This window comes from Protopterus annectens, chromosome 7.part1, assembly GCF_019279795.1.
Source record: "Protopterus annectens isolate FY-2018-M chromosome 7.part1, PAN1.0, whole genome shotgun sequence".
Taxonomy (NCBI): Eukaryota; Metazoa; Chordata; order Ceratodontiformes; family Protopteridae; genus Protopterus; species Protopterus annectens.
The window spans coordinates 346,985,417-347,057,505 of record NC_056740.1 but is presented as its reverse complement, the minus strand read 5'-3'; positions in this window follow the sequence as shown (position 1 = coordinate 347,057,505).

The window sequence follows — 72,089 nt, the reverse complement described above, 5'->3', positions numbered from 1 at the left end:
CTCTGTGGAACACAACCTTGAGCTACAAGTGCACCTACAAGCTCAATTCCTGCCAGTCAAGCTAAATGCACTGGCAGAGGACTTAAACAGAAATCTCATGGACCCACACAAGTGGAAACTAGAGCCAAAAGATAGTCAACATTCTGGGAAACAAATGGAGAAGCCCAGAGATAGACCTGTTTGCCTCCCCTCAAAACTACCAATTGGACAAATTCTGCACAAGGACTCCACACAGATGAGCTTGGAAAGTGGATGGCCCTGTCCCTTTACCTGGGAAATCCTCAGTTTATTCCTTTCCCCCTCTGCCTCTCCTCTCAAATGTTTTACTAAAGATCAAACAGGGCAAACCAAGGGACAATACTCATTGCACCAGACTGGCCACGCCAGCACTGGGTACCCCCTCTTGCACAGTATGTCACTACTGGAACCATGGCACCTGCCTCGGACTCCTTCCCTACTGTCCCAGCAGGAGGGCCAGATTCTGTACCCCCAGCTTCAAACCCTGAACATGGCAGCCTGGCTAATTGCCTGAGTTCACCTATACCATCCCTCAGCAAACAAGTGCTGGATGTCATCCTGGAGGCAAGGAGGCCTAGTACTAGAAAATCCTATGCTGAAAAGTGGAAAAGATTCTGTTCCTGGAGCCAGACTCTGGATGGGCACAGCAGTGCCCTGTTTACCCGCATATTCTTCAGTACTTAACAGAGATGATTCACAAGGGCCTTTCCTTCTCTTCCCTTAAAATTCATGCCTCAGCCATTTCAGCAAATTATAATACTGAGCCCACCCCTCTTCTCTCACCCCCTACTGAAACAATTCCTCAGAGGGGCCAAAAATTTAAGATCACCCAGGAGAGCTTCCACTCCTGCCTCGGACCTTAACTTTGTATTGGAAAAGCTCACTCTACCTCCTTTTGAGCCAGCTGCAACTGCGGAATTGAAAATTCTTTCTTGGAAAACAGCCTTCCTTCTAGCCATCACTTCAGCAAGATGGTTGTCTGAATTACAGGCCCTCATGGCAGTGGAGCCTTTCATCTTTCATGCGGACAGGTTGTCCCTCAGGACCAATCCTTCCTTTATGCCCAAGGTGTGGTATCCAATGTGGCCCCTAATCAGTCCATTCATTTATAGGATCATACTAGGCTATCTGCCCTAGGGCATTTATAAGCCTAGCCAGAGTGTGTTTGGCTTTCGCCACCCATTTTAAATTAATTTTGCTATGCTCTTTTTTGAGGTTAGTATACTGTGCCTCTGTCTAACAGTGAAACAGAAGCGATACCCAGGGTAAACCTACGATCTCCCATCCACTCATCAAGATTCCTCTTGAAGAGAGTCAATGAGGGACTCTGCCTAACCTGGACTGGGATTTTATTCCAGAGTGAAGGGAGCCTCTGGGTTATGAATCTGTCCCTCCAGCATGTCCTATTTATTTCAGTGCTGAGGTTCAAGTCTCTCGAGCGCATAGCTCAATGGGATTTGGATTTTCTGAGGTGTAGCATGTCCATTAATTCCGGGTTGGACATGGCTTTATACGTCTGGCACAGATCGCTTCTGAGCAGGCGGTATGCCACTGAGTAGAGCTGGAGCTTCTTTAACCGGGCAGCATATGGCATCTGTTTGAACCCTTTGATCCTCTTGGTGAGGTACTTTTGGGGTCTTTCCAGTTGCTGCAGGTGTCTGGTAAGATACATCCCAAAAGGGGCATTGTACTCAATTATGGGCCTAATAAGGGATGAGTAAAGAGGCACGATGACCTCCCCTGATCTAGATGTGAATCCCTTCATGATTAGGTGGGCTATATAAAATGTTTTTCTAACCACTTTGGCCACGTGGTTGTCAAATGAGAGATTGCTATCAAATTGGGTCCCCAGGTCCCTAATTACTTCTTCTGTACTTAATGGATTACCACCTATGTGGAAATTTGTGGGCACTTTGTTTTTGCCAAAGGGGATGACTATACACTTTTTGGCATTTAGCTTTAGGCCGTGGCTCTGGCAGCAGTTGTCTGTTTCTATGAGGCCCTTTTGGAAGATGCTTGTGTTGGCTGGAGAGTCGATTATGGCGCCCAGTTTGCAGTCATCTGCGAACTTGGTCAGCCACAGTCCTTCCGTGTTGGCCTGTACCTCCGAGAAATATATACCGAACAAGAGAGGTCCCAGGACTGAGCCTTGTGGGACGCCACTTGCAACTGGTTTGGAGTCTGACATGGCTCCAGCAGTTCTGACCATGTGGGTTCTGTCCTTGAGCCAGTTTGCAACCCATCTAGTGACATAGGGGTTTGTATTTAAGCTGGTGAGCTTATCTATAATGCCCGTATGGGGTATTGTATCAAAGGCTTTTGCGAGGTCCAGGTAGGCTGTGTGGACCACCTTCCCCTCGTCAATGGCCTTGGTGACTGTTTCAAAGAAATCGACCAGGTTTAAGAGGCAGGATCTGCCCTTAAAGCCGAACTGGGTAGGATCCAGTGTCTGTAGGTCCCCAATATCTTTGAGGTCCATGATGATCCTTTCCATAGCTTTGCAGACCAAGCTAGTCAGGCTTATAGGGCGATAGTTTCCAGGATCCGTTGAGGCACCACCTTTGTGGAGAGGGACCACTGTTGCTGTACGCCACTCTTTGGGTACATATCCTGTAGTAAGGCTGAGATTGAACAGTAGTTTTATGTTTGGGTTTAGCTCTTCTTGGAGTTCATGTAGGACGCAGCCCGGGACACCGTCTGGTCCCATTGATGCTGTGTTTTTTGCTTTGGAGAGGGTGGCCCTTACCTGAGCATTTGAGATGTCGGGGGGGGGCAGCACTCTGCTGGGATAGATATTTGCCCTTTTGGTGGGGAGAAGTTTGTGCTGAACCTGTCAGCTAGGATGTTGGCAATGTCTGTGGGTTCGGTGTATTTTTTGTCAGTTTGGACTAATTCTGAGCATATCTGGGAATTCCCACCCAGGTTCCCAACATAACTAAAGAAAGCCTTGTGATTATTCTTAGTGTCCTGTGCAATTTTTCTCTTGAAGCTGGCCTTAGACGATTTTATGAGTGCCCGTAGTTTTTTGCTAATACTGATCACAGATGCCTTCCCTTTTTGGGATTTTGCTCTATCATGTAGTAGCTTCCTCCTTCTATTGTATAGTTTGTTTATGGCTGGGGTCCACCAGACAGGACGTCTGCTTTTGGAGGATTGGATCTTGGTTTTATTTGGGATTGCATGATCCATGCATTCCCGAAGGTGTTCATAGAATGCATTTATAAAGGATTCTGTGGTCTGGGCTGTATTTTCCACAGGCCCGGGGGCTTTGAAGGATTCCAGCTCGGTTTTGAGGAGTGTGAAATTTGCTTTAGAGAAGTTTTTCACTGTGGTTTTCTGGGCAGGGGGTGGGGTCGGGATGTGAATATCCAGTGAGATTAGTTTATGGTCTGATCTTACCAGTGAGGGATACACTTCTGGTCTGGAGCATAGAGTCCCCATGTTGGTGATGATCAGGTCCAGTATGTTTTCTCCTCTTGTGGGAGTTGGTAACAAGTTGTTCCATAGCATTTGAGTTTATAAATTCTAGGAACCTTTGGGCTAGGGTGTTTGAGCTAGAGTAATGCTCCCAGTCTGTTTGGGTAGTTGAAGTCGCCCAATATAATGGTGTTTGGAGAGACCTTCATATTTTCCAGTGTTCTCAGGAAGGCCGAGTGGGGTTCCTGGGTTTGGGAGGGTGGTCTGTAGCAGGCTATAAACTGGAAGGCAGTTTTACCCATTGTTAGTTGCACATGGATTTGCCAACCTCTTTCTAATCCACAGAACAAAGGGGAACGAATACTGCACTCCTTGGACGTGCGTAGACAACTTAGATTTTACTTGGACAGGACCAAGCCTCTCAGGAAATCTGAATAGCTGCTTAGTTGCCTTTGCTGCGGGGCAGAGGGGAAGGCCATTTCTAAGTGGATAGGCCATTGCATTCTTTCCTGCTATAAGCACCATGGAAAACCTACCCCACAGGGGATAAGACCCCTTTCCACCAGGGCTGCATCTACTTCTACAGCCTTTCTCAGAGGTGTTCCTAGCAGGGACATCCTAGAAGCTGCTACCTGGAGTTCTGTACATTTCAACAAGCATTACCACTTGCCAATTTTCTCTAAATCCAGAGCTGGCTTTGCCACTGCAGTCTTGCTGGGCCTAATAACTACTCCTAATGCCCAATAACTGCCTCCTCCCTTGCTTAGCTTTGGGAATCTACCCAAATGTAATGACTGCAACAGTGAAACATGAAGAATGTAGTACAGTTGTGTACACTTACCATAAATGTAGATGTTCGAGTGTATTCACTGTTGCAGTCCTGGTTACCCTCACTCCAGCCCCCTGACTTCTACTGGCTATATCTCTCTTCTTGTTTACTATACTTAAGCTTTCTGGTGTATTTGCTTTTTGTTGGAGGTGTAACCTTATATTTAATTGATTCCCATTATGGGGGCACCTGACGTCTGGGGCCAGAAAAACTGATGTAATGGTGTCGGCTGCATGCTTTATACCCCTGACCTACCTGATGTCATGGAAGATGAGACGGCAACCAACGCAGGACCCAAGACTTTAATAATCAGGCTGACTGAGGGCTACCTGCAAGTTGATAACCCAAATGTAATGACTGCAACTGTGAATACACTCTAACATCTACATTTATGGTAAGTGTACAGAACTGTACTTTCCCATGATAGTCAGGACTCCCAGGTTACCTAAATCTCTTATTTTATATAAATAATAGGTGGAATTGTATACATTGGTCATCTGATGAAGTCTATGTTATGAGAGACGAAAACGCTTGGTTTATGTGAAGGCTTTCATGTGTGTTTCTTTTCGTGTATTGCGAGTTATTTGGTCCGTTTTTGTGTACACCTGGATTGGAAATAAAACTGTTTTTTGTGGTTTACTCGACGCTCCATTTTCTTGCACTTTGATCAAGTTTAACAGTAATTTGGGTCATTAATAATCTGCTTGCTCCTGTAACTGAGGAGCACAGAAATCTGTTCTACTTTAATTTAAAAAACAGTAATTGTTTCTCGGGCTTGCTTTACAGTCAGCTATCCCAACACAGCAACATTTATGCGAAGTGATTAAGTGTGTGTGTGGGGGGTAGAGAATTCCGCCAGTACATTTGGTGCAATTCTTTTTTTTTTTTTTTTTTTTTTTCTTCAACTCACATGTATATAGATGTACATACTTTGGAGAAGTGGGAATACTCCAAAAACAAACATTTTAGACTTGGTATATGCATGTCCGCATATTCCAGCAGGCAGTCTCATTATTCCTCACATAAAACGGCATCCAGTGAATCAGTTTTATAAAACGGGCTGTACTGCATCGCAGAACATTGTAATTGCACCAGGGTTCAGTAAAAAAAAAAGTGGTAGTGATAACAACACTGCTGTCTTTATTGCAGTCACAACTTTAATGATGGTGATCACGTTACCATGCTTTAAAAAATGCAGTTAGTCACGTCAGGTAAGAAAAAAAGAACTTCCTGAACCAGTACTTAGTGTTGTACTGATAATACATATAGACAAGGGCAGCAGAGAACTGCACTGTGCATTAACCTGTATGTTTCTAGTAAAAACATTACTAGGATTTCTAGAAGAACAGCAGCTCCATGATCTGCAGATGCTGCTAAAACAATCCATCAGAAAAATAAATGCCACCAGCAACTGAACCAAGAAAAACTGTTTCCCTAGTTAAACAACAAACAGCATCCTAATGTTTATTACAGGTTTAAAGGTCCTTTATACTTAATTGAAGGTGTATTACTGGGTTGAAAGAAATGGAGGAGGTCGATCCTTGGGCAGTCCTTCAACCAAAAAAAAAAAAAGGGTGTAATTACTGAGCCCTTCCACTGCCCATATACACTAAGCAGCACCACAAGCGAATTATACAGCTGCAAATGGCTTACGTTACTGGAGCTATTGGGGTGGGGGTGAAAAAAAGTCAAAATTACCATTTCTTATAGCAGTGGCAATATTTTACAGTGATGCATTGAAATGATAGGTAAGAAACTCGCACAGGAACAGAGAAAACATGCAGAAGCATGTAGTGGTCCTTTAATATGATGAGATTGGGTGTGGCCAAAATGGTTGAAGAGTAGCTGTTCCAAATAGATGCTCAACAGAAAAGTGAATTCTGACTGGATTTGTTTTTCTTGGTTAAATTACTAGGATCATTTCCGGGCTTCATTACTCACAATTGTTCAAAATATTTCTGTTTAGATTTTTAGCAGTTGGTGTAATCTCAAGACCTCTCCTTATAAATTGATCAGAGTACATTTCATAAGAGAAATGCATGAAACTGAAGCTGTAAAAGGTAGCTTTCCAGCAAAAAACAAACTCGACATGGGATTATCTAAATGATTCAGAAGCAAGGTTAAAAGAGGAAGAAAATCAAACTGAGCTTTTACTAAAGCAGAATTTGTGGCTACTGAGTAGACCTTGACAATGGGGTGATAAAAGTGAATGAGTCTTCAGGGTTCTTGAAAGTGGGGTGGGAAATTTCTAACAGTGTGGAAGCACAAACTGGAACTCAAAAGAAGCCCTTTCATATAGTGCAGAAAGTCCACATAAGTAACCTGTATCAAATATAACTTGCCACCAAAACTTGTCAGTGTTACGCCCAGATTAACAAACTAATATTTAAAACACCTCAGTCAAATACTAGTAAACTGGACATTATCCCATCCTGTTGGTTTAAGGAATAAAGCCCTGGTTACAACCCAAGTACCTCAGGGGTTTGATTGGCATCTTATGTCCTTGACTGTGTAGGCAGGAAGAATTTGCTTGCCCATGCTCTGAAGCAGCACTTCATTCAATTGTTGGTCAGGCAGGTGTTTGGGTATTCTCCACAGGGTGGGCAGGGCATTGGTTGAGTCTCGAGGTGGTGTAGATGGTATGCTCTTAACAGCACTGCATGCCAGTCCAATGGATGAGTTCATGCAGAGAGTGTGATTAGACCTTAAGAGAACACTTGGAGTATGACACTACTGTGGAAATGCTTCATCGCCTCCCCAGCCATGAGCATGGGTTGAGGTAATCTGGGTGTGGCTGTCTGATTCAGTAAACTTGGATGAGTGGAGGCCACAGGAGCAGCTGGTAGTCAGCTGTGGCAATCAAAAACTAGACACAAATGTGATCAGATTCTGTAATTATTGCACAGCAAAACACTGGAAAACATGTTGGTCCTTGGTGATAGCATTACAAAAAAATGTAAATTTTAAAAACTGTGGCAAGAGTAATAACACTATCATTTCCTGTGAATCTTTAACCCCCTAGACGAAAATGTGGTGCGTCAAAAACAATAGCTTAATTTATGATCATGGCAACACGGACTGGAGCTTTTCCTCTGAAAGACAATCTGATAAAATTGGGAGATACTGGCACTCACTGGTGTCTTCGTGCATTCTTGGACCTTTTAAGGGAGAGTGAGTCTGAAAATTGATTTACCATGAACATTGTACTATGTATTGGCTGAGGTTATGGGTGGTAGTGTACAACATATTTTGTTTGAATAACCTGTCAAAGTGAAATGTCTGAAGGGAAAGTATAATTTTTGCCTCAGTATAAAGATGATCCACTCTTATATGTATTAAAATTGATTTGCAGTGCTTTTATAATCTTGAACATTTTTTTTTCATTTAATGTGTTTATCCAGTTAATTTGACTGAAAATTTGTATTTGTGTCCAAATCTGAAGTATGATGGGGAGTGGACACTGCCATTACTTTCTTACTGGGAGTGTAAGAAAAATGAGAACTCTGTTTTAGCCTTGTCAAGTGAACACCCACTTTTTATGCAGAGTATTTAGTAAGTGAAGTGCTGCACAAGCTTTGGTCATTGAGCATTTACCTGTCTGATGAAAGATAACCAGAGGTCAGAAACAGTGCACTGAATGGGGCTGAAGCTATGGGGGACTTGGATGCCTAGATGGTAATCGAATGAGATGATAGAAGTTAAATTTAGTAGATTACTGCTGGATGAAAGTGTAGTAAAAATGTAAAATAGAGAAGCTTCAGTGCAGAGGAAGGAGGGGGAAGCTTTTGGTAATGATGCAGCTGATCATGATGCACAACTGGGATGAATACATTTTGGATAGTTTATGAAATAAAGGGAAGTTGCACAAAAACTGAAATTGAAATATCCTTCACATAAGTTAGAGCAGCATACCCTTAACTTGTTCCTCCGATGGAGCTCTTTTGAGTTTGTACTCTGCCTCACGGTGGGTGTGGCCTGAACATTAAAAAAAAAAAAAAAAACAGTTATTGCCTTACATTTCAAGCAAACAGTCATATCTCTGGATAAAAGTGTTACTCAAACTGTAAATAGCAAACTATCCAGCTCAAAGTAACCTCTACGGTGATTGCATTCATTCAAATCTAGGTCTTAAAATTTGGATGTTATAAGCCATAATAATCACAGTCCATATGAATTATGTAATGTATAAACAGCTTATGATATCTCCGTAACCAAGCAACACATACTGCCTGCAGCAATTTCTTCATACAGCTATGAGCTTTCATACAATGCTAAGCAGTATTATCTGTGCTTACTTGATTGTAGAGATATTTATAGAGAAATATGAACATTATTACCATACAAATAAATGGTGTACCAGTAATATTCAATATCTTTTTATATGCAGTAAGCCAGAGGTTAAATGTCAACACACTTGTGTTTGTCATTGTATAAGCTTTAAGATGAAATCTAGGGGTGGAACTCTGCTGTAATAAATTAGCAGATGTTATGTAGTCCAATCTCACCTACATTCTTACCCGTGGGTTCAGAACCGAATGTCTGCTCTGACTCGGCCATACTTTTTTAGCTTGAAGTCTTTCTATTGACTGAGCTAAGATGATATCCCATGCTGCACTGCTCTCTATCCCCAGATCTCATTTGCCGCTCGTGTAGCTCGGATGTGGTCTCGCTCTTGGCTGTGGCTACCTTTTTTCTTCTTTATCAGAGAAGTTTTTTGCTAAAAAGCTATTTTAATAGCTGTTGTGTGTGTTCTTGTCTGTCTTGTGGAAAAGTTGTGTTTTTGATCATTTTTTCTGTGCTATCCCACTAGATGTTTCCAACGGGCTAGGCCCGTTTCAGTTAGAGGACCCAGTCTGTCCCCATGCTTTGCTTGTGTCATAAAAGTTTACCAGGACTAAAACCGTTTAAATTAGAGGTATTAGTCCTTCCCCTCTTGTGTTTGTGTCTAAGGATCGTTTAACTTGGAGATCTTGTGGTATTCTGTTTGTTGTAGGCTTTTTCCCGCTTTGTGACTGTTTGACTGTTGGTCCATTTATTCAGTGGTTAATTGTTGGTTAACTATGTCCAAAGATACTAAGGAGCACAAGCCCTCGGGCTTCAAGAATTGCTCTAGGTGCAGTTATAAAATGTCCATTACCGATGGACACTCTCTGTGTATTGTCTGGGAGTGATTCATCTCCAGGAGTCGTGCAGTTTCTGTCATGCCTTTAGTCCGCGAGTTCTTCAGGAAAGGAAGAATAAATTGATTTTGAAGGAACTTCTGAAACCCTCCTTCGAGGAGGGTCTGGAGAGTGCTTCCAGCTCTAAGGCAAAATCCTCTAAACCAAAAAAGAGATCTCTGGCTCGCATCTCCTCAGAGCCACCGGAGAAAATAGCAAGGTTTGCTTTGACATGCTTGGCTCCATTGTCCTCGGGGCCGCAGGAAGTGTCAGTTGTTAAGGAACCTGTTTCAGCTCCAATCTTCTTGGAACCTGTTCAGAGCCGATCACCAGCATTAGACCAATATCCCCTACCTCACAGGTCCCCTTCAGAGAGGAGATCTCGATCGCCTTCTCTATCCTCCAAATCTTCCAGGACCTTATCAGATGTGGACGTCGATAGAGTGGTGCAGAGACTCCTTCAGTCACCAGTTATGGCAAAATTGTTCTTGGCTCCGACCCATTCCCTCAACCTGCTTCGATACTTCCTCCTTCGAGCACATCTCAGCTTTCAGAGCCCGGAGTGCTTGGCTCCGTGTGATGTCCCTAGGTCAGTTCCGACAGCCCCTCCTGGTTTCTCAGTGCCGACGTCAGCTCTGACCCCGTCTGCGCCATCCACGGGGTTCAGGACTCAGGATTCTTCGGTCAGACCCGAGGGAGAGGCTTCGGGACACCTCTTGGCTCCTAGTGTCCCTCTCGGTGCTTCGGCATGGGGAAGTCTGACTCCTGTCTTGGCTTCGGAGGTTGGTCGTTCTTCGGACTCAGGAGGACCAGCCTTCGAGGCCATGCGGAGCATGCTGGCCAGGTCATCAGTGGCATAATGTGGGTCAGTCATTCTGTCCCCTACTACACCGGTGCAGATCTCTGATCACCATCCATCTCTAGACAGCGGAGCCCCAAGGCCTCAGGGTACCCCCATGAGTGGTCCCCACATTTCTGAGGGCCCCTCAGAGTTTTTGCCTGAGGAGCCACCCAGAAAGAAGACGTGCAAGAGGAAGCACATAGATTTCCAGGATGTCTCTCACATCAGACACCGACCTTGAGGAATCGAAGGGGTCCCCGAAGTCATCTTCTGAGGATGTTTCTTTCTCTGACATCCTAGAGATTTTGAAATAGAGGTGACTCGCCATCCAAAGCCCCCTCCGAGAAGGAGTCGGTCTTCCTGAAGGCCTATGGTGCTCAGCCCTCCGCCTCCTGGGTATATCCACCCTTCGACGAGCTTCTGGATTTGTTTTGTCGAAGGGTGTGGAAAACCCCTGACTCTGTGGAACCAGTCCCCAGGAGACCCAATAAATTTTTGTCTGCTCCTCCTAATAAGGAATGTCTGTCCAAGGGAGTCCCTGTGGGGGTGCCATGGTGGTGGCAACTGCCACCCAGAAGGAATTAGCCGAGACTTCTTCCACCATCCATCCCCCTAATAAGGAGTCTAGGACCATGGACCGGTACGTGGAGCATACGTTTTCTTCAGCGACCTTTACCTTACGGTCACTGAATTACTTATCACACTTTACACGGCTCCAGAGAGATCTGCTCAAGGAGCTTAGAGATACTGTCACAGGTAATGTTTCTGAGGCGGTGGCCCAGGCGGACAGTGCTCAGATGTCTACCCTCAATTCCGTTGCAAACTCCTCCATGAGGCTAATCTCCTATGCAGCCGAGGGAGCGAGTAGGGCAGCAAGTTCAGGAGTTGCACTTAGGAGGCAGGCCTGGATGCGCCTTTGTCATTTTGTGGAGGCATTCAAGTCTTCATTCACTGACGCCCCTTTTGATGGTTCCTCTTTGTTCGGAACCAAGGTGAAAAGACACTGTCACTAGGTGCGAATAGGAGGGAAAAACTCTGCCATAGGAGTCCTTTTTTCCCTTCCCTCTAGGCCTTATCCCAAGGCCTAGAGGGGTGGCAAAATGTGGTTCAAGAAATCACAGAGGTTTTTTCTTGGTGCACAAGGTGAGCCCCCCTCCAGAGGCAGGGGAGGGGGTGGTTATTCAGGGAGATGCCGCCCTCTAGGGGCAGAGGAGGCCCCCGCTACTCGGGAGACTGCGATTTCTTTCATGGTTCTCCCTACCGCTGCTCCTGATGGGATGCCTAACTGTGCGTTTCCGGAGCCAGTCGGAGGTCGAATCTCATTATACCCGGAGGTCTGGCAAGACATTACCCAGGACCAATGGGTTCTACGAATAATTTCCGGAGGATATGTCATCCCTTCTCGTCAAATCCCCCTCCAATCAAGAAAATCCCGGATGTTCCACCCAGTCAAAGGGATTACGCAGCTTCAGAAGTTTCAAAGCTGCTAGAAAAAGGAGCCATCCAACATGTCCCCTCAGACCAGATCGGATTAGGGACTTACTCCAGATCCTTTTTGGTGCCGAAAAGGAAAGGAGACCTGAGACCCATATTGGATCTCAGTCAATTGAACACCTATGTGCAAAAGTCCAAGTTCCGAATGGTCACATTGCAGTCTATCCTCCCATTGTTGGGAAAAGAAGTGTGGATGTGCTCCATCGACCTCAAGGATGCTTACTACCACATAAAGATGGACAGGGCATCCAGAAGTCACCTACGCTTCTGGCTGGGAGCCAGTCATTTTCAGTTTCGAGCCCTGCCCTTTGGTCTCACCACAGCCCCCAGGGTGTTTACCAAATGCATGGCAGTGGTGACTGCTCACTTGAGACGTCAGGGATTCCAAGTGTTTCTGTATCTGGACGACTGGCTCTTTACTGCCACCAGCAAGCATCTACTACTTCAGACCAGGGACGCTATCAACCTATGTCAACAGTTGGGCATCACATTGAACTGGGAAAAATCTGCCTTGTTGCCCTCGCAGCATGTCACTTTTATAGGTGCTGAACTAGACACTGTCCTCATGCAGGCGTTTCTGCCACAGGAAAGAATCAAGAGTCCTACAACAACAGGTTTACACCTTGCTCCCTCTGAGAAGAGCGAAGGCAAGATGGGTCCTCCAACTGTTGGGGACAATGGCTGCTATGATTATGTTAGTCCCTCTGGCAAGGTTACATATGAGGCTCCTTCAGTGGCTACTCTTTGCCCAGTGGTCTCTTCAACATCTTCCACTTTCCCACCCTATTCTACTCACAGACAGTTGCAAACAGGATCTCAGTTGGTGGCTTCGCACCGACAACCTGAATGCAGGAAAGCCCTTCGTTCCTGTGCCCCCGGTTGCCACGGTGACCACGGATGCCTCCCAGATGGGGTGGGGGGGGCATTATCTTGGCAGGACAGTCCAAGGCACATGGCAAAAGCACGAGATGCATCTGCATATCAATGTCCTGGAGATGAGAGCTGTGCTACTAATGTTGCAAGCACTTCAGAGTTTTCTTCCTCTCGGGACTATTGCAATCCACTCAGACAATATGTCCGTGGTGTGGTATCTGAACAAGCAGGGAGGTACCAAGTCTTATCCCCTTTGCAGAGAGGCCATGCGAGTGTGGCAGTGGGCAGTGTCTTCCCAATGTTTTCTGGTGGCAACGTACATTCCGGGGAAGTCCAATGTGATCACAGACAGGCTAAGCAGAGCTATTCTGATGCCTTATGAGTGGTCCCTGAACTGTCAAGTTGCGGAACAGATCTTCCGCAGGTGGGGTCAGCCTTGCTGCGACCTTTTTGCCAGCCCCCTCAATGCCAAATACAGCAGCTACTTCACATTGATCCCCCCTCAGGGGGAGTCACCCTGGGACGCTCTAGTCCACAATTGGCCCTCTGGTCTACTATATGCCTTCCCTCCGGTCCCCTTGCTGTCAAAGGTTATTCAGAAAGCGCAATCTTTGGGAAGCAAAATTATTCTGATTACCCCACACTGGCCATGTCAAATTTGGTTCCCCTTTCTCCATCCCTATCTAATGAACGCTCCTTGGATTCTGGACCCACAACCAGACTTACTGACGCACATTTCAGGGCAGCTCCATCCCTCTCTTTGGACCCTCTGGTTAACAGCCTGGCTACTCCACTTCCGTCATTAGTTAGGCTTCATCAATTTTCACTGGAGGTGGTTCATATTTTATCTTCCTCTCATAAGCCCTCGACCAGGAAGATTTATTACAGCAAATGGAAGAGGTTTTCAATCTGGGCGCATGCCAAAAAGATTGACTCTTACACAGCTCCAATTTCGTCTGTATCGGAGTTCTTGTCTATGCTCTTTAACCAGGGTTCAGTGGCCGCAACCATTAAAGTCCAATTGGCGGCGATTTCTACCTTTCATGTCACAGACAAGCCTAGCCTGATGGCACGTAGACTCTGTAAGGCTTTCCTGAATGGGCACTTTGTTACTTCGTCCTCCGGTATCGGAACCTGATGTTCATCGTGTTACCCTGCTGCAGTCATCACACTTGGGTTATCCTGTCGTCAGGCAGTCCTGCAGTCGGCCTGAATTCCAAAGTCTTGGTCCGGTGTCGGTTGCTGTCGCTTCTTCCCGGACGTCAGTGCGCCAGGGGTATATATATGATGCATCCGACGCCATTTTCTTCAGTTTTTCTTGCCCCAGTTGTCAGGTGCCCACAAAAAGGTGGTCAGTAATTAGTACCAATGTAAAAAAAATTAGCACAAACACAACATCCCGCCAGCTATAAGCAAATACATCACAAAGGTATTGTAAAGATTTAGTTAGGCCAGAGAGGATGGAGGGAGGGTAACCTGGACTGCAGCAGGGTGTACACTCGAACATCTACATTTATGGTAGGTACAAAACTGTACTATGTTCATCATGTTACCCTGCTGCAGTCATCATGCTTGGGTAGAATCCCAAAGCTAAGGATGGGAGGAGGAGTCAGAGGGTTAGAGGAGGCTAGAAGGCCCTGCAGAACTGCAGTGGCGAAGCCAGCTCTAGTCTTAGAGTAAAGTGGTAAGTGGTAGTGTTTGGTGAAGGTGTGTACTGAACTCCAAGTTGCAGCTTCCAAAATATCCTTGGTTGGCACCCCCCTGAGGAAGGCTGTACATGTAGCTGCTGCCCTGGTAGAGTGGGGCCTTATGGTAGCAGGAACTGGTTTTCCATGATGGGTATAGCAAAAATGAATGCAATGTCCTATCCATTTGGAAATGGTTTGTTTTGATATAGCCTTCCCTTGTGAAGCTGCAGCACAGGATACAAAGAGCTGGTCAGATTTTCTGAAAACCTTAGTTTTATCCAGGTAGTAACGTAGTTGCCTGTGAATGTCCAAGGAGTGCAGGAGTCTTTCCCCTTTGTTCTGTGGATTTGGAAAGAAGGTGGGTAAGTGGATGGTTTGATTTAGAGCCACACTGGATACCACCTTAGGCATGAAGGAAGGGTTAGTTCGTAGAGAAACTCTGTCTTGATGGAAAATGAGGAAAGGTTCTTCCGCCATTAGTGCCTGAAGCTCTGAGACTCTTCTGGCTGAAGTTATTGCTAGCAGCAGGGCAGTCTTCCATGATATAAACTTTAGATCAGCAGAGAAAGCTGGTTCAAAAGGAGGTAGCGTAAGTTTTTCCAGACTAAAGTTGAGGTCCCAGGTTGCTGTAGGTGCTCTCCTGGGGGGGCCTAATGTTTTTGGCTCCTCTGAGGAACTGCCTTAGAAGCGGATGTGAAAATAAGGGTGGATCCATGTTGTAGTGAGCTGAAATAGCTGAAGTGTGGATTTTAATAGATGAAAAAGAAAGTCCTTTGTGCAACATCTCAGTTAAATACTGTAGAATCTGAGGCATGTGAGGCTGAAGGGTTTTTTGGCCTTTAGCTTGGTTCCAGGCGCAAAACCTTTTCCATTTGTCCGAGTAGGCCTTCCTGGTGCTGGGCCTCCTAGCTTCCAGAATAACATCCATAACTGCTTGAGGAAGAGGAGCTGGCTGGTTGCTTAGGTGATTTGCCATGCGGTCAAATTTAAGGTTTTGAGCTGGCTGTGTAGAATCTGATTGTCTTGCTGTGTGAGCAAATGAGCAATTTGTGGTAAAATCCAAGGTGGGCCCTGAGCCATATTCCTTAATAGAGTGGGTACCAGTGCTGAATGAGAATGCATCCACTTTCCAAGCTTGATGGTAAAGTGTCCTTGTACAAAATTTTGTTAGCTGATAGTTTTGGGGGCTGGCAAACAGGTCTATGTCTGGGTGGCCCCATTTTTGAGTTATCATTGCAAATACTTGTGGATCCAGTTTCCACTCGTGGGGATCCATGATGATGTTCATCGTGCATACAGCTGCAGTAATCACAGATGGGTTTTCTGCCGTCAGGCGGGTCCTCGGTCGGCCGAATTCCAAACTCTAGGTCCGGCGTCGGTTGTTGTCGCTTTCTTTCCTGACGTCAGTGAGACAGGGGTATATAAGACACAGCCGACGCCATTTTCTTCAGTCTTTTTTGCCGCTGGTGCCCGGCAGAAGCAGTTCGCAAGTGCCAGTCGGCCAGCTCCTGAATTTATGAAAATTGGAAACCGAAGTCTTCTTTAAAGCTAAGTACCCCGTTGCGGAATCTTTTTTTGCCTCAGACCGATGTCAGAAAAAGTTAACAATTGTATTTCTTGTGGGAAGCAAATACCGCATAAGGATTTCCATTCCCTCTGCATACCTTGTTTAGGCCCAGACCACGACGTCTTGGGCTGTCGCTTTTTTGCTACTTTCAATAAACGCACTATTAAGCGTCGGGCGGAGTTCGCCCAACACTTTTTTGGTAAAGCCTTTGATTATAAAATGTCGTCAGAGACTCCGACTACCGTTTTGTCCAAAAAACGCAAGGACAAGGACCGACACACGAGGTCCGCGGTCTCCAACGACACCAAAACCGGTTACACGTGGTCTGGTTCTCAGTGAGACACCTATGCAGCCCCTGACTACCGACGATACTTCTTTGGCAGTGTCTTCTGTAACCGAGACCGCAGGTACCTCGGCCCATACCCAGACTACAACCACCGAAGCCACTGTGAGCGTTGAGCTTCCTAATGTGGACAGGTCCACTTCCACTCATGGTGTCTTTAGACCCTCATCTTCCTTTTCCATTAAAGCCTTTACTAAGTCCAAATCAGCCATGCATCCCAAGAGGCCTGTTGCACAGGGCCCATCTCCAGGCCCCATGCCTAAAAAGCAGATGCTAAAAATGGCTGAGGATTTAATTACTCTTATCAGGGGTTCCCAACCCCCTCCAGAAAAGAGACCCAGAGTGGAGGAAGATTCTCCCTCTTCTGATCTGGGCTCCATTTTTTCAGAACATTCTGATGTAGAGGAACACTCATACTCCCCTTTTGAAGATTCTAATGCAGAGCAGTCCATTCCTTCTGTATCTCCTCCAGAGGATTTTTCTTTTGGGGAAACCTTGCACACCTTGAGGGAACACTTCCATTGGGAAGGCCAAGACTTTTCTGATTCCAAGAAAAGACTTAGGGAATTTCTTTTGTTACCTCAACACAGACCTCTGGCGATACCTCCTGTCTTGGACATACTTGATGATGTTTATTCGGAGGCTTGCCTTAATCCGGATTCCCTGTCTCCTGCCCCAGTCAAGCCTGATAGGTACTACAGAGTTCCTAGCTCTCACCAATTTGTTTACAAAAGCCATAATGCTGACCCTGAAACCATTTCTCAAGGCCCCAAGGGAATGAAGGCCTCTACTGCTAAGAATCCACTACCTTCCGAAAGAGAGTCTAGATCCTTAGAAAGGTGGGGGAAAAAGGTATATACCTCAGCCACCCTAGCCATGAGGGCCTTAAATTGTCAGTTCCATATGCTTAAATATCAGCAGTTTCTGTTATCACAATTAAGAAATAAAATGTCTCAACCTGAACAACCAGATTTGAAGGAGTTGCAGGATATGATGCATAGTGCAGAACAAGTGGGTAAACACACCTTACAATGTGGCTATGATGCCCTAGAGGCCTCAAGTAGAGCTGCTGTTACAGGATCAGTCATTCGTAGACATGCCTGGCTTAGGGAACAAATCTTGCCTGATCATGTTAAAGCTAAACTACTAGATGCTTTTTTACAAAAGGATGTGCTATTTGGTACTAATGCTGAGGAGATACTACGGAAAATGGAAGAAAAAGCCAAATCTATGCAAACTGTCAAAGCTTTTCTACAGGTTCAACCACCACGTTTTAGCAGAAATTGGCCTTCTAAAAACTGGTCCTTTCCAGCCACGGACAAGTCCCAAAGAGGTAGATACAGGCGCACAAGGGGCAGAGGACAATCTCAAGGATCATATAGAGGCAGGCAGTGGCAAACTCCAGCACCAAGAGGTGGCGAAGACAGTGCACAACAATACAGGAAACAAACCCAATGACTTCCTCCTTTTCATGCCAAGCAAGTCTCAGCTGGCAGCACCCTTGGGAGGAAAGCTGGCATTATTTACAAGAAATTGGCATATTATCACAACAGACAAATGGATCCTGGACATTATAAACAGAGGCTACAGATTCCATTTTCACACTCTTCCAAAAATGAGAGGCATGCCAAACCTGCCACACAATCAAAGGGCAGAGGCACAACTACAAATTTCAAAGCTCATAGACATGAAAGCTATTCAAGAGGTAACTACTCACGAACAAGGTCAAGGTTTTTATTCCAGACTATTTCTGGTACCAAGGAAAGGAACCGACTGGAGACCCATTTTGGACTTATCCATCCTAAACACTTTTCTACTGCATTCTAAAATTCAAGATGCTCACATTACAGCAGCTTCTTCCCATGCTGGGCAAGGAGTTTTGGCTGGTAACATTGGACCTCAAGGAGGCATACCTGCATGTCCCAATCAGACAAAGCTGCAGAAGATACCTCAGATTTCTTGCAGGTTCAATCCACTGTCAATTCTCTGCATTGCCCTTTGGCTTATCTACTGCCCAGAGTATTCACGAAATGCCTGGCATCAGTAATTGCCTACTGCAGACTTCAAGGGATACAAATTTACCCTTATTTGGACGACTGCCTGATCCAAGCGGACAGCAAGCACATACTTCTGGAACATCTGGCTTATGTGACACGGTTACTGAATTCTCTGGGATACACAGTCAACAAAGAGAAATCCAGGCTAACACCATCTCAGAAAATAACTTTCCTGGGTGCCAACTTGGACACAAACACCCAGATGGCCTATCTTACGCCAGAAAAACAGGGGCAACTAACTCAGTACTTCAAAATACTAGCAAATTGTACCAGGCTCACTGCAAGGAAAATCCTGCAGGCTCTGGGCTTCATGGCATCTTGCATTCTTTTAATCCCATGTGCAAAGTTGCATATGAGGAAACTTCAATGGTACCTAAAAAACCTATGGTCTCAACACAGCCACAGTTTGGAAACAATAATACCAATAATTCCATGTTTGAAAAAGGAATTTCTATGGTGGGCCCAAGCATGTCAAACAAACACAGGTCTCCCATTCTGCAAGCCTCAAGCAAATCAAGTCATCACAACAGATGCCTCAGATTACGCCTGGGGGGCGCACATGACAGACAGGTGCATTCAGGGCAAATGGTCCCAAGAGGAAAAGCACCTTCACATCAATCAAAAAGAAATGCTAGCAGTGATAAATGCAATTACAGCTTTCAAGGACCTCCTGCATCCAGGACAATTATTGATAAGAACAGACAACACCACAGTAATGTGGTACATAAACAAACAAGGAGGAACACATTCATACCCCCTGTGCAGACTAGCCATGACACTTTGGAACTTGGCTCTGGAATGGCAAATCGAACTTCAAGCACAGTATTTGCCAGGTTTGGAAAACACGCTGGCAGACAATCTAAGCAGAAATATGAAAGACCCACATGAATGGAAGTTGCATCCTCAAGTGTTTACAAAGATAATCCAAGCGTGGGGAAGGCCAGACATAGATCTCTTCGCCTCCCACAGGAATCATCAATTGGAAAAGTTCTGTTCAAGGACCTTTCATCCAAAGGCCTGGAGAGTGGACGCCCTTTCATTCAGTTGGGCAGCATGGATAGTTTACGCTTTCCCACCTTTGCCTCTTCTGCCCAAGGTGCTCTTGAAAGCAAGAACAGACAGACCGAAGATGATACTGATTGCTCGAGACTGGCCAAGACAACACTGGTACCCACTCCTTAGGAGCCTAATGCATACTCCTCCCTGGTCCTTACCTCTAATGCCTCTTCTACTGACTCAACACAGCTACAAAACTCTTCACAGTCAGCTGAAAACACTCAATCTCGCTGCATGGAAAATTCCTTAACACCACAACAGACCCTGCTCCCGAAAGAGGTGCAGGATGTCATTTTGGAGGCCAGAAGGCCATCTACTAGAAAGGCTTACTCTGCAAAATGGAAACAGTTTTGCTCTTGGAATGAGAAAAAAGGCCAGGATCCTAGAAAACTGAATTTGCCTCAGATATTACAGTATCTAGCTGAGTTGCTGAACAGTGGACTTTCATTTTCCTCCATAAAAATTCATGCCTCAGCCATTTCTGCAGAATTCAACACTGATCCACCTTTATTCTCTTACCCACTCTTAAGACAGTTCCTCAGAGGGGCTAAGAATATAAGACCACCAAGGAAACAACCAATACCAGCCTGGGATCTTAATTACATTCTAGAAAAATTAACATTGCCTCCCTTTGAACCAGCTGCCTCAACAGATTTGCAATATTTGTCCTGGAAAACAGCTTTCCTTCTGGCCATTACCTCAGCTCGTAGGGTTTTGGAACTACAAGCCCTCATGGCTGTGCAGCCCTTTCTCATCTTCCATCAGGACAGGGTTTCCCTTCGAACCAACCCATCATTTATGCCTAAAGTGGTATCCAGGATAACTTTAAATCAAGCCATACACTTACCTACCTTTTACCCCAATCCTCAAAACAAAGGGGAAAGGCTGCTACACTCCTTAGACATCCATAGACAGCTACGTTATTATTTGGACAGAACAAAGCTTTTCAGGAAATCAGAACAACTTTTTGTGTCCTATGCTGTAGGAGCTCAAGGGAAGCCAGTTACCAAACAGACAATTTCAAAATGGATAGGCCACTGCATATGGTTTTGTTACTCCTATCATGGAAAATCTGTCCCTACAGGCATCAGATCCCACTCCACCAGGGCCACAGCTACCTCTACACCCTTCCTTAGAGGAGTTCCTACCAAAGATATTTTGGAGGCAGCCACTTGGAGTTCTGTGCATACCTTCACAAAACACTACAACCTGCCTTTATACTCCAAAACTAGAGCAGGCTTTGCCACTGCTGTGTTGCAGGGCATTCTGGCTCATCCCAGTTTCACCTAGTGCCTACCACCCTGTGCGTAGCTTTGGGATTCTACCCATCTGTGATTACTGCAGCTGTATGCACGATGAACATAGTACAGTTTTGTACCTACCATAAATGTAGATGTTCGAGTGCTAATACAGCTGCAGTACAAGTTTCCCTCCCTCCTTCCCCTCTTGGTAAAGTCCTAGGGGCTAATCCCTCCTCATACAACCTGATTGGGTTATCCTTCTATGGTATATTTGCTTGCAACTACTGATTTTTGATTATATTGCATTGCATGTATATATATATAATTTATGTATTGCCTTCCTTCTGGGGGCACCTGACATCTACAGCAAGAAAGACTGAAGAAAATGGCGTCGGCTGTGTCTTATATGCCCCTGTCTCACTGACGTCAGGAAAGAAAGCGACAACTGACGCCGGACCTAGACTTTGGAATTCGGCCAACCGAGGACTCGCCTGATGGCAGAAAACCCATCTGTGATTACTGCAGCTGTATTAGCACTCGAACATCTACATTTATGGTAGGTACAAAACTGTACTTTTCTGCTGAGGTCATCTGCCAATGTGTTCTTTTTTCCTGGCAGGATTTGAGCTTGTAGCTGAACTTGGTAAGCCAGTGCTGTGTTCCACAAGGTGTTTCTGCAGCACCGACATCTCTTTCTGCAGTGTCGTCAGTAGGGCCTAAAGAAAATGGCTGCGTCGGCCTAGCACACTCTGCCAAAGGATCCGAAGTGGTCTTGGGTTCCAATTCTGCGGTAGCCAGGGGCTGTGAAGGTGCCTCACTGAAAACCGGTGAACCGGAGGCCGGCCCAGCCGAGGCCTCAGAGTCTGGCTTGGGTCTAGGCTGCCTGTCCTTATCCTTGCATTTTTTGTGCACGCCGGTTGTCGGTTGCTCCGACGGCATTGTGTAGTTAAATTTTCTACTGAAGTAGTGTCGTGCGAAATCAAATCGTCGTTTTATAGTACGCTTATTGAACCTAGCACAAAAGCGATAACCAGTGACGTCGTGGTCTGGGCCCAGGCAAGGTATACAATAAGAATGAAAATCCTTATGAGGTATTTGCTTCCCACAAGAAATACAATTGTTAACTTTTTCTGACAGCGGTCTGAGGGCAAGAAAAGTTTCCCCAATGGGGTACTTAGCTTTATTGAAGCCTTCGGATCTGAAATTCGACTTCGAAAATCTCAGGAGTCGGCCGACTGACACTTGCGAACTGCTTCTGCTTCGGGCATCGCGTGGCAAGAAAGACTGAAGAACATCTACATTTATGGTAGGTACAAAACTGTACTTTATGCCTTGGGACTTAAACTTTGTTCTACAGGGTCTTACTTCACCCCCCCCTTTGAGCCTGCAGCCATTTGCGATTTAAAATTCTTAACTTGGAAGACAGTTCTCAAAAAGCCAGAATTCAAATTTCATCAGTTGGATGTGCACAGACAATTACGTTTTTATTTGCACAGAACGAAAGACCTCAGAAAATCTGATCAGTTTTGTTTCATTTTCGGAAAACAGAATTGGGTCTCCTGTTTCCAAAGTCACGTTGTCCACGTGGGTTTCCAGTTGTATTTCTTTCATTTATTCTTCAGGGGGAAAAGATTTACCATTCCGGGTGAAGACTCACTCTACTCGGTCTGTATTTACATCTACAGCTTTTCAGGCCAGATTGACTATGGATGATATTTGTGCTGCGGCTACTTGGGCATCACCTCCCACCTTTGTTACTCATTAGAAGTTAGATGTGGTATCTAGGGGCAGGTCTTCCTTTGGTTCCACAGTGCTCAGGAGTATTTTCCACTGAGCCTCCCAGGATTTAGGTGCTGGGGGCACTGTCCCATGGGTAAGAATGTAGGCGAGATTGGACTACATAACATCAAGAAGTTATACACTCACCATAACATTCAATGTATGTAGTCCATCTCGCCTAACATTCTTACTTACTCCCCCTCCTTCGCCCGTCCTGGAGGATCTGGAGGTTAGGTCTGGTTTCAGAGCTCCCTTCATTCTTAGTCTGTTCTTCCTTTCCTTAAGTGTTGTTATGCATGGAGAATGAGTGCTGGTGCTCGCAGCAAACTAGATCTGGGGATAGAGTGCAGTGCCGCATGGGATACCATCTTAGCCCAGCCAATAGAAAGGCTTTGAGCTAAAAAAGTATGGCCGAGTCAGAGCCGACATTCAGCTCCAAACCCACAGGTAAGAATGTGAGGCGAGATGGACTACATACATCAAACGTTATGGTGAGTACATAACTTCTTGTTTTCCTTGCATCTGTTTAGGAAGTTAGCCATTTCTAAAATGCAAATGATAAACAGGCTGATGTTCATCGTGCATACAGCTGCAGTCATAACAGATGGGTTCTCCTGCCATCAGGCGGGTCCTCGGTCGGCTGAATTCCAAAGTCTAGGTCCGCCATCGGTTGTCGTCGCTTCTTCCCTGACGTCAGTGCGACAGGGGTATAAAGGAACCAGCCGATGCCATTTTCTTCAGTCTTTCTTGCCGCGCGGTGCCTGAAGCAGAAGCAGTTCGCAAGTGCCGGTCGGCCAGCTCCTGAAATTACGAAATTTGGAAACCGAAGTTTTCTTAAAAGCTAAGTACCCCGTTGGGGAAACTTTTCTTGCCTCAGACCGATGTCAGACAAAGTTAATAATTGTATTTCTTGTGGGAAGCAAATACCGCATAAGGATTTCCATTCCCTCTGTATACCTTGTTTAGGCCCAGACCACGACGTCTCGATCTGTCGCTTTTGTGCTACATTTAACAAACGCACTATTAAGCATCGGGCGGAGTTCGCCCAGCATTATTTTGGAAAAGCATTTAATTATACTATGTCGTCAGATACTCCGACTCCGGTTTTGTCTAAAAAACACAAAGACAAGGACCGACACACAAGGTCCGTGGCCTCTACCGACACCACGCCAAAGCCGACTACACGTGGTCTGGTTCTCAGTGAGGCGCCTACGCAGCCCCTGATTACCGACGACACTTCTTTGACGGTGTCTCCTGTGCCCAAGGTCGCAGGCTCCTCGGCCCACACCCCAACTACAGATACCGAAGCCACTCTTGGCATTGAAACTCAGAATGTGGACAGGTCCACCTCCACTCAGGGTGTCTTCAGACCTTCCTCTTCTTTCTCCATCAAGGCTTTTACAAAGTCTAAAGCAACCATGCACCCTAAGAGACCAGCTACACAGGGCCCATCTCCAGGCCCCATGCCTAAGAACAGATGCTTAAAATGGCTGAGGATTTAATTACTCTAATCAGAGGCTCTCAGCCCCCACCGGACAAAAGGCCCAGAGTGGAGGAAGAGTCCCCCTCCTCTGATCAGGGCTCCATTATTTCAGAGCACTCTGATGATGAGGAACATTCTTACTCCCCTTTTGAAGACTCTGATGTGGAGGAGTCCATCCCTTCTGTATCCCCCCCTGAGGATTACTCATTTGGGGAAACTTTGCATACCTTAAGGGAACACTTCCACTGGGAAGGCCAGGATTATTCAGATTCCAAGAAAAGGCTCAGGGAATTTCTCTTGTTACCTCAGCATAGGCCTCTGGCTATACCTCCTGTCTTGGACATCCTAGATGATGTTTACTCGGAGGCCTGCCTTAACCCGGACTCTCTACCTCCAGCTCCAGTTAAGCCGGACAGGTACTACAGGGTTCCTGACTCACACCAATTTCTTTACAAAAGCCATGCTGCTGACCCAGAAACCATCTCACAGGGCCCCAAGGGAGTTAAGGCCTCCATTGCCAAAAATCCATTGCCTTCCAAGAGAGATTCCAGATCCTTAGAAAGGTGGGGAAAAAAGGTATATACCTCGGCTACCTTATCCATGAGGGCCTTAAACTGTCAGTTTCATATGCTAAAATACCAACAATTTTTGTTATCACAATTGAAGAGTAAAATGTCACAACCTGAACAACCAGACTTGAAGGAGTTGCAGGATTTGATGCATAGTGCAGAACAAGTGGGTAAGCATACCTTACAATGTGGTTTTGATGCTCTAGAGGCCTCATGTAGAGCTGCTGTTACAGGATCAGTCATACGTAGGCATGCCTGGCTCAAGGAACAAGCCTTGCCTGATCATGTCAAAGCTAAATTACTAGACGCCTCTTCAAAAGGATGTACTATTTGGTGCTAATGCTGAGGAGGTATTAAGGAAAATGGAGGAAAAGGCTAAATCAATGCAAACTGTGAAAGAATTTCTACAGGTTCAACCCCACGTTTTAGTAGAAATTGGCCTTCCAAAACTGGTCCTTTCCTGCCACAGACAGACCCCAAAGAGGCAGATACAGGCTACCCGAGGGGCAGAGGACAATCCCAAGGCTCGTATAGAGGCAGACAATGGCAAGCTCCTACACAAAGAGGTGGTGAGGACAACTCGCAATCTTTCAGAAAGCAAACCCAATGACTTTCCCCTTTGCATGCCAACCAGGTTTCAAATGGCAGCCCCCTTAGGAGGAAAGCTGGCATTATTTTCAAAAAATTGGCATGTTTTCACAAAGGACAAATGGATCCTGGACATTATAAACAGAAGCTACAAATTCCATTTTCACACCCTTCCAAAAATGAGAGGCATGCCAAACCTGCCACACAATCAAAGGGCAGAGGCGCAAAAGCAAATTACAGATCTCATAAACATGAAAGCTATTCAAGAGGTACCTACGCACGAACAAGGTCAAGGTTTTTATTCCAGGCTATTTCTGGTGCCAAGGAAGGGAAAAGATTGGAGACCTATTTTGGATCTATCCATCCTAAACACATTTCTATTCGTACCAAAATTCAAGATGCTCACTCTACAGCAACCTCTTCCCATGCTGGGCAAGGAGTCTTGGCTGGTAACATTGGACCTCAGAGGCATACCTGCATGTCCCAATCAGACAAAATTGCAGAAGGTACCTCAGATTTCTTGCAGGTTCAACTCATTATCAATTCTCTGCATTGCCCTTTGGCTTATCTACTGCGCCCAGAGTATTCACGAAATGCCTGGCATCAGTAATTGTCTACTGCAGACTTCAAGGAATACAAATATATCCCTATTTGGACGACTGCCTGATCCAAGCGGACAGCAAGCACATTCTTCTGAAACATCTGGCTTATGTAATAATGTTATTGAAATCTCTGGGATACACAGTCAACAAAAAGAAATCAAGGCTAATACCCTCTCGGAAGATAAATTTCCTGGTTGCCAATTTGGACACAAACACCCAGATGGCCTACCTCATGCCAGAGAAGCAGGGGCAACTAATACAATACTTCAGAACACTAGAAAATTGCACCAGGCTAACTGCAAGGAAAATCCTGCAGGCTCTGGGATTCATGGCATCTTGCATCTTACTAATCCCATGTGCAAAGCTGCATATGAGGAAACTACAATGGTACCTGAAAAACATATGGTCTCAACACAGCCACAGTTTGGAAACAATAATGCCACTAATTCCATGTCTGCAAAAGGAATTTCTGTGGTGGGCTCAAGCATGTCAAACAAACACAGGTCTTCCATTCAGCAAGCCTCAAGCAAATCAAGTCATCACAACAGATGCCTCGGACTATGCCTGGGGGGCGCACATGACAGATCGGTGCATTCAGGGCAAATGGTCCCAAAAAGAAAAGCACCTTCACATCAATCAAAAAGAAATGCTAGCAGTAATAAATGCTATGAAAGCTTTCAAGGACCTTCTACAACCAGGTCAATTATTGATAAGAACGGACAACACCACAGTCATGTGGTACATAAACAAACAGGGAGGAACACATTCTTACCCCCTATGCAGACTGGCCATGTCACTTTGGAACATGGCCATGGACTTACAAATGGAACTACAAGCACAGTACTTGCCAGGCAAGGAAAACACGCTGGCAGACAACCTAAGCAGGAATATGACAGATCCACATAAATGGAAATTGCATCCAAAAGTTTTTACAGAAATAATCCAAGAATGGGGAAGGCCAGCCATAGATCTCTTTGCCTCCCACAAGAATCATCAATTGACAAAATTCTGCTCAAGGATCTTCCATCCAAAGGCCTGGAGAGTGGATGCTCTTTCTTTCAGTTGGACATCAATGACAGTTTATGCCTTCCCTCCTCTTCCTCTGCTGCCCAAAGTTCTATTAAAGACCAAAGCAGACAGACCAAAGATGATTCTCATTGCTCTGGACTGGCCAAGGCAACACTGGCACCCACTCCTGAGGAGCCTGACGCATTCCCCACCATGGACCCTGCCTCTAATGCCTCTTCTTCTGACTCGGCACAGTTTCAAAACTCTTCACAGCCAGCTAAAAACACTCAATCTAGCCGCATGGCAGATTCCTTAGCATCTCAACAGGCCCTACTCTCCAAGGAGGTGCAGGATGTCATTTTGGAGGCCAGAAGGCCATCAACTAGAAAAGCTTACTCTGCAAAATGGAAACGTTTTTGTGTCTGGAATGAGGAAAAGGGCCAGGATCCTGGAAAATTGAATTTACCTCAAATACTACAATATTTGGCTGAACTGCTAAGCAGTGGACTTTTTCTCCTCCATCAAAATACATGCCTCAGCCATTTCTGCAGAATACAACACTGATCCACCTTTATTCTCTCACCCTCTCTTAAGACAGTTCCTCAGAGGGGCTAAGAATTTAAGGCCTCCAAGGAAACAACCAATACCTGCTTGGGATCTTAATTTCATTCTCGAAAAATTGACCTTGCCTCCTTTTGAGCCAGCTGCCTCATCAGATTTGCAATATTTGTCCTGGAAAACCGCTTTCCTTCTGGCTATCACCTCAGCTCGTAGAGTTTCAGAACCACAGGCTCTCATGGCTGTCCAGCCTTTTATCATCTTCCATCAGGACAGAGTTTCCTTACGAATCAACCCGTCCTTTATGCCTAAAGTGGTATCCAGGGTAGCTTTAAATCAGGCCATACATTTACCTACTTTTTATCCTAATCCTAGTCAAAACAAAGGGGAGAGATTACTACATTCCTTGGACATCCACAGACAGCTGCGTTATTATTTGGACAGAACAAAGCCTTTCAGAAAATCAGAACAGCTCTTTGTGGCCTATGCGGTAGGAGCTCAAGGGAAATCAATTTCCAAACAGACAATCTCAAAATGGATAGCCCACTGCATACGCTTTTGCTATTCCTTTCATGGCAAAACTGTTCCTATAGGCATTAGAACTCATTCCACCAGGGCCACAGCCACCTCTGCAGCCATCCTCAGAGGAGTTCCTACCAAGGATATTTTGGAAGCAGCCACTTGGAGTTCTGTGCATACCTTCTCCAAGCACTACAACCTACCATTATACTCCAAATCTAGAGCAGGCTTTGCCACTGCAGTCTTGCAGGGCATTTTGGCTCCTAGTTCCTACCACCCCTTTCTTAGCTTTGGGATTCTACCCATCTGTTATGACTGCAGCTGTATGCACGATGAACATAGTACAGTTTTGTACCTACCATAAATGTAGATGTTCGAGTGCTAATACAGCTGCAGTCCAGGTTTCCCTCCCTCCTTCCCCTCTTGGGACAGGCATATAGGCTAACACATCCTCATACAACCTGATTGGGGTTTTCATTTATGATTTATTTGCTTGCAACTACTGTATTTTGATTATTTAACTGTGACCAGAAGAAGGGTTTTCCAAGAAAGAAACTTCAAGGAACAGGAAGCTGCTGGTTCAAAGGGGGGCAGTATCAGGGAAGCTAGAATCAATTTCAGATCCCATGGAGGCGGGGGATCTCTTACTGGGGGCCTGAGTAGAGTGGTCCCTTTAAGAAAGGCTTTACAAAGCTTATGGGACATGATTCTGGAATCAGATAGGCCCGTATGAAAGTTTGGAATTGCAGCTAGCTGAACTCTAATCGTGGCAGAAGAGGATCCTGTTTGAAAAAGTTCTGTTAGAAATTCTAAAATATGGTGCACGGGGGCTGAAAAGGGATCTATCTTCCTGTTCTCTGCCCATAAGGAAAAACGTTTCCACTTGCTAGCATAAGTTTTCCTAGTGGTCGACTTATGCGAGGATAAGATGATTTCACACACTGAATGAGAGATGTTGGGAAGCCTGGCTAAGGTCGGAAGTGGAGAAACCAAGCAGTGAGCTGGAGAGATTGAAGAGATTGGTGCAGCCCGCCCGGTTGATGGATCAGGAGTTCAGGAATTGGGTCCAGGGCTGCTCCAGAAGGTGATAATGCAGGAAAGGGAACCACATTTGTCGAGGCCAGTAAGGGGCAATGAGGATCATCTTGCATCCCAATGTGGTAGCTTTCTGAATTAGTTTGGGAATCAGGGGAAATGGAGGGAATGCATAAAGAAGTCCCTGGGGCCAATCGTGAACTGGAGCATCTCTGGGGAGGTGTCCGGGGAGAGGAAGGAGAGAGAAGAAATGGTCGCACTTACTTGCTGTTGAAGGGGGTGGCAAAAAGGTCGCAGCAAGGCTGACCCCATTTGCGGAAGATTTTGTCTGCCACAGTCTGATTGAGAGACCAATCGTGAGGCATAAGAATTGCTCTGCTCAGCCTGTCTGCTATAACGTTGGACTTCCCAGGGATGTGCGCTGCTATCAGAAACCATTGGGAAGAGATCGCCCACTGCCAAAGTCTGAGTGCTTCTCGACATAAGCGGTACGACTTGGTTCCGCCCTGCTTGATGATGTACCAGATCACTGACATATTGTCTGTTTGAATTGCAATGGTCCCGGTGGGAAGAGAGTTCTGAAGAGCTTGCAACACTAAAAGCACGGCTCTCATCTCCAAGACATTGATATGCAGATGGTACTCGTGAGGCTGCCAGGTGCCTTGAACTGTTCTGCCCTGAAAATGCCCCCCCCCACCCGATCAGGGAGGTGTCTGTGGTCACCGTAGCTACTGGAGAAGGAAAAATGAATGGTCTGCCCTGGTGTAATGATGGGGAAACCATCCACCAAACAAGTTGGTTTTTGCATGACTGTGTGAACATTATCATGTGAGACATTGGGAGTTGCTGGAAGGACCATTGTGTGAACAACATCCACTGAAGAATCCTCATATGAAAATGTGCAAGGGGAACTAGTATTATAGCTGCTGCCATGAGACCCAATGTTTTTAGGACAAATCTGGCCTGAATATTTTTGCAACCTAATAAGCCCTGCACGTGTCGTCGAATGGCTAACACTCTGTCTTCTGGGAGAGTCACTGACATGTCCTTTGTGTTAAATTTGTGCCTATAAAGTTGATAGATTGACAAGGCAACAATGCAGACTTTTCAAAATTTATTGTGATGCCTAGAGTAGAGCACGTTTGGATGGTGTAGTCTCTGGCTAGCAGCAGGTGATGCCTGGTGGTTGCAGTAAGGAGCCAGTCGTCTAAATATGGAAACATCTGGAATCCTTGCCATCTGATGTGAGCAGTGACTACTGCCAAACATTTGGTGAACACCCTGGGGGCTGTGGTGAGACCAAAGGGCAGCGCTCTGAACTGATAATGACTGGCTTCCAGCCAGAAGCGGAGGAATCTTCTGGAGAGTCTGTGCATTTTGATATGGTAGTACGCGTCCTGAAGATCTATGGAGCACATCCAACTGTCCTGACCCAGAAAGGGTACAATGGACTGTAGCGTGACCATCCGGAACTTCGTTCTTTGAACAGACCTGTTTAGTCTGCTGAGATCCAGAATGGGTCTCCAGTGCCCTGTCTTTTTTGGTACCAAAAAGAACCTTGAGTAAGTTCCGGATCCTTGTTGGTCTGCTGGGACTGACTGGATGTCTCTCTCTTAGCAGTTTTGAAATTTCTTGAACTGCTTGATCCCTTAGATTGGGTGCAACATCTGGAAGGGATTTGTTGGAAAAGAGTGGAGTGCGAAAGAAGGGAATTTTGTAGCCTTCGGATATGATAGAAAGTACCCATTTGTCTTTTGTTATACTTTGCCAGGCTTTTGGGTACAGCGATAATCTTCCCCCGACTGCCTCCGAAGGTGGACAGTCGGGCAGCACTTCAGGGATGCTGAAAGGGCTTGTCAGAGAAGGATTCTCTTTGGCCCTGATTTTGCAGACCCCCCTGCCCCTAGGGCGGCGTCTATTGTTGTTCCCTCCTCTGCCCCTGGTGGGGAACTCTCCACATGTGTCAGGCATGGCTCCCTGGGATTTCCAGAACCACATCTTCCCACTCTTCTGACCCTTGGGATACGGTCTTGAAGGAGTGGAAAACCTGACTCCAACGGCAGAGCGAGTCTTGCCTTCCTGCTCACACTTGGTAAGGGTATCCTTCACCTGTGGTCCAAACAGAGCAGAACCATTCAAGGGGATGTTGGTGAAAGACGTCTTGAAGAGTTCCGCAAAGTTGCATAACTGCATCCAAGCGTGTCTCCTCAAAGCCACACCTACAGCTGCATGGAGGAGTTTACTACAGAATTTAGAGTTGCCAGCTGGGAGGCAATCTTAGCCTGAGCCCCCGCAGCTGATGGATCTTGAAGGGTATCTCCTAGCTCTTTAAGGAGATCCCTTTGAAGGCAGGTAAAATGGCACAAATAGTTCAGAGACCTCATAGAAAAGGTCGCGGAGGAAAACATCCGCTTCCCATATCTGTCCATCGCCCTATATTCCTTATTAGGGGGATGGACAGACGAAGTTTCAGCCAACTCCTTTTTAGTGGCCGCTGCTACCACCATGGCATCCACAGGAACACCCTTGGTCAGAAATTGCTTGTCTTGAGGGGCAGTGATGAATTTTGTGGGCCTACGGGGAGTTGGTTCCATTGAGTCTGGAGCTGACCACGCCTTTCGAGCCACCACCACTGACATCAGTGGATCGAAAGGCGGAGACACCCAGGAGGTGGAGGGTCTGGAAACAAATGCTTCCAGGAATACCCGACTCATCCTCTGAAGGGTTAAGGGTAGTCCAGTTCCCCCTCTGCCTAAGGATTTCAAGGATGTCTGAGAAGGAGACGTCCTCAGAGGGGGATCTTGGGGACCCTTCCGACTCCTCCAAGTCAGTATCTGAAGTGACAGACTTAGGGGAGTATACATGCTTCCTCTTTCGAAGGGGCTCCTCTGAATGAATGGGGAGGCCTTGGAAGGGGAAGACAAACCCAATGGGGCTGCCCTGGAGCGCTTCTTCCCCATGCTTGGGGTCTGGAGGAGGGGCAGAGGCAGGAGCAGGCACCATGGGGGGAGGAGCCTATGAGGCTGACTCAGATGCCAGCACACTCCTCATGACCTTGAAGGCGTCCCTTCCTGATACCAAAGAAGGCTCCGAAGAGACCGGAATCCTTCCCGGCACCGAGAGAGACAGCTCTGAAGCCGATGTAGGAGCCAAACTCACCTGCGCCGAAGCTCCGAGAGGGAGAATGGGGTCGGACAAGGGTCCGATGCCACTTTCCCCCTCGGAGCCAACAAGGGAGTCCTGGCGCCCAGATTCCTCCAAGGATGGCACCATGGAAGAGATTGGAGCCGACGACGGAACCGAAAGGGGAGGTATCGGTGCCGACGGACCCACGGTTCCAGCCACAGCATGCTCCGGCTCTGAACTCAAGGGATGAGTCGAAGGAGGAACTCTCAGAGAAACAGGTAGAGCCGAGCCCTGATGAGGGGGGCTGGATAGCATTTTTGCCAGAGCCTGCGACTTGAAAAGCCTGCTCCCCACTCTCTCCAATTCATGGTCAGATAACCTAGACTGAGAAGAGTGGGGCCGATGACTATGCTCAGATTGCAGTAAGGGTGACCCTGGAGCTGAGTGTATCAACTCCAAGGATGGTGACCTGGAGCGTTTTCGACTCCATGACAGTTCCAATGGAAGAGTCGGGGCCGACTGGGAGATAGGTACTTCGGCTCCGGTCGGAGCCGAAGTTGACGTAGAGATAGGTGCTTCGGTTCCAGCTGGAACCGAAGTTGAAGCAGAAGCCATACTCGGCGACGGCTCAGAGCTGGGAGCCGACTGCTTCGATGGCCTAGAATGTTTCACTGAGTCTTGGCCGGTGATCCTTCAGGTTTAAGCAAACCCCTAAGGATAAGTTTATTCCTACGCTCCTGCAGGACTCTTGGACTAAAGGCGTGACACACCGAACAAGAGTCCTGCAGGTGTAGGGAGCCCAAGCAATAAACACAAGAAGTGCGACCATCTGTCAGAGACATTTTTTGAGTCACACTTCTTGAATCCTGACACTTTTGTGTCTTTAGACATTCCTGTGAAGGAAAATCAATTACAAAGAACAAGTATAAAGGAGAGTAGGTAACTGGAAAAAAATATACACAAACCACAAAAGTTACCACACCCTAACAGCACACACACACACTATATAATATAAGACCTACAACTACCACAATTTCTGATGAACTTTGTCTACCTTAAAAAATAAAACAATGATAAGCCTCTAATTAAAATGGCTTACTTTGAAAAGGTAAATGGGAGTGGGGGAGGGAGAGGATAACTCTCTAAGGAGAAAACAAGTTTTTAAGGGGGGGAACACTAACAAACTACCATAGAACCTACTAAGCTATGACAGTAAGCGTATATTCAATGAAGTACAAAAAAGTCCTAAATATAGTGAATAAAGAGAAAATATACGACCTGAGCCAGTGAACGCAACCTCGTAGCAGAAGCGGCAAATGAGATCTGGGTATCTAGCACCAGGCATCATGGGATATAGGGGGGGCCTTAAGCCAGTAAGCAGCTCTCGAGCTTTTGAATATGGCCGAGTCAGAGCCGAGGATCGGCTCTGAACCCAACCAGCAAGAATGAAGGCAAAATAGACAACTTAACATTCTGTTTTATATTTGACTCACAAGCTAGCTTAGGGAAAAAAGACTGGTTTGTTCACAATGTCACCCTGTCTTTGTGATAAGTCTGGTAACGAGGATTCAAGGATAGAGCCTGGAGTTCAGATACTTCTCACTGATGTAATAGCAACTAGAAAATTGTTTTCCAAGAAAAAGCTTAAGGTCTGCTTTGGCTGAAGGTTCAAATGGATTTTGAGTTAAGATCTGAAGCATTATATTTAAATCTGAAGGAGAGAAGTATGATCTTTTATCTGAGGTCTGAGCAAACACATTCCTTTGAGAAAGGCCTTGCATAGTTTAGAAGAAGCTAAAGTAGAGATATTTTCTCCCCGGTAGAAATTAGAAATGGTAGCCATCTGAACAGAAACTAGCTCTTTCATTGAAGATTAAGGCTAAAAATTCAAGGATTGCCAGCACAGAGTTTAGGTCTGTCATCCAGTTTGACAGTCCTTTTTTTGGCTGGCCAAGCGTGCGATTGGATGTAGCAGTGTAGTCTTGTTGGATTGTTTTGTTAGCTGTTCAGGCTTTCGGGTGGAGAATTGCACACAATGAGGGTGGTGAGGACCTGATTGTTGTTCTCTGGTATTGCTTTAATGGATTTGGCTTTTGTCTGTTGGAGGGAACTGGACTGGATTTTGACATTGCTGGTGTGGAAGATGAAGTTGGTGATGGTTGTGGATAATGAAGACTGTGATCATTGAGCTGTTCAATGCTGTTCAGGCTTTCAGGTGGTGAAACTCAAAATTTTGTCTTCCAGTTGTTTTGGAATGATTTCTGGAACTGAATTGCTAAATCTAACATTTTGAGCTCTGTTGGTTTGACTGGGACTTGGGATGGTCGAAGTGAGGTGGATGTGGATGCTTTAGTCATTGTTATTGCCACCATGAATGAACCGAGCATGGCAATGAAGCTTCTAAGTGCCTTCGGACACTGTTGTTGTTTGTGTGTATTGTTTCTGTGCTTCTGTTTGTTTCTATGTTTGTTTATTTGTGTTTATGTCCACACATAAGCTTGGAGAAACATAATTTCTTTCAGCTGTGCACTTTTTGTATGGTCTGAATGACAAAATTTTGACTTGACTTATGAGACGACAGCAAAATTTGATGGACTGGGGAGGAAACCCTGTGATGTCATGCAATCAATGGAACTGGAGGAGCAATGTGGTTAACTGAAGGTGTGTTATGTCCAGATGAGTCATGCTTGTCAGGTAAAAAAGGAGGTCGAGTTGGATCCAGAATCCAGGGTGGATGTTGAAGATGAGGCTAGAGGAATGCTAACCAAATCTGATGAGGCCAAACAGAGGCAGTGCTCTTTAACTGAACTGCTTTCTGAAAAAACTTCGGAATTAGTAGCAATGGTGGAAACCTTAAAAGAGACTAATACTGAACTAGAGCATCTCTCGGTGACTCCCCCGATGGAGGGATCAGAGCAAATAACCTGCTGCAGTTGATGGGAGAGGCAAATAGATCACAGCAATGGCTGGCCCCGTTGGAAAATTCTCTCCACCACACTGACGTTGACATACCACTTGTGAAGCATCAGAATGGACCTGCTTAGTTTGCCTGTAATCGCATTGGATTTCCTCGAAATGTGCATTGATGTTAGAAAGTGATTTGAAGAGAGTCCATTGACATACTGTCATAACTTCTCTACAAAGAAGGTAAGATATGGTTTCCCCTTGTTTGTTGATGAACCAGACTACTGACAGACTGCCTATCTGAATTGCAGTTGTCCTAGATAGGAGAATGTCTTGAAAGACCTGCAATGCTAGGAGGGATATTGATATACACCTTGGCCTCTTTGGGCTACTACATACTTTGGACTATCCTTCCCAGGTAGTGCCCCCCACCTGATCTGGGAGGCATCCATGGTCACTGTGGCCTTGGTAGGGGAAGAACAAAGGGACAGTTTTTTCAGAGTTGGTTGAACTGAATCCACCACATAAGATATCATTTGCTTGCTTGAGTGATCTTGATTGGTGTGAATAATGGTTGTTAAAGAGTAGACAAGAGTCCATTAAAGGATTCTCATGTGGAACAAGGCCAACAGAACAAGGGTGATTGCTGCTGCCATGGAACCCATATCACCCGGTGATTGTTGCTGCCATGGAACACAAAGCCTATAGTATCAGCGGGCTGGAAGAGATGAATTCTGGATCACTTTCTTAACTTTGGACTGCAGTGTCTTTGTTCAATTGGAGGGAGGAGAAGCTGTCAGACTGTGTCCAAATAAGCACCTATGAACTCCAGACTGTGTGTTGGGGTGAGTTGATGCTTGTAATTGACCATTATTCCTAGATAAGAACACAACTGAAGCAAGTAGTCCCTTGCCTATAGTAGTCAGTGCCTGGTCGGGCCTTAGGGAGCCACCTGGAATCCCAGCAGTTTCAAGTAAGCTGCTACTACTACTGTGCATTTCATGAACCCCTGGGGGATGTGGTGAGACCAAAGGACAGTGCTCTGAACTGGTAATGACTGGCTTTCAGCCAGAAGCGTAGGTATCTCCTCGAGCACCTCTTCATTTTGATGTGATAGTACACATCCTGAATATGTCAAGCACGTCGAATTTGCGTTTGCTGCAGAGGCAAAATGGATTGAAGTGTGACCATCTGAAACTTTGTATACTGGTAAACTGGTTTAACTTGCTGAGATCCAGAATTGGTCTCAAGTCCACTGTCTTTTTTAGCACTACGAAGAATCTTGAATAAGTTCCAGACCCTCTCTGGTCTGTGGGGACCTCTTGAATTCCTCTTTTTTTTTTTTCAAGCAGCTTTTTTTATTTCTAGAGATGCTTCCCTCTGACTGGGTGGAACATCGGGGATTTTTCTCACAACTGTGGGAGGTGCTAGGAAAAATGGTATAATGATATGATCCTCTGCACCCATGAATCTTATGTAATAGGTAGCCATGCTCTGTGGTGTAGAGATAAATGACCACTGACTGCCTCTAGCGAGGGATAGTCTGGCCTCCCTTAAGGAGGAGTTGTAGGGCCTATTTAAGAATCTGTAAAGCTCTGGTTCTGCGGACCACCTCTGCCGTGAGGACAGAATCTTCCATTCAAGCTCCCTCCCCTGTCCCTGGGGAAACCATCTCTGTGTGAATCCTGGAAAGGACCCTGGGATTTCTTAAACCACATCTTCCTACCATCTCACGTTCATAGAGAAGGGTCTTTCAGGGGTAGAAAAATTCACACCCATGGCAGACGGGCTCTTTCCCTCTTGTTCCCACCTGGAGAGCATGCCCTTAACCTTGGGGCAAACAGAGAAGATCTGTCAAAAGCCGCATTGATGAACGAAAATTTAAATGGTTCTGCAAAATCACACAAGCACATCCAGGCATGCCTTTTGATGCTATGCCTGAAACCGCCGCCCGTGAGGTACCTTCTACAGGATGGGAGATCAACCTCATGGGTGCATTTCAGATAGCTTGGAGGGTGGTCAGTTGCGAGGAAATTCTCTTTCTATCTTCTGATGACCTGGACCCAGGAAAAAGATTTGGTAAGGCCCTTGATCAAATTTTTGTGTAGTGTCATAAAATGTGCCAAGTAATTTAGCATTCTAAGGACAAAGGTCACTGAATCCTATACAAGCATCCCAATATTGTCCAACACCCCAGACTCTTAGGGGGATGGATAGAAGAACTATGCTCTTCTAGTTCATTGTTTGTAGTTACAGCCACCACCATGGCGTCAACTGGTACTCCCTTGCTCCAGTGTGCATGATCTTTAAGGGGGGGGGGCTAGAATTTTATTTGGACTTTGCAGTACTGGCTCAACCATGTCCAGCTCCTTAATGCCTACTGAGAGATTAGGTCAGTGAGCTCATTGACTTGAGGGTCACCCAAGAAGTAGATATGCCAGACCCGAAAGCCTCCAGGAACACAGAGTCCTCCTGGGAGGGGTTTTCAGAAGACCAACCACCTTTTTGTTTCTGGAGCTCAAAGATGTCTCCAAAGGAGACATCAGGTGGTTATGTGGGTGACCCCTCCCCTCATCAAATTCAGTGTCCTCTGTGGGAGATTCTTGGGGGGAAAATCTTAAGTACCTTCTCTTACATGTCCTCTTTCAAGGCACAATACTCATTGAGGTGTTTTGGGCAAGGGTTGGAAGAGATGACAATGCCCTCATGGACCGGCTGGAAGCTTGTTCAGGTTGGTTGTCCTCATCAAATTCAGTGTCCTCTGTGGGAGATTCTTGGGGGGAAAATCTTAAGTACCTTCTCTTGCATGTCCTCTTTCAAGGCACAATACTCATTGAGGTGTTTTGGGCAAGGGTTGGAAGAGATGACAAATGCCCTCATGGACCGGCTGGAAGCTTGTTCAGGTTGGTTGTCCTGCACTCCACCCAAGGAGGTAGTTGGAACTGGGCTATCCAGCTCCAAGAGGAAGAGAAGGCTCTGAAAGTTTGAGTCTGCTTCAACCTCTCCAGATCCAGTTCTGAGAGTTCTCCAGATCCTCAGTGCTGGTTGGCTCTGGGGAGCCATCAAAATTGAAGAGCAAATCATCTTTGGATCCAAAGTAGACACCTCCAGGGATCTGGGATCTGAAGGCTCCAAAACAGATGGTTGGAACGGAGAAGGAGATACCATAGAGGAAGTGAAAAAATGTGCATTGTGGAAGCATACATTATCCAAAGATCATAGGTGAGATAAAGAAAATAAGTGCAATGCTGTACACATTGTGATACCCATTCACATCAACAGAGCAGTACAAAATAGCTCAATTGAAATTGCTCATTGAGATTTAGTTTAAAACTTCATCTTTAAACAAAGGTCTTATCTGCTTGAGTTCGTGATAGCTCATGTGGATGTAAAAGATCCCATGATACTTACTGAAAAGAGTAAGGATTCCTTATTAAAATTCTCATAATATTTACACTGTTTACATTCTGTGCTAATTATTTATACTTCTTTACCTAATTATATCTCAGTTTTTACCTTGATATACATTCAGTTTTTTAGCTCACATTACTATGCCCCCGCACTCTTTTTTTACACAAACAAAATCATATTTTTTAATATTTGACAGTATCCATTTTCCATTAAACTTTCTCATTCAGTCCTTCATTCCAAATAATCCATAGTATACAAAACACTTTTGTATCCGCATTTTTTACATCTTTTCCTCCTTTATCACTGTAATAATCATATTATGTCACTTCCATATTTATATTCTTTATAACATTTCAACCCTTTATAATTTTATTCTCACATATTTTTCCTATATCTTTACTCTTTCACACTTTAGAAAAATATGGGGTTTTTTTTTGGTAGTTCTGCACATTCATAATGCATTTTACTTCTCTTTATTTTTGCTTTTATTGCTCTTAATTTTCCTTTTTTCCATGGATGTATATAATGTTTATTTATTATTCTTTTGTAACCATTTTATTCTATTTTTCTATCTTGCTTATATTTAATTTCCATAACAGAATTGTATCTTGATATTTCATTTTCTCACTCAAATATCCCTTTCCTGTTTTATAAGTTTTTCACCTCGTCCAAAATTTCTTTATACTTTTTTGATTCATAAAGTTATTAATCCTTTATTGTTTTCTTTTAACCAAATAAACACCTTATATAAATTTAACGGTGCTGCATGAATAATAGGATTAATCAACCCTAATCTTCCTCCTTTTCTTAAATACAGTACACCTCTTTTACTTGGCTTTAATCAGGATCCACAAATAAATGCAAATATAATTGACAATAATTCTGTCTCCTGTCTTACAGGCATCATCATTACATTCACTAAATTTGCTGTTTTTCCTAATAGCAGTGAACTAATTAAATATACTTTTTTATATATCAGCTTATCTGTCCTGCGAAACAGACGTATTTCTAATTTTGTGCATCATATTCTGAGATTGTATGATTCTAAGCAGATCACTACCAAATTTTATGTCCAAAACTTCTATTTCTTATCTATTAAATTGTATCCCTCCTATTTTCCTATTATTCCTAAACCTTTACTTTTATACTTGGTCAACAATTACATATTATAGGTCTAAGTGATTATTGTTATTCTCTTTAAAAGTCTGCATCCAAAATCCCTATCTCTCCTTGTTTCTTGAGCTTCCCCCATTTCTTCCTTATCCCTTTAAACGTGGAATTATGAGGAACATTTTATAAGGCACTGGGGACTGCCTTAAATAATATGGATTGCGAGATATTTATGAAAATAATAGGGAAGAGACTGGAAAATAAAGTGAATAAATTATTAAAAGAAACAGTATTTGGAAGAAAAGAGAAAGGGGGTCAAGAAGTATTAATGACAAGGGAAATAGTACTTGATATAATAAATAGAAATTCAGAGCTTAAGATTATGATAGGTGATGTCAGTAAAGCATTTGATAACATACATGAAATTTTATGGCAGATTTTAAAAGAATATAATAGAACATTTTTTGTCAGTTTATGAAAATAATAAAGTAAGATTAGTAATAAATGGATACTTAAATGAATATATATATATATATATATATATATATATATATATAAAATGTGGAATAAGACATGGTTGCCCAGCAAGTAGTATTTTGTTTGCATTAATTATGAATGCAGTTGTTAATGAAATAAATTTGACATTAAGTGAAGCAGAATATAGCACAACAGCAGGTATAAAAATACCAGTCTTGATTTCCTATGCAAATTACATAGTGTTAACTACTAAAAATGAAGAGTGAATTTACACAGCTATTTTGGATGCAGACTTTTAAAGAGAATAACAATAATCATACAGAATATTATATTCATAAAGTAGCAAAATGTATTCTAAGAACTAAGCCAACACAGGAATAGAGAAAGCAGATTCTGCCTATAGGGGATGACTGCAAATAGAGATACAGACAATAGGCAAGAGAGAGATGGAATTTACTGGAGAGAACTGGCAAAGGTACCAAGGTATTGTGAGCAAATAATTAGAGAGGGAAAGATGGTAAAATGGGAAGATGCCAAGACTTTATTTGGACTGCAAGTTAGAGATTGCCTTCCCTATCAAGGATTGATAGAGTATAGACAAAGAAAAAGGAATATGGGGTCTTTGAAAGGCCAGCACTGGTAGAGTTTATAGTAGAATCTAGAACAGAAGCTGCTGTTAAAAAAGGAATAGTAGAGCATATACAATATTGCATGATAACTATAAAAATCAATCAGAGGAGGTTAGAAAGGATTGAGAAGAGAGACTAAATAAGCAATTCATAAAGAAACAATGGAGAATATATTTGTTTCCCAAATAGGTGTGTACTAGGCTAATGGTCATGGTGCCTTTACAAGCCTAGCCCATAGAAGTGCCCTGGCATCATGCTGCACAACGTTGGTTCCCAGTGCCTCTATCAAGTAGAGCCACTGGAGTGATCTCCGGGGTGAGCTTTCTATTACCCATCTACTCATCAATATTTCTCTTGAAGTGGGTCAGCAAGGTGCTCTGCTTGACATGTATAGGAAGTCTATTCCAGAGCATGGGCAGTCTCTGGATGAGGGACCTGTCCCTCCAGCATGTTCTGTTGATTGTGGTAATGAAGTTGAGGTGTTTGGAGTGTGTGGTGCAGAGGGATTTCTTTAGATGTAGCATTTCTAACAGAGCTGGGTCAGACATGGCTTTGTAAGTCGAGCAGAGATTACCTCTAAGTAGGCGATATGAAAGAGAGAATAGCTGGAGTCTTTTGAGTGTGTCCTTGTAGGACATGTGCTTAATGCCTAGGATCCTCTTCATGATGTGCCTCTGTGGCCTTTCCAGCTGTTGCAGGTTTTTAGTGAGGTACATGCCAAATGGGGCATTATACTTGATTGGTCTAATGAGGGAAGAGTACAGAGAGATGATGACCTCTTTCTTCCTGGATGCAAAACCCTTAGTAATGAGATGTGCCACATAGAAGGACTTTCTGACCACAGTGGCAATGTGGTGGTTGAAGGAGAGTTTGCTGTTAACCTGTTTCCCCAGAACTCTTATAATGCCTTCAGCAGTGGGCCCCCATCGATGTGGTAATTATTGGGAACTAAGTTTTTACCAAAGGGGATGATGACGCATTTTTTGGCATTGAGCTTAAGGCGATGGTTTCGACACTAGTCATTGGTCTCAGTGAGGCCTTTCTGTAGGATGTCTGCATCACTTGGGTAGTTAATAATGGCTCGCAGCTTGCAGTCGTCTGCCAACTTGGTCAGCCAGAGTCTATTTGTATTTGCCCGGACCTCTGAGAAGTAGATGCCGAACAGGAGAGGACCCAGGACCGATCTCTGGGACTCCACTCATGACTGGTTGGCAGTCTGACTTGGAGTCCAATACTCTCACACTGTGTTCTATCTGTGAGCCAATTTGCAACCCATCTAGTGATGTAGGAGTTGATGCCTAGTTTGATGAGTTTAGCAATAATTCCAGAGAGAGGAATGATATGTCAAAGGCCTTGGCCAGATCAAGGTAGGCTGTATGCACTGCCTTTTCCCAGATCCACTGCCCTGGAGACCGACTCAAAGAAGTCAATCAGGTTGAGCAGGCATGATCTCCCTTTCACAAAGCCAAATTGCATTGGGTCTAGAGTTTGGAGATTTCCTATACCTTTAAGTCCATGATGATGCACTTCATAGCTTTACATATCAGACTCATCAGGCTAATGGGGCGATAATTCCCAGGGTCTGTAGTCGCTCCCCCTTTATGGAGAGGGATGACTGTAGCAGTGCGCCATTCGGTAGGGACAAAGCCTGTGGTGAGGCTGTGACTGAACAGGACACACAGATGTGGTGCCAGTTCACTTTGTAGTTCATGTAGAACACAGCCAGGGATATTATTGGGTCCCATGGAAGCTGTATTCTTGACCTTGGACAATGCAGCTTTAACGTGTGCTGCAGTAATGCTGGGTGCCTGGCATTCTTCCGGTATTGTGATTGGTTCTTTGGGGGGGAGTGAGGGATAAAGTTGGCACTGAATTTGTCTGCCAGTATGTTGGCAATATCTCTTGGTTGAGTATAGGAGATACCATTGTGCAGTATCTCAGAGCAAATCTGGTATTGCCGTGGAGGTTCTTGATATAGCTATAGAAGGCTTTGTGATTGCTTTTAGTGTCTGCTGCAATTCTGCCTTCATAGCTGGCTTTAGAGGATTTGATGAGGTTTCTCAAATTTTTGTTGAGGATAGTAAGGGAGTTTTTCCAGTCTTGGGACTACACCTTTTTCTGCAACAGTTTCTTCCTTCTGTTGTAGAGTTCATTAATGGCAGGGGGACCACCAGATTGGCTTCCTTTTTTAGGAGGAGAGGGTCTTGATTCTGTTGGATATGGCTAGTTCCGTGCATTTGTGTACATATGGTGTATGATTCGGCAGTCATGTAGCTATTTTCCATTGGCATTGGGTGCCATGAAGTTAGCCACCTTTGTTTTTTGGAGTCCAAAGTCAGCTTTGGAGATGTTTTTCAAGGTGGTTATCTTTGCGGGGGGGTGTGGGTGAGATGTAGATTTCCATGCTGATTGGTTTATGGTCTGATCTGACCAGGGAGGGATTGACTATTGGTGTAGAGCAACGGTTGCTCATGTTAGTAATAACTAGGTTAAAGATGTTGCTTCCTCTAGAGGGGGTCAGAATGTGCTGGTCCAGGGCATTGGAATTGATGAATTCCAGGAAGTGTTGGGCCAATGTATTGGCAGTTGAGTAGTTTTCCCAGTTGATGGAGGGGTAGTTGAAGTCTCCTAGTAAATGTGTGTCGAGTTGGACCTTGATAGATTCCAGGGTGCTTAAGAACATGGAGTGAGAGTCTAGGGACATGGTTGGGGACCTATAGCAGGCTATGACCTGGATCGGCATCTTACCCAATGTTGTACCTGAAGTATCTCAGATGCATTATGCTGGGCTACTAGTCTGGAGGTGTGCATATCCTTTATGAATATGGAGACAGCACCGCCTTTGGATCTTCGGTCCATGTCTTGGGGCCAAAAAGTGTGGAATGAGTTATAGCCTGGTAACGCAGGGGTGCTTTCTGCCTCTTTAAACCAGGTATCTGTTACAGCACAAATGTCGATGTTCTCCATTTTGAGGAATGCTTCAAGTGAGTGCATCCTGAGATTTAGACTTCTAGTGTTGAGCAGCATGACCCTCAGATTGCATATATTTATAGCTATTATGGTGGTAATTTGGTCTTTGGAACATTGCCTAAAAAAGGCACTGTAGGGGTGGCAAGAGCCTTAGCCAGTACCCAGAAACCCAGGTGTGACAGATGCAGAATACCTCTGCAAAGATTAAAGTCTGTCAATCATGTCATCCCAAGCAGACAGATACTGGATCCCCTTAGTATGACACACTACTGCTAAAAATACTACCCCTTCTGATAGAGATTCCAGGGCACTGGATAGATGGGGTAAGAAGGTTTACATTTCTGCAACCTTGGCAATCAGGGCTTTAAACGGTCAATTTCATATGCTTAAATATCAACAGCATATCATGGGACTACTTAAACAGAAAATTGTTAATTTCTGACTGTGTGGAAAATAAAGATTCACAGGATTTATTACATTCAGCTGAACAAGTTGGAAAACATACTTTGCAGTGTGGTTCTGATTCTTTGGAGGCCTCTTGCAGGGCTGCTGTAACTGGGTCTGTGCTAAGAAGGCATGCTTGGCTCAAAGAGCAAACTCTGCCTGATCATGTTAAAGCAAAATTGTTGGATGCTCCTTTACAACAGGATCGTCTCTTTGGTAATAAGGCTGAAGAAGTTTAAAAAAAGATGGAAGATGAAGCTAAATCTATGCAAACTGTGAACGATTTCTTACAAGTACAATCTCCAAGATTTAGTAGGCACTGGCCTACTAAGAACTGGTCCTTTCCAGTCCCTTCGAGAGCCACTCAAGTCAAACCCAGACATTCCAAAGGCTTCAGGTTTCAGTCACAAGAGACTTTTAGAACAAAACAATGGGGTGCCTCCACCTCCAAATCTGGAAACAACAAGGCACCTCCCTATGGTAAACAGTCTCAATGACTTCCCTCTATACCCACCAAGCACTTACCCTTTAGCTGCCGTTTGGGGGAAAACTGGCACTTCATGCATGAAACTGGCAACTTATAACCCAGGACAAATGGGTTTTAAATATAGTATCCCAGGGATACAGATTTCATTTCCACGCATTGCCAATCCTAAACGGATGGCCAGACCTGCCCCCAAATCAGTGGGCAGTGGCCCAGAAAAAAGTTCTGTCCCTCATGAACATGGGGGCTATTCAACCAGTACCAGAAGAGGAAAAGGGACAAGGTTTCTATTCAATACTTTTCCTGGTACCAAGAAAAGACAAATCATGGCATCCAATTTTGGACTTATCTACTGTAAACACATTTCTGGACATTCCAAAATTCAAGATGCTGACTCTTCAACAGATGTTCTTCGTGTTTCACTGTTGCAGTCATTACATTTGGGCAATTTGCTGGCAGGTTGCCCTCAGTCGGCCTGAATTCCAAAGTCTTGGGTCCTTCGTCGGTTGTTGTCTTCTCTTCCATGACGTCAGGGGTATAAAACGTGCATCCAACGCCATTTTCTTTAGTCTTTCTTGCCACGCGGTGCCCGAAGCAGAAGCATTTTCACAAGTGCCGGTCGGCCGACTATTGAAAAATTGAGTGTGAGTTTCAGAACCAAAGTCTTCACTAAAGCTAAGTACCCCTTTGGGGAAACTTTTTTCTTGCTTTTTACCGATGTCAGAAAAAGTTAATAATTATATTACTTGTGGGAAGCAAATACCTCATAAAGATTTCCATTTCTACAATATTCCTTGCCTAGGCCCTGATCACAGCGTGCCTGGTTGTCAGTTTTGTGCTAGATTTAACCAACGCACCATTAAGCGTCAGTATATTTTTGCATCAAAGTGTTTTGGAAACAGATTTAACTACCCAGAAATGTTGTCGGATAGCAATCCAACTATCAGAGTACATAAAAAACGCAAGGTAAAGGACAGAGAAAGGCAGTCGAGATCCAAAACCGACGACCAAGCTTCTCCTAAGCCAGTCGCCGGTACTCAGAGAGGCGCTTTCGCAGCCCCAGATACCCGGTACCTTCGAGTCGCAGGCCTCTACCGACACCCATGTGGAGTCAGGCATGCCACAAGATACTCAAGGTATTGGACCGACGGATGTATCTCCCTCATATGGTTCTGGAGCCGCTGAGCAGGCACCGGCTTCTGAGGGTGTATTCAGACCTCATCATTTGTATATCAAACCGACGATAGCTGCAAAACCAAAGACAAAAGCAACTTCTAAAACTAAAAAACTGACGCATGAGCCATGTGCACAGGCCTCTATGCCTAAAAAACAGATGATCAAAATGGCTGAAGATCTTATTACCTTGATCAGGGGTTCCCATCCCCCTCCAGATAAGCGGCCTAGGCAAGACACTGATTATGAAACTTCAGATCAGGTTTCTATTTCTTCTGATTCCTCTTCTGATCAGGAATTATCTATACCTCCCTATGAGGATTCTGAGGTTGAGGATTCTATTTCTTCTGCATCTCCTCCTGAGGGTTATTCATTTGAAAAAACCTTGCATACTTTGAGGGAGCATTTTCACTGGGAGAGACAAGATTTCTCAGAATCAAAAAGGAGGCTCAGAGATTTCCTTCTCCCTCAGCACAAACCTTTAGCCATCCCCCCTGTTTTAGACATTGTGGATGATGTGTTTTCAGAGTCAAGCTTGACCCCTGACTCCTTACCTCCGGCTCCCGCTAAGCCTGACAGATACTACAGGGTACCTGACTCACATAAATTTTTATTTAGAAACCCTGCGGCTGATCCTGAAACGGTCCAAAGGGAGTTAAGGCCTCAACAGCAAAAAATCCTACACTCTCTGACAGAGATTCAAGAGCACTAGACAGATGGGGAAAAAAGGTTTATACATCTGCAACCTTGGCAATCAGGGCCTTAAACTGTCAATTTCATATGATTAAGTACCAACAATATGTTATGGGATTGCTGAAACAGAAAATGATGTTGATTTCAGAATGTGCAGGAAAAGAATTGCAGGAATTATTGCATGCAGCTGAGCAAGTTGGAAAGCACACTTTGCAATGTGGTTTTGATTCTTTAGAGGCCTCCTGCAGGGCTGCAGTTACTGGATCTGTGATTAGGAGGCATGCCTGGTTAAAGGAACAAAATTTACCTGATCATGTTAAAGCTAAATTGCTAGATGCACCTTTACAGCATGATTCTGTTTGGTATTAACGCAGAAGAGGTACTAAAGAAAATGGAAGACAAAGCTAAGTCTATGCAAACTGTTAAAGACTTCTTACAAGTGCAGCCACCAAGATTCAGTAGACACTGGCCTACAAAAAAATGGTCCTTTCCTGTGTCAGACAGAGCTCAAAGGGGCAAATCCAGGCTCCCTAAGGGTTCCAGATACCAGGCGCAAGATTCACACAGGTCAAGGTAATTGGGTGCTTCCACCTCCAAATCTGGAGGAGATAAAGCGCAAACCTACAGAAAGCAATCCCAATGACTTCCCTCTGCCTACACCAAGCACTTATCTTTTGGCAGCACCCATAGGGTTGCTCAAAATTGGCAGTTAATAACAGAGGACAAGTGGGTACTAAACATCGTATCACATGGATACAGATTCCATTTCCACACACTGCCAATGGCAAATGGTTGGCCAGATCTGCCAAAAAATCAATGGGCATAGGCACAGAAACAGGTTACGTCCCTCAAGGATATGGGGGCCATTCAGGCAGTACCAGAACAGGAAAAATGACAAGGTTTTTACTCAAGACTGTTCTTGGTACCCAGAAAGGACAAGTCCTGGTGGCCAATAATGGATTTATCGATTTTGAACACATACCTGGACGTTCCAAAATTCATAATGCTGACTGCAGCAGCTTCTGCCCATGCTGGGCAAGAATGCTTGGCTGGTGACTTTAGACCTAAAAGAGGCATAACCTGCATGTCCCAATAAGACAGTTGTGCAGAAGATGCCTCAGATTCAAGGCTGGCTTTATGCATTATCAATTCTCTGCACTGCCCTTTGGCTTATCTACTGTGCCCAGGGTCTTTACAAAGTGCCTGGCACCAGTAATTGCATTTTGCAGACAAAGGAGTATACAAATATATCCTCACTTGGACGACTGTCTCATTCAAGCAGAGAACAAAGACACTCTTCTTTGACACCTGGCATTTGTGAGAAGGCTTCTAACATGCCTAGGGTACACAATAAACGAAAAGAAATCACAACTGGTACCCTCTCAAAAGATAACATTACTGGGTGCAAGCTTAGATACAACTGCCCAGATGGGCTTACCTCACGCCAGACAAGCAAAGGCAACTGACTACTTACTTCAAACTGATGGCAACAAAGACCCAGTCTTCTGCAAGACGAATTCTGCAGGCTCTGGGCTTCATGCCATCCTGTATCCTACTAATTCCATATGCAAGACTGCATATGAGGAAACTTCAATGTTACCTAAAAAATGTATGGAGTCAACATTCACACTGTTTGGGAACAATGATTCCTCTCATTCCCTGCCTGCAACAAGAGTTTCTGTGGTGGGCAAAGGCTTGTCACCAAACATGGGACTGCCCTTCACTCTACCCCCTGCCAGCCAAACCTTAACAACAGACGCATCAGATTATGCCTGGGGGGCCCACATGGCAGGAAGATGCATTCAGGGCTTATGGGCACCAAAGCAAATGCATCTGCATATCAACCAGAAAGAGATGCTAGCTGTTCAAAATGCCCTAAGAGCCTTCAAGGACTTACTTCATCCAGGACAACAACACCACAGTCATGTGGTACATAAGCAAGGGGGCACACACCCATACCCTCTTTGCAGATTAACCATGGCTCTGTGAGACACAGCTTTGACCTACCAAATACATCTTCATGCTCAATTCCTGCCAGGAAAACAAAACACTCTGGCAGACGATTTAAGCAGAAACCTTATGGATCCTCATGAGTGGAAACTAAATCCACAAGTTTTCAGCATAACAGAGAAATGGGGGAGCCCAGACATAGACCTATTTGCTTCTCCTCAAAATGATCAGTTGAAAAGATTCTGCACAAGGACTTACCACAGACAAGCATGGAAAGTGGATGCCCTATCCTTCAGTTGGAAAAACCTGTTTACGCCTTTCCCCCTCTGCCTCTTCTACCCAAGGTCCTCCTGAAAGTCAGACAAGAGAAGCCAAAGATGATATTAATTGCATCGGACTGGCCCCACCAATACTGGTACCCAATCCTAAGGAACTTGTCTCAATACCCAGCTTGGACCTTGACTCAAAGACCACAACTACTGTCCCAGCAAAACAATCAGATCCTGCACAATCAACTACAGACTCTGAACCTGGCAGCATGGCTAATCATGTAGTCATACAAAGAACACCTCTCAGTAAAGCTGTGATGGATGTCATTCTGGAAGCCAGAAGGCCTAGTACTAGAAATTCTTATGCTGACAAATGGAAGAGATTCTGTGCTTGGAATCAAGCACAAGGAACTGATACAGCAGAACCAAATGTTCCACAGATATTAGAATAATTAACTGAGATGCTTGACAAAGGCCTATCTTTCTCATCCATCAAAATCCACGCCTCTGCCATTTTGGCTCATTACAATAGAGCCACCAATTTTTTCTCATCCTTTACTAAAGCAGTATCTTAGAGGAGCTAAAAATTTAAGGCCACCTAGAGTATCACCATTACCTGCATGGGACCTCAATTATGTGTTGGAAAATCTCACCCTGCTTCCATTTGAACCAGCTGCTACCGCTGATCTAAAGTTCTTATCATGGAAAACAGCTCTGCTGCTAGCTATTACTTCAGCAAGAAGAGTTTCAGAGCTACAGGCCCTCATGGCTGTAGAGCCTTTTATCATATTTTACCCAGACAGGGTGTCTCTGAGGACAAATCCTACTTTTATGCCTAAGGTGGTGTCCAGTGTGGCCCTTAACCAAACAATTCATCTGCCAACTTTCTATCCAAATCCGCAGAACAAGGGGGAGAGAATTCTGCATTCCTTGGACGTACACAGACAGCTAAGATTCTACTTGAGCAGGACTAAGGCTCTAAGAAAGACTGAGCAATTACTAGTATCATATGCTGCAGGATCAGAAGGAAAGGCTATTTCAATGCAGACAGTTTCAAAGTGGATAAGTCACTGCATCCGATGTTCATCGTGTTTCACTGTTGCAGTCATTACTCTTGGGTTATCCTGCTGGCAGGCTACCCTCAGTCGGCCAGAATTCCAAAGTCTAGGTCCAGCGTTGGTTGCTGTCGCCTCTTCCCTGACGTCAGTGCGCCAGGGGTATAAAAGATGCAGCCGACACCATTTTATTCAGTCTTTCTTGTTGCGTGGTGTCCGAAGCAAAAGCAGTTCGCAAGTGCCGGTCTGCCAATTCCTGAGATTTTCGAATCCGAATTTCAGAACCAAAGTCTTCATTAAAGCTAAGTACCCCATTGGGGAAACTTTTTTCTTCCTTCAGACCGATGTCAGAAAAAGCAATTGTATTTCTTGTGGGAAGCAAATACCTCATAAGGATTTTCACTCTTACTGTATTCCTTGCCTAGGCCCTGATCACAACGTAGCTAGCTGTCGGTTTTGTGCTAGATTTAACCAACGCACTATCAAGTGTCGGTTTGATTTTGCATTTCATTACTTTGGCCGAAGATTTAATTATATTATGCCATCAGACCAGCCAACAAACGGAGTTTACAAAAAATGCAAGGACAAGGAAAAGGATAGGCATGCGAGGTCCAAAACCGACGATGAGGCCTCTTCTAGGCCAGTCGCCGGTTTGCCGGTTCTCAGTGAGGTGCTTTCACAGCCCCTAGCACCCCGCTACCTCAGAGCCACAGGTCGCTACCGACTCCCACGTGGATCTGACTGGGACTCTGGATACTCAAGGTATTGGACACTCGGAAATCATCCCCTCAGATGGGTCCAGAGCCGCTGAGCAGGCATCGGCTTCTGAGGGTATCTTCAGACCTACACAACTACATATTAAGCCATCCTCAGCTTCAAAGACAAAGACTAAAACAGCTCTAAAGACAAAGAAACAAGTACAGCATTCTCCTACTCAGACCTCCATGCCTAAAAAACAGATGCTCAAAATGGCCGAAGACCTAGGGGCTCCCATCCCCCTCCTGATAAGAGGCCTAGGCAAGAGACAGAGTATGATTCTTCTGATCAGGTTTCTATTTCCTCTGATTCCTCTTCTGAACATGAATACTCCATGCTTCCCTATGAGGATTCTGATGTTGAAGAATCCATTCCTTCAGCCTCTCTTCCTGAGGATTATTCTTTTGGGGAAACCCTGCATACTATGAGGGAGCATTTCCACTGGGAGAGCCAAGATTACTCTGAATCTAAGAAAAGGCTCAGGGACTTTCTGCTACTTCCTCAGCACAGACCCCTTGCCATTCCACCTGTTCTAGACATTGTAGATGATGTTTTTTAGAGTCCGGACTGTCCCCTGACTCTTTACCCCCTGCACCTGCTAAGCCAGACAGATACTACAGGGTCCCGGATTCTCTTAAATTCCTATACAAAAACCCCGCTGCTGACCCAGAAACTATATCTCAGGGTCCCAAAGGGGTCAAAGCTTCCACTGCAAAAAACCCTGTCCCCTCTGATAGGGATTCTAGGGCTCTAGACAGATGGGGGGGAAAAGTCTACACTTCTGCTACCCTGGCTGTGGGGGCTTTAAATTGTCAGTTTCATATGCTTAAATATCAGCAATATTTAATGTCTCTGCTTAAACAGAAATTGTTGACAAATACTGAATGTTCAGAGAACAAGGAATTGCAGCATTTATTGCATGCAGCTGAACAAGTGGGAAAGCATACTTTGCAATGTGGTTATGATTCACTGGAGGCCTCTTGCAGAGCCGCTGTCACAGGTTCTGTTATTAGAAGGCATGCTTGGTTAAAGGAACAATCTGCCTGATCATCTTAAAGCAAAATTATTAGATGCACCATTACAGCATGATACTTTGGTACTAAAGCAGAAGATGTGTTGAAAAAAAATGGAGGATAAAGCTAAATCCATGCAGAGAGTCAAGTATTTCTTACAGGTACAGCCACCCAGGTTTAGCAGAAACTGGCCTTCTAAAAATTGGTCCTTTCCAGTGTCAGACCTCAGAGGCAGATACAGGTGTCCCAGAGGCAGATCTCAGCCCCAAGGCTCATACAGGCCTAAACAATGGGGTGCTTCCACCTCCAAAAGTGGAGAAGACAAATTGCAACCTTACAGGAAACAGTCCCAATGACTTTCCTCTACCAGATCCAAGCACTTTTCTTTTGGCAACCCCCTTAGGAGGAAAACTAGCACTTTTTTTCATCAAATTGGCAAATGGTTACCCAAGACAAATGGGTCCTGAACATAGTGTCCCAAGGCTACAGGTTCCATTTTCACACTCTACCAAGGTCAAAGGGTATGCCAAACCTGCCACACAATCAACGGGCAGAGGCACAAAAACAAATTACAGCCCTCCTGGACATGAGGGCCATTCAGCAAGTACCACAAGAGCAGGGGCAAGGACTTTACACCAGACTATTCCTAGTACCCAGAAAGGACAAAACCTGGAGACCAATACTGGACCTGTCTATACTAAATACATTTCTGGAAGTTCCAAAATTCAAGATGTTGACTCTACAGCAGCTACTGCCCATGCTGGGCAAAGAGGCTTGGCTCGTAACTTTGGACCTAAAAGAGGCATACCTGCATGCCCAGTCAGACAATCTTGCAGAAGATACCTCAGATTCATAGCTGGCTCGATGCATTTCCAATTCTCTGTACTGCCCTTTGGCTTATCTGCTGTGCCTAGGGTCCTCACAAAATGCCTGGCACCAGTAATTGCATTTTGCAGACAAAAAGGAATTCAAATATATCCCTACTTGGATGACTGCCTAATTCAAGCAGAGAACAAAGACACTCTTCTAATGCATCTGGCGTTTGTTAAAAGATTACTAATTGGCCTAGGGTACACAGTAAACGAAAATAAATCAAAACTAGTGCCCTCTCAAGAGATAATATTCCTGGGTGCAAGCTTAAATACAACTGCCCAGATGGCTTATCTCACGCCAGACAAGCAAAAGTAACTGATTACTTATTTCAAGAAATTGGCAACAAAAACCCACTTATCTACAAGGAAATTCCTGCAGACCTTGGGTTTCATGGCATCCTGCATTCTACTAATTCCATATGCCAGACTGCATATGAGGAAACTACAATGGTATCTAAAAAGTGTTTGGAATCAGCATTGCCACAGCCTGGAGACAGTAATTGCACTCATTCCCTGCCTACAACAGGAGTTTCGATGGTGGACAGAAGCCTGTCACCACAACAAGGGTCTGCCACTCAGTTTGCCCACAGCCAGACACACACTGACAACGGATGCATCAGATTATGCCTGGGGGGCCCATATGGCAGGAAAATGTATTCAGGGCACATGGCCTGCAAACCAGATGCATCTTCACATCAATCAAAAAGAGATGATAGCTGTTCAAAATGCCCTGACAGCTTTCAAGGACCTGCTTCATCCAGGACAGTTACTGATAAAGACAGACAACACTACGGTCATGTGTTACATAAACAAGCAGTGAGATGCACATTCCTACCCCCCTCTGCAAGCAATGACCTTATGGGACATAGCATTGACTCTTCAAGTTCACCTGCAAGCACAATTCCTGCTAGGAAAAACAAATACTCTGACAGACGAACTAAGCAAAAACCTCATGGATTCCCACGAATGGAAACTGGATCCACAAGTCTTCAGCATGATAATAAGGAAATGGGGATGCCCAGACATAGGTCTGTTTGCCTCTCCTCACAACTGCCAATTGCAGAGATTTTGCACATGGATTTATCACAAGCAAGCATGGAAAGTGGACGCCCTATCATTCAACTGGAAAAATCTAACAGTATATGCTTTTCCCCCACTGCCTATCCTTCCCAGGGTACTCCTACAGGTCAGACAAGAGAGGCCAAAAATGATTCTGATTGCACCAGACTGGCCACGCCAGCACTGGTACCCAATCCTAAAGAGCTTGTCTCAAGGCCCAACATGGATTTTACCTCAAACTTCTCACTTGCTGACCCAACAAAACAATCAGATCCTGCACAGCCAACTCAGGACCTTAAATCTGGCAGCATGGCGGATAATGTAGCCATTCTGAACACTCCTCTTTCAAAAGCTGTTATGGATGTCATCTTGGAGGCCAGGAGGCCCAATACCAGAAAATCTTATGCAGAAAAATGGAAGAGATTCTGTGCTTGGAACCAGGATCAAGCCATTGACACGTGTGTACCAAATACCCCTCAGATTTTACAATACCTAACTGAGATGCTGAACAAAGGCCTTTCTTTCTCATCAATTAAGATTCACGCCTCTGCCATTTCAGCCCATTACAGTAGGGAACCACCTATTTTTTCACATCCTTTAATAAGGCAGTACCTCAGAGGGGCCAAAAACATTAGGCCTCCAAGGAGAGCACCAATTTCGGCCTGGGACCTCAATTATTTTTTGGAAAAACTGACACTGCCTCCTTTCGAGCCAGCATCAACAACAGATATAAATTCTTATCCTGGAAAACAGCTCTGCTCCTAGCCATAACCTCTGCAAGGCGAGTCGCAGAGTTACAGGCACTCGTGGCTGTGGAACCTTTCATCATCTTTCATCCAGACAGGGTTTCTCTGAGGATAAACCCTACATTTATGCCTAAGGTGGTGTCCAGTGTGGCCCTCAACCAAACCATTCACTTGCCTACCTTTTATACAAATCCACAGAACAAGGGTGAGAAAATTCCCCATTCTTTGGACATACACAGGCAGCTACACTTCTACTTGGACAAAACTAAAGCTTTCAGAAAGACTGAGCAACTTTTAGTGTCTTATGCTGCAGAATCACAAGGAAAGGCTATCTCAAAACAGACTATTTCAAAAATGGATAGGCCATTGCATCCATTTCTGCTATTTTCAACATGGTAAATCAGTGCCTAATGGCATTAGGCCTCATTCCACCAGAGCCAGCAGCCACTTCAGCAGCCTTCCTCAGAGGAGTACCAACCAAAGATATCTTAGAGGCTGCAACTTGGAGCTCAGTGCACACCTTCGCAAAGCACTACCACTTACCTCTTTACTCCAAGTCCAGAGCAGGCTTTGCCACTGTAGTTCTGCAGGGCCTCATAGCCACTCCTAATCCTATTTAGCCCAGCCACCCAACCTCAGCTTTGGGATTCTACCCAAGAGTAATGACTGCAACAGTGAAACACGATGAACATAGTACAGTTGTGTACCTACCATAAATGTAGATGTTCGAGTATATTCACTGTTGCAGTCCAGGTTACCCACCCACCATCCCCCTTGTCTTTGCTGGGACTTATCTACACTTCTCTATCATATACAACCTATGTGGCGTATTTACTTGTAGATGAAAGAAATGTTATTTTTGTGCATGCATTTTATATTGGCATATTTTTCAGCCTACCATTTGAGGGCACCTGACATCTGGGGCAAGAAAAACTGAATAAAATGGCGTCGGCTGCATCTTTTATACCCCTGGTGCACTGACGTCAGGGAAGAGGTGACAGCAACCGACGCCAGACCTAGACTTTGGAATTCTGGCTGACTGAGGGTAGCCTGCTAGCAGGATAGCCCAAGAGTAATGACTGCAACAATGAATACACTCAAACATCTACATTTATGGTAGGTACACGACTGTACTTTTCTGCTACTTATACCATGGTAAACCTGTGCCCAAGGGCATTAGGTCTCATTCCACCAGAGATGCAGCTACATCAGCAGCCTTTTTCAGAGGAGTACCAACCAAAGACATTCTAGAGGCTGCTACTTGGAGTTCTGTTCACACCTTTACAAAGCATTACCATTTGCCTCTCTACTCTTAAGTCCAGGGCAGGCTTTGCCACTGCAGTGCTGCAGGGCCTTATAGCCACACCTAATGCTGTTTAGCTCCAGCCTCCCAACCATAGCTTTGGGATTCTACCCAAATGTAATGAGTGAAACACAAAGAACATAGTACAGTTGTGTACACTTACCATAAATGTAGATGTTCGAGTGTATTCACTGTTGCAATCCAGGTTACCCTCCCTCCATCCCCCTGTCATTCTGAAATTTATTTCTCCTTCTCTATCCTCTACAACCTATGTGGTGTATTTGCTTGTAGATGAAGGTTAAGTTTATATTGATGCATGTATGTATAGATATGTATATATAATCTTGCTACCTTTTTGGGGGCACTTGACATCGGGGCCAAGAAAAACTAAAGAAAATGGCATTGGATGCATGTTTTATACCCCTGACGACCTGACATCATGGAAGAGAAGACAGCAACTGATGCAGGACTCAAGACTTTGGAATTCAGGCCGACTGAGGGCAACCTGCCAGCAGATTACCCAAATGTAATGACTGCAACAGTGAATACACTCGGAACATCTACATTTATGGTAAGTGTACACAACTGTACTTTACTTCCTATGGTAGGCAAAGATGCCTGGTTGGTAACTCTAGACTTAAAAGTGGCTTACCTGCATATCCCAATCAGGGAGTCTTGCAGAAGTTGCCTCCGCTTCAAAGCCGGCTACTTGCATTACCAGTTATCTGCACTGCCCTTTGGCTTATCTACTGCGCCCAGGGTCTTCACAAAGTGCCTGGCTCCAGTAATTGCATTTTGCAGGCAAAGAAATATTCAAATATATCCATACCTGGACGATTGTCTAATTCAGGCAGAAAACAAGGACATTCTTCTAAAGCATCTGGCGTTTGTAAGAATGGTTCTAACTCACCATAAACAAAAAGAAATCACAACTGGTACCCTCTCAAAAAATTACATTCCTGGGTGCAAGCTTGAATACAACTGCCCAGATTACTTACCTTACACCAGAAAAGCAAATTCAATTGGTGACTTACTTCAAACAGGTGGCCACAAAAACCCTGCTATCTGCAAGTCAAATTCTGCAAGCCTTGGGGTTCATGGCCTCCTGCATTCTTCTAATTCCATATTCAAGACTGCATATGAGGAAACTTCAGTAGTACTTATAAAGTTTATGGAGTCAACATGGTCACAGCCTGGAAACAATGATTCCTATCATACCTTGCCTGCAACTAGAGTTCCTGTGGTGGGCAGAGGCCTGCCACCAAAACAAGGGCCTGCCATTCACTCTACCCCCTGCCACCCAAACCCTAACTAAAGACACATCAGACTATGCTTGGGGGGGCTCATCTGGCAGAGAAGTGCATTCAGGACAAATGGAGCCCAAATCAAATGCACCTTCATATCAATCAGAAAGAGATGCTAGCTGTACACAATGCACTGACAGCCTTCAATGACTACCTTCATCCAGGGCAGTTAATGATAAAGACAGACAACACCACAGTTATGTGGTACATAAACAAGCAGGGGGGTACACATTTCTACCCCCTTTGCAGAATAGCCATGGCATTGTGGAACATGGCCTTGACCTACCAAATACAACTACAAACTCAATTCATGCCAGGAAAGCTAAATACTCTGGCAGATGAACTAAGCAGAAATCTTATGGACCCACACAAATGGAAACTGGAACCACGAAATTTCAACATGTTGACACGCAAATGGGGAAGTCCAGACATAGATCTTTTTGCCTCACCCCAGAACTATCAGTTGGACAAATTCTGCACAAGAATTCATCACAAAAAAGCTTGGAAAGTGGATGCTCTATCATTCAGCTGGAAAAACATGTCAGTCTATGCATTTCCCCCTCTGCCTCTGCTCTCCAAATGTCTACTTAAATGTCAGACAAGACAAACCAAAAATGATTCTGATTGCTCCAGCCTGGCCTCGCCAGCACTGGTACCCACTCCTGCGCAATGTGTCACACCTTCCACCGTGGCACCTGCCTCAGACACCTTACCCACTGTCTCAGCAGAACAACCAAATTCTGCATACTCGGCTCCAAACTTTGAAGCTTGCGGCATGGCTAATCATTTAAATTCACCCTTGGCACCCCTCAGAAAACCTGTGATGGATGTCATTTTGGAGGCAAGAAGGCCTAGTACTAGAAAACATGACAAATGGAAAAGATTCTGTGCCTGGAACCAATCACAAGGAATAAGCACATCAATGCCCAATATTCCTCAGATTTTACAATACTTAACTGAGATGTTTCACAAGGGCCTATCTTTTTCTTCCATAAAAATCCATGCCTCTGCCATTTCAGCTCATTACAACATAGAACCTCCCCTCTTCTCCCATCCTCTGCTAAAGCAGTATCTCAGAGGGGCCAAAAACTTAAGACCTCCCAGGAGAGCTCCAACCCCTGCATGGGACCTCAATTTTGTATTGGAAAAACTCACTCTCCCTCCTTTCTAGCCAGCTGCTACTGCAGACCTAAAATTTCTCTCCTGGAAAACAGCTTTCCTTTTAGCAGTCACTTCAGCTAGAAGGATTTCTGAATTACAGGCTCTTATGGCAGTGGAGCCTTTCATTATTTTTCATGCGGACAGGGTGTCTCTCAGGACCAGTCCATCTTTTATGCCTAAGGTGGTATCCAGTGTGGCTCTTAATCAGACCATTCATCTGCCAACTTTTTTTCCCAATCCACAGAACAAGGGTGAGCATATTCTGCATTCATTGGATGTATACAGACAACTTAGATTTTACTTAAACAGGACAAAATCTCTAAGAAAATCTGAACAACTACTGGTGGCATTTGCTGCAGGGCAGAGGGAAAGGCTATTTCAAAGCAGACAATTTCCAAATGGATAAGCCATTGTATTCATTTCTGCTATATGCACCATGGTAAAACTATCCCCCAGGAGATCAGATCTCATTCCACCAGGGCTGCATCTACTTCTGCAGCCTTTCTCAGAGGTGTTCTTACCAGAGACATTCTAGAAGCTGCTACCTGGAGCTCAGTTCAGTTCAAACATTAGCATTTACCTTTCTTCTCTAAATCCAGAGCTGTCCTGCAGGGCCTTATAGCTGGTCCTAATGCTGTTTAAAGCCATCCTCCCAACCATAGCTTTGGGAATCTACCCAAATGTAATGACTGCAACAGTGAAACACAAAGAACATAGTATAGTTGTGTACACTTACCATAAATGTAGATGTTAGAGTGTATTCACTGTAGATGTTAGAGTGTATTCATTGTTGCAGTCCTGGTTACCCACCCTCCAGCCCCCTCCCCTGTTTTTCTCCTACTATACCTCTACTTTCTTTTACTATGCTTAAAAGCCTTTTTGGTGTATTTGTTTTTGTTTGGAGGTATATTTTTTGTGTTTTAAAGTTTATATCTGTGTATATATATATATATATATATATATATATATATATATATATATATATATATAGATATAGATAGATAGATATATATTGATCCCCATTTGAGGGGCACCTGACATCTGGGGGAAGAAAAACTGATGTAATGGCATCGGCTGCATGTTTTATACCCCTGAAGACTTGATGTCATGGAAGAAGGGACAGCAACCGATGCAGGACCCAAGAACTTGTTAATCAGGCTTACTGAGGGCAACCTGCCAGTAGATTACCCAAATGTAATGACTGCAACAGTGAATACACTCGAACATCTACATTTATGGTAAGTGTACACAATTGTACTTTGCTGCACTACCTCAGAATGTCCAAGTGCACCAGGTTAATAGGAGGAAGCAAAGGGACCTGCTCTTTAATCATGCCAGGAGGGGTAGTCATAACTACTAAGTACTGGAGCTATTTCTCTGAGGAGCGGCTAGTGCTGCTGGCACTTAAGTGTACTACAATAATTGCTACAAAAAGCCATTGAAGTGCAAAGTGATTAGGGTATTTGAAGGGCAAGAGAGAAAGAACTAGGAAGATCTAAGTGAAAATTTGAAGAGCAGACTTTCTGGCACCAGTAATAGTTTGCCTCAGCTCGGTGCCACAATGCAGAGTTTAAACAAGCAAACCTGTACAAACGCAGGCTTTTAAACCAGAAAGTTGAAAGGGATGGAAAAACTGCCCAAACGGCCAATATTACAGTTTCTGGGCCAGAAACCACTCTTCTTGTGATAGATAGGCTACCTAGTGCTTACTACTCCCACTGATAAGCTAGAAGGCTTCCCTCCAAGACAGAAAGGCTTGGGGGGGCTCAGAAGCTTACAAAACAGTCCTGGATACAGCAAATCCGCATCGGGACTAGACTAGTTACAGGAAAGGCAGTAAACAAGCTTAGAACTTTTTTTTACTACAGAAAAGCAGCTAAAACAGCAGCAAAAACAATTCAAATGCAAGCCAGCACACTTGTGTTTGTTGCAATATTAAAACAAAATACAGTTTAAGTATATGCAATTAAATTAAAAATGACTAAAAACAAGTGCAGAAAGCAGTAAATTAGGAAAAAATCAAGATGGAGGCAGATTATAAACTGTATCAGAAAACAGTGCTGGCAAGTATATAAATAATTCAGTCAAGCAAAAATTAAGACAGTACAGAAATCTGAACAAGTGCCAAAAATAAGATTGTTTGAGAAGCACATTCAGTCAGAAGACAAGGAGATTCTAGCAATGATAGATTCTAGTAAAGTGTTTTTTTTAAGTAAAGTGGAAAGAGAGAAAATAGGAACAGAAGATAATTCAAGGTTAATCAACTAAGTGGGTTTGCCTTCTCAAATGTTCTCTCTGTATTAGGTAGAATGAGCTAATGACACTAGAGTGGGAGGAGTGTCCCAGATCAAATTTACAGTAGGAGTGGGTAGCTGCAATGCCACCAAGAATAAGAACAAGATAGCAATAGGTAGGGAGGGTGGGAAACTTACACTAGAGAAATGTTTATCACAGCAGAAAAACAGTAGTGAGCCACTAAATGAAAGTTTTAAACATATAATGGAACAAGGAGAGTCTAGAGAATGCTTTTAACTGCAAACAAATCAGTTATATGATACACTCCTTGGCAAATACAGTAAAAAGTATGCAGCAGACAAAAAGTGCTATAAATAGCTACAAAAACAGGACACTTATTGTTATATATCACAGAGCTGACTTGTGGTCAGTGCCCCTCCTCAGCTCAGTGTGTAGACAGAAATCCTGTCAAAGTTAGGACTTAAATACCAGAATGTACAACCTGAAACAACTTAAGCTCAAAAGAACCAATAAGTGTTTACTCCAAGCCCTAGACCACCCAACCTCTACCAGCAAGCAGCCAGTCAACAACAATTACTCTCACTAAAGATGAAGAAAGGCTTCTGCTAAGCCAAGAAGGCCTGGAACATGTGCTCAGAACAAACACTGCAAGCAAACAGCCAGGCCTCAGACAGCAAATCTGAACTGGGTTGTGGTATTAGCTACACTATTTTAGGCAGAAAACACTACAGAAATGTTTATCACAGCAGAAAAACAGCAGTGAGCCACTAAATGAAAGCTTTAAACAGATAAAGGAACAAGGAGACTCTAGAGAATGCTTTTAACAGCAAACAAGTCACTTATATGATACACTCCTTGGCAAATACAGTAAAAAGTATGCAGCAGACAAAAAGTGCTATAAATGACTACAATAAGCAATAACTAGTAAAAAACAAGCAAAGAAATACAGGATACTTATTGTTATATACCACAAATCAAAGTTGTGGTCAGTGACCCTCCTTCACTCAGCTCAGTGTGTATAGACAGAAATCCTCTCAAAGTTAGGGCTTAAAAATGTAGATTTGCTTGGAAATGTTTACATAGATATTTTTATACCTCTGATAGACTCCAGAGAATGTTTCCTCAAGTAGACAGCAAATGTTGGAAGTGTGATTGGAAAGAAAGAGATAATTGGGGACATATTTTCTGGGAATGTAATGAGTTGGTAGACTTTAGATTCCCTGTAGCAAACTACTGTCGGAGATGCTGAGTGAGCAAACTTGTGTAATTAGGGAAATGATTTTTCTGAGCTATGATACACAATTGTAATTGACTAGACACAGTAAGGCCTTACTGAGGCTAATTAAGGTGGCTGCCAAAAAGCATTTTCTAGAAAATGGAAGTCAAAGTCTAAACCAACTGTCCTAGAAGTAGTGAATATAGTAACAGATGAAACAACTGGAACTGGGATCTTTAAAAAGGGGGTAAGAGCAAATTGCATAGGAAAAATGGGAATTATGGGAACAATACATGCAGGGAAGAAATGAGGTTTAAAAGAAGGGAGGACTTGAATGAGCTATGTAATGTTTGACTGACGATGATTGGGTAGATTATAAGTTATGTATAATGTTTGCAACTAGGATTATGTCAGTACAGTTTGTGATGTAAAATGCTTGCAGCTGGGATTATGTCAGTATGGTTTGCTTTCATCTGTATAAATTTATGATTGCCTATGTCATAAGTGATAATTTAATAAAGATGTTTCTTGTTAAAAAATGACAATTCTCCATTGTATATACACACAGTCAATACCAGACTCAGAGCTTTTGTTTCCAAAAATTAAATTGGTAGATGTTCATCGTGTTTCACTGTTGCAGTCATGACTGTAGGGTTCTCCCCTGCCAGCAGGCAGCCCTCGGTTGGCCAGAATCCCAAAGTCTGGGTCCGGCGTCGGCTGTTCAACCATGCTCCCTGACGTCAGGGTGCCAGGAGTACAAAGCTGACAGCCGACGCCATCTTCTCCAGTCTTTCTTGCCATGCGGTGATAGCAGTTTGCAAGTGCCGGTCGGCTGACTCCTGACGAATGTTTCTGATATACTTCAGTCCGAAGATTTTCTTCTCCACTCAAAGCTAAGTACCCCATTGGGGAAACTTTTTTCTGGCTCCACTCCGATGTCAGAAAAAGTTAATAATTGTTTTTCATGTGGGAAGCAAATACCTCAGAAGGATTTTCATTCTTACTGTATTCCTTGCTTAGGCCCTGACCACGACGTAGCTAGTTGTCGGTTTTGTGCTAGATTCAATCAATGTACAATTAAGCGAAGGTACAATTTTGCTTTTCATTACTTCGGTAGGCACTTTAACTACAAAATGTCGTCGGATACGGTCCCAGCTACCGGAGTTCCAAACGTCGCAAGGATAAAGACAGGCCTCCGAGGTCCAAATCTGATGATAGCGCACAAGCGGAGCCAGCTTCAGGTTCGTCCATCGTCAGTGAGGTGCTTTTGCAGCCCCTGTCGTCGGCCATTTCAGAACCGATGGCCGAAACGGACTCTCATGAGGAGCCAACCAGGCCTTTAAATATTTCTGTTGCAGGACCTTCGGACAATGCTCCTTCGGATGGGTCCGGAGCCGCTGTGCAGGTACCGGCTTCCGAAGGGGTTTTCAGGCCTACTCAGCTTCTAGTAAAGGCAAAGGCAAAGACTCCTTCTAAATCAAAGACTACAACACAGGCCTCTTCTGAACCGGCTCCCAAGTCACAGAAACAGTTACTCAAGATGGCGGAGGATTTACTTACTATGATTAGGGGTTCACATCCCCCTCCAGATAAAAGGCCAAGGCAGGATGTTTATTATGATTCCTCTGATCAGGCTTCTGTTTCCTCAGTTTCTTCTTCTGATCAGGAATATTCTTTCCCTCCTTATGAGGATTCTGATGCTGAAGAATCCATTCCTTCAGCTTCTCCCCCTGAGGATTTCTCTTTTGGGGAAACTTTGCATGAAATGAAGGAACATTTCCACTGGGAAGGACAGGAGTATTTGGAATCCAAGAAAAGACTGAGGGATTTTCTTCTTCTTCCCCAACATAGACCCCTGGCTATTCCTCCTGTTTTGGATATTGTGGATGATGCCTTTTTGAAGGCTAACTTAACCCCTGACTCTTTTCCTCCTGCTCCTGTTAAGCCTGATAGATATTACAGGGTTCCTGATTCCCATCAGTTTTTATACAAGAACCCTTCTGCTGACCCTGAAACCATTTCTCAGGGTCCTAAGAGAGTTAAGGCCGCTTCTGCCAAAAATCCCATTCCTACTGAAAAGGATTCTCGATCCTTAGAAAGATGGGGCAAAAAGGTGTACACTTCTGCTACTTTGTCCATTAGGGCTTTAAACTGTCAGTTTCATATGCTAAAATACCAGCAATTTCTCTTGTCTGTTTTAAAACAAAAGCTTACTTCCATTTCTGCCTGTGCAGATGATAAGGAATTACATGACTTATTGCATGCCACTGAACAGGTTGGGAAGCATGGTTTACACTGTGGATTTGATGCCTTGGAGGCTTCTTGTAGGGCTGCGGCCTCTGGCACAGTCATTAGAAGGCATGCATGGCTAAAGGAACAAAATTTGCCTGAACAAGTAAAGGCTAAATTATTGGATGCTCCTGTTCAGCATAATGTTTTGTTTGGATCAAAAGCTGAAGAGGTGATTAAAAAGATGGAGGATAAGGCGAAATCCATGCAAACAGTTAAAGAATTCTTTCAAGTACAGCCACCTAGATTTAGTAGGAATTGGCCTTCAAAAAATTGGTCCTTTCCCACTCCAGACAGGCCTCAGAGGGGTAGATATAGACGCTCCAGAGGAAGGCCTCAAACACAAGCTTCTTATAGACCAAGACAGTGGACTGCTTCCACCCCTAGGGGAGGAGAGGACAGGTCACAAACTCAAAGGAAACAAACACAATGACTCCCTCTGTTGGGCTACAGGAATTTCTTGCCTGGAAGCCCCTCTCGGAGGAAAACTCTCTTTTTTATCAAAATTGGACTCAAATAACCCAAGACAAGTCGGTTTTGGATGTGGTTTTAAGAGGTTACAAATTCCATTTTCATACCTTGCCAAGGCCAAGCGGATGGCCAGACCTTCCAAAACATCAATGGACGGAGGCCTTAAACCAGGTGGAAGCTCTTTTGGCTATGAATGCCATAGAACTGGTTCCACTTTCAGAGATGGGAAAAGGTTTTTACTCAAGGCTCTTTCTAGTCCCAAGGAAGCAAAACTCATGGAGACCCATTCTGGATCAGTCGGTCTTGAACACCTTTCTAGAGATTCCAAAATTCAAGATGCTTACTCTACAGCAGCTACTTCCAATGCTGTCCAAAGATGCATGGATGGTAACTTTGGATTTAAAGGAGGCATATTTACACATTCCCATCAGGCAGGATCGCAGAAAATACCTCAGGTTCAAGGCCAGATCGAGGCACTTTCAATTCTCTGCACTGCCCTTTGGATTGTCTACTGCTCCCAGGGTCTTTACCAAGTGCCTGGCTCCAGTAGTAGTTTACTGCAGACTCAAGGGAATTCAAATTTACCCTTATCTGGATGATTGTCTAATTCAGGCAGACAGCAATGATGTCTTACTCCAACATCTAGAATTTGTATAGAACCTCCTCAAGTTCCTGGGATTCTCTGTAAACATAAAAAAGTCAAATTTGACACCATCACAACAGATAATATTTCTGGGTGCTCTTCTAAACACCACAACCCAGATGGCATTTCTGACATCTGAAAAACTATTACAGCTGGCTTCAACTTTCAGAACCTTGGCAACTTTAACAACTATCTGCAAGGAAATTCCTGCAGGCTTTGGGTTACATTGCCTCCTGCGTCCTTCTCATACCATATGCAAGACTACACATGAGGAAAATACATTGGTACCTAAAAAGTGTATGGTCTCAGCATTGCCACAGTTTAGACATACTGATCTCTGTCCTTCCTTGCCTTCAAAAGGAATTTCTTTGGTGGTCCAGGGCATGTGCTCTAAACAAAGGGAAACCCTTCCGTCTGCCTCCTGCCACTCAGATTCTAACCACGGACGCCTCGGATTATGCTTGGGGAGCCCATTTTCAGGGCAATTGTCTGGAGGGCCTTTGGACAAAGGATCAGAAGCACCTGCATATCAACTTAAAGGAAATGTTAGCCGTTCAGAAAGCTCTGTTGGCCTTCAGGAATCTTTTACAACCAGGACAACTGCTAATATGGACAGACAACACCACAGTTATGTGGTACATAAACAAGCAAGGGGGATCTCATTCCTACCCCCTTTGCAGACTAGCCATGGATCTATGGAACACAGCTCTAGCTTGCAATCTGGATCTTCAAGCTCAATTTCTACCAGGGAAACAAAACTTCCTGGCAGACAGTCTGAGCAGAAACCTTTCAGATCCACACGAGTCGATGCTGGGCACCAAAATATTCAGGATGATAACAGCAGTCTGGGGATGTCCTCACATAGACCTCTTTGCATCCCATCTCAATCATCAACTACAGAATTTTTGCACCAGGACTTTCCACAGAGAATCTTGGAAAGTGGATGCCCTGTCATTCAGTTGGAGGAACCTCTTGGGATATGCCTTTCCGCCTCTTCCTCTTCTTCCACGGGTTTTATTGAAGATAAAGCAGGACAAGCCCAAGATGATGATCTTGCTGGCTCCAAATTGGCCTCGGCAGTTTTGGTATCCACCTCTAAAAAACCTATGCCTGGAGCCCCCTTGGGTTTTACCTCAGTCTCCGAACCTTCTGTCCCAACATCAGGGTCAGGTTCTACACTCTCATGTCAGAACTCTCAGCCTGGCAGCCTGCTTAATCCAGGGTCTTTGATTTCTTCTTTACTACCCAAGCAGGTTATGGATGTCATTTTAGAAGCCAGATGTCCTAGCACTGGAAAATCTTATGCAGGAAAATGGAACAGATTTTGTTCCTGGATGCAGGCTCAGGATTTTGATCCTCTTCTTCCTAACATTACTTTAATTTTACTTTACTTGACAGATCTCTTACATAAGGGTCTCTCTTTCTTTTCCATTAAGATACATGCCTCTGCTATTTCTGCTCATTATAATACAGACCCTCCCATCTTTTCCCACCAGCTCATGAGACAGTTTCTCAGAGGAGCTAAGAACTTAAGACCTCCTAGATCTCCTCCCATTCCTGCTTGGGATCTCAACAATGTTTTGGAAAAACTATCCTTCCCTCCTTTTGAGCCTGCTGCCTCTTCTGTCATCAAGTTTTTATCTTGGAAGACAGCTATCATGTTAGCCCTAACCTCTGCCAGGAGAGTTTCAGAGTTACAAGCTCTTATGGCTGTGGAACCTTATATTATTTTTCATCAAGACAGGGTATCTTTGAGGACTAATCCTACCTTCATGCCTAAGGTGGTTTCCAAAGTGGCTTTAAATCAAACTATCCACTTGCCAACCTTTTTCCCCACTCCTCAAAATAAAGGGGAAAGGATCTTACATTCCTTGGATGTACACAGACAACTATGTTTTTACCTGAACAGAACCAAGGACATCAGAAAATCAGAACAATTGTTTGTTTCTTATGCTTCAAGTTCCCAAGGTAAAGCCATTTCAAAACAGACCATTTCTAAATGGATTGCTCATGGAATCAGATTTTGTTATTCACACCATGGAAAGCAAATCCCAGGGAGTATACGGACTCATTCCACCAGAGCTGCTGCCACTTCTGTGGCCTTCCTCAGGGGAGTTCCTACCAAAAATATTTTGGAAGCTGCAACTTGGAGTTCAGTGCATACTTTTTCTAAGCACTACAATCTACCTCTCTATTCTAAGTCTAGGGCAGGCTTTGCCTCTGCAGTCTTGCAGGGCCTTTTAGCCACCCCTTCCTCTTTATGACCACCTCCCTTTCTTTCAGCTTTGGGATTCTACCCTACAGTCATGACTGCAACAGTGAAACACGATGAACATAGTACAGTTCTGTACACCTACCATAAATGTAGATGTTAGAGTGTCTTCACTGTTGCAGTCTGGGTTTCCCTTCCTCCTGTCCCCTCTTATTTTTACTTTTGTGTATTTCCTTTTTTCACCATTCTTCTGAGGTGTATTTGCAAAGGTTATGAGACCTTTTTTCATTTTGGGACTCCTGACATCTGGGGCAAGAAAAACTGGAGAAGATGGCGTCGGCTGTCAGCTTTGTACTCCTGGCCCTCTAACGTCAGGGAGCATGGTTGAACAGCCGACGCCGGACCCAGACTTTGGGATTCTGGCCAACCGAGGGCTGCCTGCCGGCAGGGGAGAACCCTACAGTCATGACTGCAACAGTGAAGACACTCGAACATCTACATTTATGGTAGGTGTACACAACTGTACTTTCCTATCCCTCATCAGATTTTATTTTATTTCTTTCCTAAAAAACCTTGCTGCTATAAGGAAGAATAACATCATGGACAAGAGCCAAAAGTATAGATAATGGGAAGATGAATCACTTGATATTCAGGCAAAGATTAGCATTGGTAAACTGAAAGTACAGAAAGGGGGGTATCTGTTTCAGACATGTTAATGCATTTTGAATTTAAAACTTAACATGATTTATTAAACAATGGTTTCATGCAACAATATGAGTAAAATAAAAAAGTAACTGTAATAGTAGAAAAGTTAAACAAAAATATGAGTAGCTTACTAAAACCAATCACTAATTCTGATATAGTCTCAACAGGTAAGTAATCACATGGAAATGATCACTATCCACTCACATTTTAAAGACAGACATCCTGAGGACCGTTGTTCATATAGATCAAAGATGTTTTGTTTCTGTTTGCAGTGAAAGGATGAGTCTGTTTATTCACATTAATACTTAACGACTTGTGTGTGTAAGCCGCAGTGGTGCAGCGGTAGCATTGTCACCTCACAGCAAGAGTTTCTCCCATTCGATTCTCGGCTGGAGCGCCTTCTGTGTGGAGTCTGCATGTCCTCCCCGCAGTCGAGTAGCATTCGAAAGACGTGTGAATGGGCATGCCTTCATTGAAGGCTGGGTGTCAAGCTGGCACCTCAGAACCATAAAAATCTACTGCCAATCATTAGCGGACCAGAGTTCCACTGTAGTGACCCCTAACCGGGAAAAGCCGAAAGAAAAACAACTTAACGACTTGTGTGGCACTAACAAAAAAAAAATTGTATTGTTAATAGACTGAGCACAGTTATAATAAGTTTAGATATAGTTGACACATTGACTTGGTAAGACTTTGTCATAAATTAATTTGGATAGCTAGATGTGTATCATAGTACTGGAAGTTGTATATAAATAAACACAATTTAAAAATTTTCTCTTACGAGCAATTAATATTAAAAAGTGTAGCAAGGGTATCTTTATAGGTTCATAGGATGATACTAAGCTGTTGGCCCGGAGGCCCTTATAATCCTAGCCAAGAATTTCACCCATGTTCCCACAAAATCAGCACCTGTTTTCCCTGTCCAGCAGGGACACATGTGGGTTACCATGGGTATATTTTCTGTTTCCCATGCAGTCATCCAGGTTCCTCTTAAAGAGGGCTAGTGAGGTACTTTGCTTGACATAGAGAGGGAGTCTATTCCACAGATGGGGGAATCATTGGGACACAAATCTATCCCACCAACAAGTTCTATTAATGTCACAGATTAGGTTGAGGCCTTGCTTGTGGGTTGTGTGAGTGGAGTTTGACAGCAACTGCATCAAGGCCGCATCTGAGGCAGCCTTGTATGCCAGACATAGGTCACCTCTGAGCAGTCTGTACGAGCCCATCTGTACAGGATAGATTGAGACCCTGGATTTTCCTGGTCAGGAACCTCTGTGGTCTCCAACTGCTGCATGTGCTTGGCAAGGTACATGTCGAAGGGGGCATTGTACTCAGTAATGGGTCTGATAAGGGAGGAGTTCAGGGATGTTATGACCTCCTTGTTCCTGGATGAAATACCCATACTTATGAGGTGAGCCATGTAGAAAGCCTTCTGTACAATGGAGGCAACATAGTGGCCAAAATTCAGGTTGCTATCAAATTGGGTGCCCAAGCTCTATTATTTGCACTAACCATGGAAATGCTTACTAATTTAAATGCTAAGGCAGCTAAAATATTTTTTTTTACAGATGATATGTTGCTTAAAATTAACAAACATGGCCACAACAGTACAAAATTTCAAATTCCACTAAAAATTTGAAGAGGAAATTTCCAGTTTTAAATTTAATAGTAAGAAGAGCTAAGATGTCGGGTGAAATAATATGTTAAACTGTGTCAATACCAAGTATGCTATATTTAATTAAATGCCATCTTGGTTCTTAATAAAACCCTGCTAGAAAAATAAACTAGTTTTATAAGTGTTACTTTTAAGAGTCCTTAACCCTTAAGAGAAGGGAGAAATTGCTTTCCCATAGATATATATTAGCAACATATTTTAAGATTATATAATGTTGACTAGAAAAAATTGCATATGAGTTTTTGTGAGGATAAATCTAGAACAGAATTCAGAGATGCTCTGTAATAAAACCATAGGCTATTTTTAAATTACTTTAAATTTAGTCTGCATTCCTTTTGTTTCAGTTCATACTATATAAGCTAATTGAAGACGAGGGTGGGTTAGGGTGTTTACCTCACAGACACAAGGTACAAGGTTTGATTCTCACCTTTGAAGGGAAATTGGCTAGGCCTAAAATAGCCTGCAAGAGCAGCTAGCCTATTATTTACCTATAAATCTATAAGCACACAACTTTGACAAAATGGTTAGCATTAATACAAAGTACACATAAAAACATGATGAGAAAACGATGAAAGACCTTTATGGAATGGAGTAATTGTATTAACAACACCAAGCTAAAACATGAAGAAATAAGACAATGCTTATTAGGTGAAAAAGAAAGCTTTAATATTTAGAGTATAAGAAACTACTTCACCACAAAGACTTGTGGATTTAATTAAGTTTATAGACCAGATTCAAAAAGACATGCTATTTGTATGATTTATTGTGGCCTAAGTCTGCCCTGATCCAAAAGATTTGCTCTCTGTGTAAGCGACTTACTGTGTTGTAACCCTGCTTTATAGATAGACCTTACATTGAAGTAAGTGACTTATACCGAGAGCAAGTCTTTTGCAATCTGACCCATAATATCCTAAATGTTAGAAACTAATAAATAAGACAATACCTTCAGACTTGCTCAAAGAAAATATAAAGAATTCATACAAGGAACTGTTTTGGAATTACTATTTATAAAAAAATGACTATACAGATAAACATTCTAAAATTTGTTTCAAAAATGTCCTCTCAATTTTAGAAAAATCTGTATTTGGAAGATTAAAAAAATCATGTTTGGTGTATATAGTTTTATGTAAAGTCTTCCAAATAATATGATGGTCTATTGGAGGTATAAATTAGAAATCAAAGCAGATTGTGGCCATGTATTCCCATTAAGCACATTAGTTTTAAGTATCTTTGGAAATATCATTCTGTTAAGCTATTTAGACAAATTTGCACTATCTAAATCACTTATTACACAGTGCTCCACTTCTGTTTGTTAAAAAAAGGATGAATATCATGTTAAAAAAAGGATGAATATCACGTTCTCTGTTATGCACTGACTGTGTCAATGACGATTACAAGAACATGTTTGAATCTTCACCAACAGCTGCAGAGCTTATTAATTTGATGAACTCTGTTTATAATAAACAAGTGGCTGTTAAGGTTAAGATTCCTTTCACAAATAATTGAAATTGAAGGTATACCAAAAAAAGAAGTTATGCACTTACCATAACATTCCATATGTGTTGTCCATCTTCACCTTTATTCTCACTCATGAGCTGGATCCGATCCCACAGATCTGTCTCGACCTTATAAAAAAACTTGTGGCCTTTTACTAAGCTCTCGGGCACCCTTCCCTTCCCAGAATGCACCTCTACATTACCTCAGATCTTGTTTGCCAAAAAGTCCATAGACATTGTATAAGAAACTAAGATATAATAGTATGAATCTATCATAATGCATGCTATTTTCTGAAGCCAGTGAGTCCATGAAAAGAATTATGTTCTTTTATTACCCAGTCTCTTAGTAGATTAGGATAGGGGTTGGTGGGAGGGTTGTGAGAATACAGGAGAAAATGGACAACACACATGGAATATTATGGTAAGTGCATAACTTCTTTATATGATGTCAGTCTCACCTTTATTCTTACTCATAGGACAGCATCACTAGCAACCTAAAATCCTGGGTGGTTCAAGGGAGAATATTCCTCAGAACCATAGACCCAAAGGAAGGTCTACTCCTGGAGGCCAAATCTAGTTTGTAATGAGTAGTAAAAGTATACGGGGTTTGAAGAAGTGCCTACTGCACAAATACTGCCCATAGGAAGCTTAGCTGAAAATGCTGAGAAAGTAACAACAGTTCTAGTAGAATTAGCTGTCACCAGTTCATGGAAATGTTTATTCTGGGAAGTGTACATAAAAGAGATGCAGTTTGAAAGCCATTTAAGGTAGTCTTTGATACCGGTAGTCCTTTTCCTTTTTCAGAAAAAAAGATAAATAGCTGTTCTGTTTTTCTAAATTCCTTAGTCCTGTGTAAATAGAAATGTAATTGTGAACATCCAATAAATGTAACATATGCTCTCCTTTATTTTGGAAATTTGGGAAAATACAGGTAGTTTGATCGACTGGTTTAGGTTATTGTCTGAAACTATTTTAGGAAAGAAAGAAGGATTAGTACAAATAGAGACTCTGTCCTTATGGAACAGCAAATAAGGATTAACAGATGAGGCCTGTAATTCAGAAAATCTTCTTGCTGAAGTAATAGCCACCAGAAAAACTGTTTTCCATGATAAAAATTTCAAATCACAATCTGCTGCAGGTTCAAAAGGAGAATGGATGATATGGGACAGTACCAAATTTAAATCCCAGGGAGGAGATGGACTTTTATAAGGTGGTCTTACCATCAGGGTTCCCTTCAAAAAGGTCTTACAAAGTTTGTGTGACATAATTGGAGAGCCACTTTCCCCTAGATGAAAATTAGAAATAGCAGTCAACTGAACATTTATAGTTGCTGCTGTAGCACCTTCATTAAAGAGCTTAGCCAAAAAATCCAAAATAAAGTGAAGGGCAGATGTAAAGGGGTCAGCATTATTTTCTATAGCCCACATAGTGAATATTTTCCATTTGCTTCTATAAAGTCTATGCATGGAGATCTTATGTGAGGAAAGCAA